The sequence below is a fragment of the Mustelus asterias genome, chromosome 9, assembly GCF_964213995.1.
Source record: "Mustelus asterias chromosome 9, sMusAst1.hap1.1, whole genome shotgun sequence".
Lineage (NCBI taxonomy): Eukaryota > Metazoa > Chordata > Chondrichthyes > Carcharhiniformes > Triakidae > Mustelus > Mustelus asterias.
Window position 1 is genome coordinate 33474198 of NC_135809.1, and position 72089 is coordinate 33546286.

Below are 72089 nucleotides of genomic sequence, written 5' to 3' on the forward strand. Positions count from 1 at the left end.
GAGTGGCAAAGCATCAACATTATGCTTCTTTAAAAGAAAACATACAGCAGTCCATCCAAAGTTAACATTCATTTCTTCTTTGGCTAATGCTTTTAATGATGGTTTTTCACATAATAAAGTCACTCACGAAAGCCGCAAGGTTATTTTTCATGGTGCACTCCATCTCTGTTCATTTATTGACTCCAATCAGAAAAAGGGTTTGGTAAAAAAAAATTAATATTTGTCTGTATCATGTAGGTTTGCATATCGTATAATAGACAGCTGAATAACAGACATAGAAAATAAGAGCAGGAGGCGGCCATTCGGCCCCTCAAGCCTGCTCCACCATTCAATATGGTCATGGCTGATCCTCTATCTCCACCAAATTCCTGGTCTCTCCTTTTACCCTTGACACCTTTAGAGTCTAGAAATCTATTTCCTCCTTAAATGTATTCGCTGACTTGGCTTGTACAGAATTCCATAGGTTCACCACACTCCAAAGAGTTTTCTTCTCATCTCAGGCCTAAAAGGCCTCCCCCCTATACTGAGACTGTGATCCCTTGGTCTAAACCTCCCCACAGCCAGGGGGAACATCATTCCTGCATCGTCTGTCCAGCCTGCCAGAATTTTACATATTTCAATTAGATCCCTTCTTATCCTTCTAAACTCCAGTGAAAACAGGAGTTTGACCCAATCTTTCCTCATATGATGATCCTGCCATCCTGTTTCCAATTTAACCAACCTATCCGTACAGCTAACACAACCCAAAGCAGAACAAATAATTTAAAAAATTGCCAGTCTTGCACAAAGTTACTGATAATTGCAATAGGAATTTGACAGTACCAAGAAAATAATTTGCATGTTGACATAAGAATCAGTAGGTAAACTGGAATTAGACAATTTATTTTTAAAATACAAGTGGAATTTAAGCTTACATATACAGTTTGTAAAAGGTCTGTCAGAACTTATGCAAATGATGGAATATCAAAAAGCTAAGTTGAAGTTTTACTTTGCTTTCTTAAGTTTGTTACGGTAGGTGACATATACTTTATAATTACATTGTTGAGTATTTGTCATTATGGAAAGAAGAGTGTCCAAAATCAAAGCTTAAATAATCTAAGATGACAAAATTATTGTATGGCAGAAATGTAGCATGTATTTTGTAACCTGCACATGGCCCTTCATTATGTAACACAAAATAAAGTTCAAAAGACAAATGCTTCCTTGGCATCATTTGTGCATAAAATGTTTCCTTCAACTTTCATTCAAAGTTAATAGACATATAATGTTAACAGGAGCCAGTGGAGAGACATGGAGATAGATATGGTTCTCTGCAGCCGAGAGCCAAAGTCTAGAAGGCTGTGTTGCCTGCCCGGTTCCACAGTTGGGGCATCTGTTCTTTACTGGAGGAATTTGCAGGATAGAAAAGATCCAGTTGTTGTAGCAAAATAGGTGGAAGTGGAAAGTGATTCTGCTTTGGGAGTATGAGGAGCTAGAGGCTAAATTAAAAAGCAGAACTTCAAAGGTAATAATCCCTGGATGATTACTTGTGTAGAGAAATACTGTATTTTCCTTAATATCCCTATGGTATACTGTGAAGTGGGCTTATGCGTGTGTATGGGTGCGACTAATTAAACTGAGGTCAGTTAGACTGCAAGGTTAAAAACAGAAAAGTGGGGGTGGGGGGTAGGTGTGAAAGCAAGTATGTTGAAATGGAGGTAAGCAAAGCTGAAATGGGATACCAGTGAGTAGCATGAATTGAAATCTGCATTAGAAGATAGGGATGAATTGAAGTTTAGCTATTGTATTTCAAAAGGAAAATCTACAACTGGCAAAGACCATAAATGGATAAAGCAAAGTATTAAGTTTACTTTTACCCAAAAGTAGTAGCCATAAAACACAACATGAAAGATTTTTATATTTTCAGAAGGGGACATCCAAAGAAATTTATGAATAATGACTCACCTGATGAAGGAGCAGCACTCCAAAAGCTCATGATACCAAATAAAGCTGTTGGACTTTAACCTGGTGTTGCGAGACTTCTAACTGGCATGGCCAGGAGGAGTTGTGGAGTGGGTTTTGTTGCTGGAAGACCACTTGGGGATTCTCAGGAGACAGAAAAATGGCTTTTAATGGACTTGGGATGTCTTGACTCAGCAAAATGGGGAGAGTGAACCTGCTGGAAGACAGGAGACACTTTGGACTGGTTCCTGTAAACCCTACAACTCTGTGGAGAGTACAGTGTAATGTATAAACATGTGGCCTTTTCGGTTATTAGGAAGTTAACGGGGATATATTTCTGTAGGTCAGTGTATTAATTACTGACTGTTTGAACCATGTAAGGAGGGTTGTAACGACCCTCTTTATTCTACCACTCCAGGTCTGACCATACAATTTCTTTGTAAGAGGATGAAGGTATTAATTCAGTATCTGTGTAAAGATATTTTCACAACACGCACATGCAAGTAGGAAGCTACTTTCTGGCCAAGTTAAAATTCAATTCTAAAACATAAAAAAAAGAGTGTTCACTGTTGGGGAGTCCTTCGCTGGTACCCACAGCTGAAATAGAATTTTTCCGTGGTGATCTTACAATTCAGTGGAATTGAAGCCTATATAGGGTTCATGGTGGGAGATACAGGAAGGATACAGGAAGGATATCAGAGGTAGGTTCTTTACGCAGAGAGTGGTTGGGGTGTGGAATGGACTGCCTGCAGTGATAGTGGAGTCAGACACTTTAGGAACATTTAAGCGGTTATTGGATAGGCACATGGAGCACACCAGGATGATAGGGAGTGGGATAGCTTGATCTTGGTTTCAGATAAAGCTCGGCACAACATCGTGGGCCGAAGGGCCTGTTCTGTGCTGTACTGTCTATGTTCTATATATAACTGCAATTTCTGGAAAATTTTGACAATAACATAGCAGAATCATTGACTCAAGGAATTATTTTCTCTACTGGTCAAAAGTAATCTCAACTGAATGCATCTAGTTTACAGGGAACATTCTAAATTCCTACTGGTTTTAACAAGAAAAAGGTCAGTAATTTCTTTAACCTTGAGTCAATAATATTTGTGGTCAAAGGGTGGGGGGAATGCAACTTTATAGAAAACCAAGTGATAGTAGAGATTTATTTGGAAATTAGTAAATTTTTTAATCTCACTATGTGGGTAGCTATCATAAGTACATTTTGTGGGATTGAACCAAAAGCAAGTGTTTCAGCTTTGCTTTTATATACTTAAGAGAAAATCCTCAACTGAAAGACCTTGAAGCGGCTAAAGTGCAGAAAGGTAAGTCAAGCAAAACCTTGAATAACCTAAAGGAACAAAGCTGTTATTCCCTTGCAAGACAATCAACAAAGCATCGCATTCTCTCCTGGCCTTTCAGGGATTAAGAGATTAAAATCATGCTTAAAAACATTTGGAGATGAAATGCAAAATTGGCATTTAAAATAAGAGATGCTGCAGAATTAGTACCAAGCACTTCATGGATGTAATACTGTTTCCCTAAATCTGTACAAGTGAGTGCTAAAATTTGTTTAAGATTATATCCAGAGATTTTGTTAACATATATACAGTATTTAACTTTAAAGATTTTACCTATTTGTCATGTTTGTCATAATTAATGTGATATTCGCAGACCAATTTTATTGTATTTCTAAGACTGTTATTTTAATGCACAAAAGTACTTAAAATATCACATCAAGACATTAAAGATTCACCCACTAATATCCTTAACAGCATCTGATGCGTGTTAGCTGAAGCAAGGAAGTGGAAATCGAGCAACTACAACAACTGGAAATAGTTTACTACTGGCAAAAATAGAGGATGTAATGTCAGGAAAAACCAGGATGTGGAGATGCCAGCGTTGGACTGGGATAAGCACAGTAAGAAGTCTCACAACACCAGGTTAAAGTCCAACAGGTTTATTTGGCAGCATGAGCTTTCGGAGTACCTGATGAAGGGCAGTGCTCCGAAAGCTTATGCTGCCAAATAAACCTGTTGGACTTTAACCTGGTGTTGTGAGACTTCTTACTGGAAAAACCAGGCCAGGTCAGAAAAGGACTGGATGGCTTAAAATTTATTTGTCACAAGTAGGCTTATTGCAATGAAAATCCCCTAGTCGCCACACTCCGGTGCCTGTTCAGATACAATGAGAGAGAATTTAGCATGCCCAATGCACCTAACCAGTACATCGTTCGGGCTGTGGGAGGAAACCGGAGCACCTGGAGGAAACCCACGCTGATACAGGGAGAACATGCAGACTCTGCACAGACAGTGACCCCAGCCGAGAATCGAACCCGGGTCCTTGGCGCTGTGAGGCAGCAACTCCCCCCCCCCCCCACCCTGTGCCACCAATTTGGGGGGGGGGGGGGGGAAGTAATGATAGCAGCATGCAAAATTGCAGTGAATAGAGAGAAATGCTCGTGGACAATGGCCAATTATGAATGGATTCCCAACAGTAGCTTCTGGGTTCCTATTTTGAATGTTTGTGCAGTCATTATTGCATGAATTCGGAATCTCCAATTTTTGTCTTTGGGCCACTCAACTCTGTAAAATGGTACCCCTTGGACTAGATAAAGTTCAAACAAACATTCCCATAATTTTGTAAATGTCTCAAAATATCAATTGTATCAAATTAATTCACATGTTGCTGATAACAATGCTCAAACTTTTCAGGCATTACCTGAATTTCAGATATCTATCATCTGCCCTCTATTTCTTACTGGTTTAGCTTTCAGATCTTGGCATAGCGGCTTGTCACATTGGCTTTCCCTTGATTTGGGGACGATGTCTACTCAGGGTAGAGAGTTTCTGCCATGGATCTTCATGTGAGTGAACAGGCCAGTTCTCAACCTGCTCGCTGATCCTTGGGTAGATGAAGTATTGGAACCTGGAGTGCAGAATTTTCTGCCTCTTCTTTCCCTCTCTGCCACTGCTTTTGCTTTGCCTTATCCTTAAGATATTGAGACTCTCAGTGTGATGCAGCTTGATGGACATGTTGTTGCCATTTTCAACAATTGGCAGCAAGCTTCTTCCCCTCACAGACATTAATGTCACTGCTGCCGCACTTCAAGAATAGCATCAGTGTTTCCTTTGTCCTCCCCTGGAACATTGGCCACTTGAGAGTTGAGAAAACAGGAACCGGCAGGGAGAGACGGTTTTCAACATTCCAGACAATCTCAAGTCTGACTTTGCTGGAGTTTTGCCCAAATGTTTGTGGAGTTGGACTCACAAAGGACAGTAGCATTTGATTGACAACCCTCCCACTGAATCCAGGGAGCATTCGGACATTATCCGCAGGTGCTCCACTCAACTGCAATATCAATCCAAAGAGAAACACTTACCCATTTGGTTGAACTATCAAACAAGGCTGCTATTGAAACCCATGTTCCTTCATCAAGGATGTCCAACATTTTCTCACTGAAACTTAGTTATGATGTACCATTTTAGTAACATACCCCTACAACAACAGACATGTGGTGGCAATTCTTTCAAAGAATATGTTGATTTTATGATTATAACTAAAATGTTTGAGTTTTTATCAAATGTGGGGATAGAGAGAGAAGAAAGGAGCAGAACAGAGGTCAATACACTCACTGATCTATAAATACTTGGGTTTGTTAGTACATAAGGTTTGAGAGGAACTGAACTGTGAGTACTGGATTTTTGACAATGTTACAAAGAATGAAACCACAGTCGCAATGAAATATGGTACTCTTTGTTAACTGGATCTAAAACACAAGCAGGAAAAATATTGACTTGGGTGGAATTTGGCTATAAATCTGAGATTAGTAATGTATGTTTGTGGATTAGAAGATATTTTCAAGCACCTTTGAAACATGTGCAAGGGGAACAGCTGCCTTGCAATAAAAAAGGATTTGTCCTCAAGTTCACTATGTCCAGACATGCATGAGCTAAAGACACACAAAAGTAATGTCCCATTACATCCTACATTATCAATGACCGGCTCTATGCAGTATAAATAGGCCGAAGGGTGGAGTAAATGACTACAACCAGTTCTTACACACATGTGGCTAGGGATTCCTTCATCTTTACAAAGACTATACGTGACCTACAATTGACCGATCATACTCAACCACCCCATGCAAAAAAAACTTAAAATGTCTGACAGATTTGATTCAACAATTGTGCAGCACCAGCTGAACAATCCTGAGTACTAATGGCTACATTAACGACCAATTTAAGATAATCAAGCAAGCTCATAATGTGACTCACTTACGCTTGCTGGAAGCAACATACATTTATATGCAGGGACTCGTTCTCTGCAAACAAAAGGAATATTTTCAAGCCTTGTGTCTTTTTTGAATTACCTGGGATTTTGGCGAGTCTAGATTTCTCTGTTGCTTTCGCTCTGGCTCTATCTTGGACAAATTTGACTTGCCAACTAATCAGCATTCCTTTCTCCTGTCATATAAATTGTGAGCATTTGAAATTTGTCCTGATTAGGGCAAGATGAAAAGCTTTAGCAACATGTCTTTTTTCCAGCAATATTCTAATATCATTTTTATTCTGTGGCATTGTTTTAAAAAGTTACCTTTGTCAGAACAGGCATCACATCTAGAATAATTGCTGTTTTAAGTTATGGACTTTTTCTAATTTAAAGCACTGCTACCATCAGCCTCTCTCTCAGGCATCTTCTACAAAATGGTTAGCAACTTCAGAAAAAAAATGTACAAACAGCACTTTGTCATTAACAAAGAAACACATTTAGGAATATGGAAGATACACGTTCCAATTTAGTGTTTGGAGCTGGACTATGTATTTGGAAGTGAATGTTAATCCTAATTTGCAGTTGTTAAACTGCAGAATTTGAAGATCTTGTTTACAGATTAAGGAAGCAAAGATCACAATAATGGAGACAGGTGTTGTTCTTTAAAGGGAACCTTGAACTGAAGGAATTGGCAAATTCGCAAATAGCTCCAGGACCCTCAAATCTACTGGAAATGAACACACTTGTTATTAGTTGTAGTTTATAAAGTGAATTTTATTAATCATATTTATGGCTTGCTTTACATCATATTTGTAATCTTGAGTATTTAGTGAACCTTCATAATATTATTTTTGTTACACCAATCCTCACTTACATTTCCTGTTACATTTACTTGCATTCATTCCTTCATTTTAAGTTTTGAATCTTGATAGAGTGCTTCTTCCACTTTTTAACTACGAAAACAAATCTTATGACCTACAATTATGCTCATACCCTGGCTATCCACAGAGCAGAACATTTTATGTGGTATGCAGTAGTAGGAAGATGTCCAGAATAGATAGGGGAATAGAACGTTGCCTGAGAATGCAAGTGGGCACCCTTGAGTGAACTATAGAAAATAATTCACATACTAACTCGTAATACAACATCAGACACATTACATTAAGGAAAAGGTTAAACTTTATTCACAGTATTGATGTACTTTCAATACAAGTATATTTGTGGAAGTAAAAATAAATTTGCTTAGCAATTCACTGCCCCAGTTGGTCATTGAGGCAGTAACCATCAATTCATTTAAAAGATACCGGGATCTGCACCTTAAGTTCTGTAACCTACAGACCAGGTGCTGGAAGGTGGGATTAGAAAGAGCAGTCAGGTTTTTCAGCCAGCGCAGGTACGATGGCCTGAATGGCATCTTTGTACTGTAGCTTTTCTATGTTTCCAAATGAGCAATTAATACTTCCCATCATACACGATCCTTTATTTGAACATTGTTACTTCCAACAAGATTTTTGACAAAATCTGTACAGTGCCAATCTAATAACTTAGTATAAACTGATCATGTCTTTTTATGTAACTTGCAAATGCAGCAGTTTTTTTACAGATTCTTTGTATTGTAAAATGCTATCTTCTGTTTCCCCAACATTTTTAATATTCACCACAGATGCCTTGTAATTGTGGACTTCTGGGGAGTTGATTACTTCTTCCTTTAAAACTGATAATTTTTCAGCTTCTTTCATTCTGAAGATTGTGTTCAAGGCATTTTTCTCAGATTGACTGTTCTCCCAAATATACTCATCCATGTCAGCTTCTGTTTTGTCCGATTCCCACACTTCAGTTTTCTGGGAAGGAGAAAGACAGAACAGTAGATGGTGTGATTGCTTATTGTACAAGGCAAGTTAGTTGTTAAGAATTGGAGGCGATGGACAGATTCTGAGAAGCAAAGGCCAGAATTCTCCCGTCCCACCTGCCCTGGGGGGTTGCGGAAAATGTGAAACGCCGTTGGCGGTCGGGCAGGAATTTCCAGCTTTTAGACTAGCGCGGCCGGAGAATTCAGCCCAAAGTTTTTCCATATCGCACAAACAGTTTGAACAATTAGTTCCCAGACATAAACAGACATTGCGGAATGGCTGCCCAAAAACAGCAACTGGTTGATTTTCATTTCTATGATTTTATTCATAGGCAGTGTGGAAAGTTTACTCAATTGCTCAGAAAACACTGGTCTAGCAGGCACCTTTTCAGTCCCAACTTGGTCACTGAACCCAAAATTACTGAATAAAACAATATTGTAGAAGGTGGTTCAATTATCGGCTGAACTAGAAGATTGGTTATTTGAAATAAGTTAACACCATTACCATGCTGAAGATAAACTAATACCAGGACTGCAAGATGTTGTCTTGCAATTGATCATCAACATTGTGCAAGTGAAGATGAACCCATGGCTCAATTTAAGACCATAGTGAGTTTAATGAAAGGCTTTTTCTTCTTAGCAATGTTCCAATTTTTGTTTGTCTGCAGCATACGGGTGTTGTTAGCAAGGCAAGCATTTATTGCCCATTCCTAATTGACGAGAAGGAAGTGGTGAGCCACTTTCTTGAACCAGTGCAGTCCATGTGATGCAGGTATACCTCCAGTGCTGTTCGGAGGAGATTTCAGGATTTCATTGAAATAAAGGAGTGGTTTCAAATCAGGATGATGTGCATCTTGGAGGGGGACTTGGAGGTGGTGTTGTTCCCATGCATGTGCTACCCTTGTTCTTGCCATTGGCAGAGTTTGTGGATTGGAAGGTGCTGTCGAAGGAGCCTTGTTGAACTGCTACAGTGCATCAGTGTAGATAGTACAGTACACACTACTACCACGATATGTCATAGTAGAGGGAATGAATGTTTAAAGTGGTGGATGGGGTTTAAAGTGGTGGATCCCAATCAAGCAGGCTGCTTTTTTCTGGATGGCTGAGTATCTTCCGAGTGTTGTTCACTCTGCATTCAACTAGGCAAGTGGAAAGTGTTGCCTCCTGACTTGTGCCTTTTGGATCATGGATAGGCTTTGGGGAGTGACAAGGCAAGTTACTTGCCACAAGAATTCCCTGCCTCTGACCAACTCTTGTAGCCACAGTATTTATGCGATTGGTCCAGTGCATTTTCTGGTCAATGTGGACTCTTCAGTGTCTAAGGAATCATGAATGGTGCTGAGCATTGTGCAATTATCAGTGAACAGCCTCACTTCTGGCTTTATGATGGAGGGGTGGTCATTGATGAAGTCTAACTTTTGGTTTGCTAAAAGATTTGTGATAAGAAAGGCAAAAATTACAAGACTGTCGAAACAGAGTCAATTGCTCCCAAGTACATGTACTGAAAATCTATATTGCTACGAGGCAAGTGGAAGGAAAGTCTTGGCCACAAAAAAAAATCCACAACTTCTTGCATCTCTCATTAGAGGTGAGACTAAAGACAGTGGTTGGTAATTGTAAGTTATGTGAAAATAATCTTACAAAACCACATGGGGGCAGCATAAACTCTGTAAGCAAACCTGAATAGACAAATCGCTTCAGTCACTCAATATTTAGTGCTGTGATTGAATTCAGATTTGCAATTCATTATTTTTTTTCAATCAGCAATTCCCCGGTCCCACCTTCAAACACCTTTCCATTAAATCTTGCCTCTTTTGCAGTGCAATAATGTGGCTTTAATTTTTGCAGTGAGCCAAAAGCAACATTGTGGACGGGACTTCCCACATCTGCGCTTACTCGTAGCCAGTTTTGCTGTTCATTAAAATTAACAAAGTGAAAATATAAGCAGACAGGTGAAAAAAAAATCACAGCCCAAAGCTTTAGTTGTGTTTCTATGGGACTCAAGAATGCAGCAGTGCCAAAGCCCTTTGCATTGGGCATCTCCTATTTGTTTCTATATCACGATCTTAGCACCACATAAAACATTTAGACCAATCAATAGATTTATAGGCATGTCATAAGACTTAAGCAGAATCTTTTAAATTTTTTTTAAAGAAAGGTGTTTCAACTTGGACTCTTTAAACATATAAAAATGTTTGAGAATAGATAAATGCCCACATAAATGTGTGCGGATCTCTCCCCTAGCAAGTATAGTGCATTTCATGTCCAAGCAACGCAACAAGGTACTTGCTGGCTATGAACTACATACTACACCTGTGTTACAAGATCAGTAATAGAGTATAACTGCAGCTGAATTTTCAGTTTGCTGAAGCTTTGGAGAGAAAAGGTGAAAATTACAAGTTTGTCAAAGCATACTTGTCTCAGTTGACCCCAAGTCCAAGAAATTGTCATGCTGAGCAGACATGAGGACATTATAATTAAAAATAAAACAAATGCCTTCTTTAAAAAGGACATTGTTGATCTTTAAGATTGCTACTACAGGTCACTGGACTTTTGGAACTGCAAGTTCAACAAGCTTCTGGAAGCTTCTAAAGGTGGATTAAAATGGACATGCCTGTGCCACCGTGCCCGCCCAAAATTTCTTTTCCAAAATTATGACATGTTAAGTCCTATGTGTATTACCTGATAGCGCACTTTTAATTTTCAGCAGAATCTGACTCATTTCTAAGTATCTGTACAACTACTGAGGCTACCTTACAATTCTCTTTGGGTACATAATTCCAATTCATTCTTGTGACTGGTTTACAATTATATCCAGTCAGGATAAAATCAGAGTGGGAAAGGTGGGCAATTAGGTAATGTGTAACACAAAACTTGGCATTGAAGTAAACAGTGAGGAGGATAAGCAGATTTCGGGCGACACAACAGCACTGTGGTTAGCACTGCTGCCTCACAGCGCCAGGGACCCGGGTTCAATTCCAGCCTCAGGTGACTGTCTGCCCGTGTGGAGTTAACCTTATCAAAATTAAACAAAGGGGAAGAAGAATTGGGGTTTTTTAAAAGTTTGATTCTCTCTTCTGTCCATAACATAATGAAAATCTATATTATAAACAACCTCCATTTAAAAAATTCAAACTGCCAGTTAATAGTTGAAAGGATGACAATAAGATTTTGCAATTGAAAACTTTTAATATAATTTGAAGCAAAGGACTATGGCAGTATTTTGCTAACTATTTTCCAATGTGAACCAATTTTAATTCACCACTGTTTTCTCAAAAGCAAATAGGGACAGGCAACAAAGAGCAGCCCTGCCCGCAACGCCCACATCCCAGAAAACAATACATCTATAAAAAAAACCTCTTGAAAATGAACGTGACACCAGCAAAAACAAAACAGCAATAAAGCCGCATAGTTACATTTGTATATATTATAGGTCATATTGTAGATCGTGTCGCTGCTCCACCTCCTCTCCTGCTCGTCACGGGGGTAGGGATGGGTCTGTGGTACCTCCTCCAGCTTGTGCCACTTGGATACATACTGTCGGGGGGGGGGGTACTTGTAGACCAGGGTATGCAGCATCTTCCGACACTTGGGCCTCAAGTAGGCCAAGTCAGAGGCAGTGCAAAGTGGCGACTGCTGAAGGGGGTGGGACGTGGTTGGAACCCCCGTGGTTGGCTCGAATATACATCCCTCCTCGATTAGAGCCCAAGGCTGAGCAGCAGGCTGTGATTGGGTCGGAACCAAATTGTTTCATTGGTAACGGGGCCTTGGATTGGGTGAGTAGATCTAGTCATCCTATGCCAGTGACTCCCACTGTGATGGACGCATCAGGAAGATGGCCCAGTTCAGGAAGGTGTTCTGCAGGCTGCGCATGGATGCAGCAGCTACTGGAAGTGTGACCCCTGCATCTTCCAATCACAGAAAGTCAGTCAGGCTGGCAGCAGATTAAAAAGATAAGGGCTCAGTAAAGAATGGACCAGGCAGAAGCCCAAAAAAACTGAAAAGAGCAAGAGCTCCATGATCCAAAAGTCAGAATTCCACCAACGGCAGAAATCACTTATCTTTGGATAAAGATTTGAACTATACGGGTTATAGTACCTGTAAGGTAGATTAATCTTCCTATTTACCAATTATATGAGCAATATTTAAAAAAAATAAGTGGATATATCTAAAGCTGAGATACATAGGTTTTTGTTATTCAAAGGGAAGGAAGCAATTCTTATGTAGACAGAATCCCTACAGCGCAGAAAAAAGCCAATTGGCTCATTGAGTCTGCACCAACTCTCTGACAGAGTATCTTACCCCAGACTCTCTCCTCCACCCTATTCCCATAACCCCACATATTTACCATGACTAATCCACCTAACCTGCACATTTTTGGACTGAAGGAGCATCTGGAGGATATCCACACAGACACCAGGATAATGTGCGAACTCCACACTCAGTCACCCGAGGCTGGAGCTGAACCCGGATCCCTGGCGCTGTGAAGCAGCAGTGCTAACCACTGTGCCACCCATTGAATGACAATCAATTTGCAAAAGAGCTGCCATTACATGTGAAAAATTCTTTTTACACTTTTGCTGGGCAAAATTTGTACCTCCTACGAGTCCTTTTGATTTGTCCAAAATGTCTTTTTCTCTAATAGTTAATTATTTCAATATTAAATTGTCCCATCTATATACAATAAGTCTTTAAAATAATCTGACACAATTCAACTGAAATATATATGTTTCTTAAAAATTCTGAAACAAGGTTACCTACATTTGGCCAGGATTGAATGAAGCGTTTTAACTTAGAATCTTAAATTATTACTATTCAAGGCTCCCGACACTTGTATAAATGCAGACATTGTTTTAAGTACACTGATGCAATGACATTCATTAGTTGCATATTTCACAGAAAACATCCGCAAAAACATAAAGAAGCAATCTGTGCTTCAGACTGTTTTATTGGAATTAAACATTTGAATAAGTTCACACTATCTCATTCCACCCTTCCCAGAATGCATACAAGCATTAAGCTGAAAGGAAATATTTTTAAAAGTTGAACTTAGTGGTAGTTACAATTTCTTTCATCTCGCAAAAGTTGTCACTGGTATTCACAACTTCCATTAGAGGATTTACAGCACAAATGAACCAAAACATTTTAGGTGTCCCGTGAATGCTTGGCTCAGGGCTGACAGTCTACCATTTTAATCAAACTTTTATACCAAATATAGTGTGGTTTGACCAATATACACTGTTATTCTCTCCAATAAGCAGAATTACACTATGTCTGCAAACATGCACTTCAGGCAAACTATAAAGTGTAACACATACACACACACAAAATCACAAATAAAATTGCAGTATTTCAACATATACTGTCTCAGAGCAAGGGAAGTTTCAAAGTATTGGCAGATTTCTCAGAGAGATATTGAGCCTGATCCCATGATTTTAAGTGACAAAATGATTCCTTGTGGACTTCCTATTGGGCGTGGCAGATATAGCAGCACAGCAAAATAGGGAACTGAAGACCAGCTGAGTTACATGCTTCTCCTTTCTTGAATGTACAAGCTAACATAATTGAAGTTACAAAGGTCAACTTTACAAATCAATAAAAATGGATTCACTTCAAATTAGTTGATGAAACTAACCTGACTTTGTGAAGTAAATAAATGCTTTGAGTCCATCTATTTTGAAACTTTAGATATTGCTTGTATCAATTCAGAATTTACATCTTTTGACACTAAAATTAAGCCTATATTTTCCAAGAGAAAAACAAATATAGTTTTCTGAAATTTGAATATTTACTGATATATTCCAAACTAGCCTTTTCAATTGAGAATGCAAATATTGATTATTGTAGAGTGGAATATCATTAAGAAATCCATTTCCTATGGAATACAATGTGGGCTGGACTCTCATATTACTGTGTGAAGAAAAAGTGTAAAGTTACACTCACGACAGCATGTTGCTATTTTGTTAACTAGGCAATCAACTCAAGGATTATGACTGTACAGATTCCTAATAGACAGCTTACTACAATAACTAATGTCTAAATAGTGCAATTATTTAACAGTACTCATGCTCACGAAAGTGTAACATCAGACAGGTGCAGCTCCTGTAACAATATGTTGCAGCTCATCTTTAAGCTGGTGGAAAGAGATTGCATTAACATGGAAAATCAAATATGTCAGAGTAATCATTAATGTTTCATAAAAATCAAGCACAATTAGAACTGATTGACACCTCCATTAACTATTGATATTCGATGTAAAAGGTAACAGAAAGGCAGCCATTTCGCCAAAGGCTTTCCTGTGTATTCAGAATACAACACACACAACATGAAAATATCGGATGACCTGGTCTCCCCATCTAAGTAACATTATAGTCAAAAGAATGAAAGGTTTGTCTACCGTTGATAAACAAGTCATCTCCTAATCTTTCACCATGAGTACTCCATTGGCATTGAAAGTTTCCACCTGCCACCAGGGTAATGGCTTTTCTTATCAGTAATAAAAGATTACGGTGTTCGTGCATTGACAGCAATGGACCTTGAAAGTGTAGTGACAATCAACTTAGAAGCACATCATTAACGGGGAACAGAGACCCGTCTGCATTTCAGGTGCTTGGGAAGCCTGGAACTTTTGGTATTTAAAATCAAGGTGTTCTAGCACAAATATATCACAAGTCAGGTGCAGGGTGTCATTTTTATAAGCAGCTAAGCTGGTATTTTAAGATAATAATTAGCAATACAATAGGTGAAAAATAGTCGCTTTTTTTGCACAATACATAAGGATTTACTACAAATTTTCCAAAAGGAAACAAAGAAATTCTTAGTTCAACATATCAAAAGTTGATCAGATTTTCAAAGTAAGTTCACTTACCCATGATTCATGGAACAAAACAGTGAGCAAATACATGGCATAATCATAATTCTGTCGCCGCAGTGGGCATCTGAAAGAAAAATATTCAATATCTGTAACCCACATCCAGCATTAAAGTTGCTTAAAAACAAGTTAAGGTGCGCTTACCAATCACAAGTTTCTAAAGCTATCAAAGCATACTGAAATATGTTGCACATAGGGGTGGTTGTGTAGGGTTAATGTTCTGGGGACATGGGTTTGAATCAGCTAGTTTCGGTAATAGTGACCATGAAATAGCTGTCATAAAAACCCATCCAGTTCATTCATGTCCTTTAGTGAAGGAAATCTGCTGTCCTTACATGGTCTGGCGTGCACATGACTCCAGGACTACAGCAATGCGGTTGACTCTTAGCTGCTTTCTGAAATAGCCTAGCAAGTCACACGTTTGTATCAAGACCGCCAAAAGTCTGCAAAAGTGAATGAAACCGGTCTGATCACTTGGCATCAAACTGGGGACTGGAAATAATAACACCGCACTGAGCCTGGTCAACCCTGCAAAGTCTTCTTTACTAACCTGATCAAGGAGCAGCGCTCCGAAAACTCGTGATTCCAAATAAACCTGTTGGGACTTTAACCTGGTGTTGTGAGACTTCTTACTGTGCCCACCCCAGTCCAATGCCGGCATCTCCACATCATGACCTCCTTACTAACATTTGGGGATTTGTGCCAAAATTGGGAGAGGGCTGTCTCACAGACGTGTCAAGCAACTGCCTGACATAGTCATGCTCATGGAATCACACTGGACAATGTCCCAGACACTGAACATAGAACAGTACAGCACAGAACAGGCCCTTTGGCCCATGATGTTGTGCCGAGCATTATCTGAAACCAAGATCAACCTATCCCACTATCTATCATCCTGGTGTGCTCCATGTGCCTATCCAATAACCGCTTAAATGTTCCTTAAAGTGTCTGACTCCACTTTCACTGCAGGCAGTCCATTCCACACCCCAACCACTCTCTGCGTAAAGAACCTACCTCTGATATCCTTCCTATATCTCCCACCATGAACCCTATAGTTATGCCCCCTTGTAATAGCTCCATCCACCCAAGGAAATAGTCTTTGAACGTTCACTCTATCTATCCCCTTCATCATTTTATAAACCTCTATCAAGTCTCCCCTCAGCTTCCTGCGCTCCAGAGAGAACAGCCCCAGCTCCCTCAACCTTTCCTCATAAGACCTACCCTCCAAACCAGGCAGCATCCTGGTAAATCTCCTCTGCACTCTTTCCAGCGCTCCCACATCCTTCTTATAGTGAGGTGACCAGAACTGCACACAATATTCCAAATGTGGTCTCACCAAGGTCCTGTACAGTTGCAGCATAACCCCACGGCTCTTAAACTCCAACCCCCTGTTAATAAAAGCTAACACACTATAGGCCTTCTTCACAGCTCTATCCACTTGAGTGGCAACCTTCAGAGATCTGTGGATATGGACCCCAAGATCTCTCTGTTCCTCCAGTCTTCAGAACCCTACCTTTGACCCTGTAATCCACATTTAAATTAGTCCTACCAGAATGAATCACCTCACATTTATCAGGGTTAAACTCCATTTGCCATTTTTCAGCCCAGCTTTGCATCCTATCTATGTCTCTTTGCAGCCTACAACAGCCCTCCACCTCATCCACTACTCCACCAATCTTGGTGTCATCAGCAAATTTACTGATCCACCCTTCAGCCCCCTCCTCTAAGTCATTAATAAAAATCACAAAGAGCAGAGGACCAAGCACTGATCCCTGTGGCACTCCGCTAGCAACCTGCCTCCAGTCCGAAAATTTTCCATCCACCACCACCCTCTGTCTTCGATCAGATAGCCAGTTACCTATCCAATCGGCCAACTTTCCCTCTATCCCACACCTCCTTACTTTCATCATAAGCCAACCATGGGGGAACCTTATCAAACGCCTTACTAAAATCCATGTATATGACATCAACTGCCCTACCTTCATCAACACACTTAGTTACCTCCTCAAAAAATTCAATCAAATTTGTGAGGCACGACTTGCCCTTCACGAATCCGTGCCATCATCATTTGATTAGAGGTGGCAGCACAGGGCTATACAGTCGGGATGGAGTTGCCCAAGGATTTCTCAACATTGACTCGAGTTCATGAAGTCCCATGGCATTAATCATGAGCAACTGCCCCATCATGCTGAAAACTAATTAAAAGAAGCACTGAGGAAGGAAGGGCACTGAATATACGCTAGCTGGGGCATTTCAATGTCCATCACCAAGAGTGGCTTGGTAGCACCATATTGACTGAGCTGACTTGAGTCCTAAAGCACATAGAAACTCAGCTGCTACACTGGGTCGGTGCCAGGTGGTGAAGCAATCAACAAGTGTGAAAAACATATTGAATTTGTCCTCATCAATCAGCCTGTCACAGATGCATCCGTCCATGACAGTATTGGGAGGAGTGGCTGCCACACAAGTTACTGTAGAGACAAAATCCCATCCTCACATTGAGGGTACCCTCCAATGTGTTGTGCGGCATTACCATCATGCTAAATGGGATAGATTTCAAACATATCTAGCAACTCAAAACTGGACATGCACGAGACACTGTGGGTCATCAGCAGAATTGTATACAACCACAATCCTCACGGCCTGGCATATACCCCAGTCTACCACTATCACCAAGTCAGGGGATCAACCCAGGCCCAAAGCGTGCAGTGGGCATTCCAGGAGCAATACTAGGCATGCTTAAAGATGAGCTAAAAATGTAGGTGGCGAAGCCGCTAAACAGGGCCACTTCCATGGCAAACAGTGAAAGCAGCATGTGCTAGACAGGGCTATGCGATCCCATGACTAATGGATCAGGTCCAAGCTCTGCAGCCCTGCCACAACCAGTCATGAATGGTGGTGGACAATTAAACAACTCACTGGAGGAGGAGGTTCCACAAATATCCCCATCTTCATCGATGGGGGAGCCCAGTATCTCAGTGCAAAAGACAAGGTTGAAGCATACGCAACCATCTTCAGCCTGAAGTGCCAAGGTGATGATCCATCTTGGCCTATTGCTGAATGTTCACAGATTATTCCACAGTGTTCTGCACCATTCATAACTCATCAGACACTGAAGCAGTTCATATTCAAATGCAACAAGATTTGGACAATATCCAAGTGGCAAGTGACATCTGCACCACACATTGCAGGAAATGACTATTTCCAACAAGAGAGAATCTAACCATCGCCCCTTGACATTCAATGACATACCATGGCTGAATCCCCCCCACTAGCAACATCCTGGGGGCTACCACTGAACAGAAACTGAATAAGCCATATAAATACTATGGCCACAAGAGCAGATCAGAGACTGGGAATTCTGCGAAAAGTAACTCACTGCCTGACTCTCAAAGTCAGTCCACCATTTACAAGACACAAGGGGTGTGATGGAATACTCTCCACTTATCTGGATGAGTGCAGCTCCAACAATATGCAATAAGCTTGACACCATCCAAGACAAAGCCGCCCGCTTGATTGGCATCCCATCTGCCACCTTCAACATCCACTCCCTCCACCAGCGACATGCAGTGGCAGCAGTGTGTACTATCTACAAGTTGCGCTGCAGCAACCCACCAAGGCTACTTCGACAGCACTTTCCAAACCTGCAACCACTGCCACCAAGAACAACAAGGCCAGCTGATGCTTGGGAATAACACCATCCTGACTTGGAAGTACATCACCGTCCCTTCACTGTTGCTGAATCAAAATCCTGGAATTCCTCCCAAACAGCACTATGCATGTATCTATGTCACATGGACTGCAGTCATTCGAGGCGCTGGCTCATCACCACCTTCTCAAGAGCATTAAGGGATGGGCAATAAATGCAGGCCTAGCAAGCAACAGCCACATCCCGTGAAAGAATTTTTTAAAAAGACTCTGACTAAGCAGCAAAGCTTGTCAAGCAAAGGCTGGCTTACTTTTTGAAAAATTCAGTGTTCTGAAACTGAACATAATTTCTCCACAGCTCAAATTTTCCTCTCTATTTCTGTGACATTACTTTTGATTTCCATTATTCCTTGGTTTCTGTATTCTTCACATTCAAATTATTCAAAATAAAATCCAGAGGCAAACACAGGATACAGGGAAGATGCAAAACAAAAACAAATGCTTCCACAAAGAAATTGATAACTGCAATGTACTGCATTGCACCATACAATTTTATTACTGCAGCACTTTGTGAATTTGCCATTAGATACTTAGGTTTCTTGCTTCGTAATGAAGACGATGCCTAATTGGCATGATGACCTTAATTGCATTTATAAGTGACATCTGTTTCATGTTACTGTACCTGTCTGTCGTAATGGTAAGCATATCTGTATCTTTGTTGTATCGATTTCCTACGAGTTTAATGAATTTCTTCCTGGCATGGTCATCCAAATTCAGGTGCGAAAGTCTAACCTTCAAAATACAAAAAGAAAATGTATACAAATTTCATCAAAATATTATATCAGAATTATACGGGTGTGCAATTTGTAACCTAGATAATAAGCTAATCTTTCTTACAAGTCACTGAATTACATAATTCCCTGGTTTAATCAGCTAAGAACCCTTCCATTATTTAATAATGCATCAAAACAATGTTCATAAACCTCATTACAAGAACCATCATAAAAGTTACTGAGCTACAACCCAAATTTATTGACACATTTCAGGATAGTCATCAGAGCATACATATTCATTGCAACAAAATGGTGATTTGATGTCCAATGTCTGGTTTGGGAAAGAAGAGTACTTAAAATGCGAATTTGGAAATAAAACAGGGAACAGGACACAAAACTTTGCTGCTAACAAGGATAGTAAGATTCTGGATTTCAGCTACTCCGTCTTCACAATCCATTAATTCATCATATTCAGAGGTTGAATCTAAAAAACAAAATACAGCAGTATATTTCCAATAACAGAAGTTACAATTCACAAAAAGCACTGTATAGTCACGACTCCGCTTCTTTCTTTATATAAATAATGTTATGCATGTCTCTAAAGAATGGACACCCTAACATTACTTAAAAAAAATAATGGGGGAGGAAAGAAAGATAATAAAATTGGGCCAGGGAGAGGGGGCAGCTAGGTAGCAGGGAGGGAAATAAACCAGGCAGCGTGATAGTGGGGGAGTATACAATAGTTCAACAGGACAGACAATGGATGGTTGCTTTCTGTGAATTCACTATGAGCAATGAAATTGCATACACACTGAACAAATTAACAAGAGGATCCTTAGTAGGATTTTCCAGGAATGCAGCTTTGGGAGGTTGCTGTGGAGCAATTTCCTGTGGAGTGCAGTGAGAACTTCTGTGACGCTTGGTCACACAAAAATAAAGTGCCTGACTACTTTTTTGGGTTCCTTCATTGTTGCCAATAGCTGTGGACCTGATTGTATTTTAACATAGTACCCTCACACAAAACCTATGTGATCATTTAATAAACATACAATCATGAGGACTCTCCTAGCCCCAGCTTCAGGTGGATACCTTAATTACCTTAGATTTTTCAGTACCATTTGTTACAATTAATGTCTAGAGCTACGTATAATAGGTCTTGCCAAGTTTTTTTAAATTAATTTTACGGGACATGGGTGTCACTGGCTAGCCCAGCATTTATTGCCCATCCCTATGCCCTTCTGAAAGTGCAGGTGAGCTGCCTTGAACCTCTGCATTCCCTGAGGTACAAGTACACCCATGGTGCTATTAAGGAGGGAATTTCAGATTTTGACCCAGTAACAGTGTGAAGGAGTGGCAATAAATTTCCAAGGCAGGATGGTGAGTGATTTGGAGGGGAACCTCAGGTGGTGGTGTTCCTAGGTATCTGCTGCTCTTGTCCTTCTAGATATGGGTTTGGAAGATGCTTCGTAAGGATTCTTGGTGAGTTCCTGCAGTGAATCTTGTAGTTAATACACACAGCTGTCACTGTACAGACTCATCAGCTACTGGATATCCTCTGTCCCTCTGGATTACATTTTGATTTAGTTATCCTTGCTTTTGTTGCACAACACGCTGTTGTTTCAGTAGACCAACCACCAGTGCCCACACCCTTCTCATGTGTTGCAGCTTGTAATATAGAACCAATCAATTTATGCACCCAATGTTCACATTTCTCTTCCTTAGTCTCATTATTATGCAATTAACATTAATTGTCATTTCCTACTCATCAACTAGCCCTCTTAACCTCTTCCTGACCCCTTTGGTTTGTCCATTTCCACTGGCTTGAACAACCTCCTGGAAAAAAATTAGTTTCCTGCAAAATTAAGATTGGTGTATTTCAGTCCGAATATTTTCTATACAATGCCAAGAGGCTTATCAGAAAACAGTTACATGTATTAAATAAAACATACAGCACAGAAACAGGCATACATAATCTGACTTGTCAGTGCTAGTTTTTATGCTGCATAAGTCTCCTCCCATTTCATCCACCTCATCTCAATATTTAAGCTCTTTCCCTTTCCCTCATTTACTTGCCTGGTATCTCTTTGAAAACATCTAAACTATTAGTCACAACCACATCTAGTAATAGGATAAAATCTGATTAAAGAATTTTCTCTTCAATTCCCTATATTTCTTAAAGAAAGAAAATCTTATTTATTCAAAGGATGCGGCATCTTTAGCAAGTCAAGCGTGTATTGCCTTCATAATTGACCTTGAGAAGGTGATGGTGAGCCATCTTCTTGAGCTGCTACAGTCCATGTGGTGAAGGCATTCTCACACATTAAATAGCGAGTTCCAGGATTCTAACCAAGCAACAATAAACAAATGGCAATTTACTTTCAAGTCAGGATGGTGACTTGGTGGTGGTGTTCCCATGCGCCTATAGAACCAATCAATTTATGCACCCAATGTTCACATTTCTCTTTCTTAGTCTCATTGTTATGCAATTAACATTAATTGTCATTTCCTACTCATCAACTAGCCCTCTTCACCTCAAAACAGTACATGTCAATTAGGGTGATCGATTTTTTATCACTTTGCCCAAGAATTCTCCAGTCATGAATATGACTTGTGAGCAATGCTGCCTCCCATTGCTCCACCATTGGTGGCCATGTCCTCAACCACCTAAGCTGCATATTCTGGAATGTTTTTCCTTGAAACCGTTGACCTCCGTGCTACTTTAAAGATGCTCCTTAAAATGAGTGTCTCCTTCATTGGATGAGCCTCCATTTTCAAGCAAAGGTTTGTGATGGGCTTCAGGAAAGTTTCTACATTAAAAGTGCCATATAAAATGACATTTTTCCCCACAGCTTCCAATTCTCTTATTTCATTTTCCATTTATTTAGCTGGCTTATTATGTCTACATCTAAATTGTTCCTTTATCAGACCCTGGTCGGTACTTTAATGTCAAGTTTTTGTAACTTTCCTACCTCTAAAACAGTGTTTTATTTCTTTCTTGGATAATTGTTTCAACATTCCCCTCATCTTATAACTTTAAATTCTTCCAAAATACTGCATTTAGTTGGTCTGCAAAAACATCTGTATTGCTTGACTCAGTTCCCTCCCCTCTTCTGATATCACGGTTGTCATTGTCCTGGGTACCTGAAAATCTCCTCTTACACCATCTTTTTTTTAGCCATATATTGATTTTTCTGATTTGCTTCTGCCTAACTGGTCTAGTACATGGCAGAACCTTGCAGCACTCTTGTGTGGCCAAATGGCCCACGGCCTGAACAGCAAGACCAGAAACAGAATTGGACAATCTAAATTAAACAGCAGCCAACGGCCTCCGAATCAGGCCTGATGGGAATTTAGACAGGCCAAGCTGAAACACAAACAAAGGTCAGAGGAGAGAGAGGGCAAGTCTGGACTTGACCGGGAGGCTGGAACCAGAGAAGCTCAGACCTGACTAAATAAACACAGTGTTTATGTATTCCCCAATTTCAGCCACACTCTCTAGCGCCTTGAATTCCTGCCATTATCTTGTATGGAGGGGGCTACAGGCACCCTGATGAGCTCTGACGAAGGATCATCCAGACTTGAAACATTGGCTCTATTCTGTCTCCACAGATACTATCAGACCTGCTGAGACTTTCCAGCATTTTCTGTTTTTGTTTCAGATTCCAGCATCAGCAGTGTTTTGCCTTTATCTTAGCAATTTAGTAAGGATTTGCTACAGTCAGTAAACTCTCACCATGAAAAAGGTTTGAAAATCCATCTGGACAAATAAATTGAAATAGTCCCCCCGCCATTTAGCAATTCATCACTTACTGTTAAGCTGATCACTCTAGCCTTGGGATTGCGGACAGACGGACCTGCTGCAACGTAATCAGTGGTCTTAATTTCAATTGGGAAGTGATGCTCACACTTTCCATCACTATCAAGTGCTGTTGGCCACTCAGTGCAGAACTCTGAAATCAGAGAAATAAGTAAAAAGTGGAGCATTTAGTCAACTTAGTATTAATAAGGATTCAATAGTGCAATTCTAGCTCATGAGGTATAGTTATTCTCGAGGTTTGGACTATATGACCAAACTGAGAATCTTGGGCATCATAAAATTATACATCTGCCTTATTCCAGATGAAGATCTCCACCTGGTCTATATTAATTTTCTGCAATAGTACTGATGGTACAGAACTGATACGCAAGTTTCCAAAAATATATTTTTTTAGTAAGACCATAAGAAATAGGAACAGGAGTAGGCTGTTCAGCTCCTCAAGCTTGCTGCTCCATTCAATAAGATCACGGTTGATCCAACATTCCTCATGTCCACTTTCCTGTCCTTTCACTGTAACTCTTGATTCCCTTACTGATCAAAAATCTATCTCAGCCTTAAATATACACAATTGTTGCGAGGTTCTCTGGAGGCTAGGTATTGTAAAGACTTCAGCCAATACAAAGACTCAAGAAAGCCAGTGTCCCAATTAAAGACATATCTTTATTAACCAACAATCAATGGGAGAATGTGCATTGGGCAGTCCAATGCCTTACTACGGGAGAAGGCTTTGAGCATTCTAACACCACTGAGGTTACAATGCATCGCACAGATCAATTAAACATTTCTCAATTTTACTTTTCCTGCCTTCCGTTAGCTATGAACCAGCCATTTTCAATACAAGTCAATCATTGTTAATACCTGTCATATATGTTAGCCAATTGCATTTTACCCTCTGACATCATGGGATTTCATTGGTCTGTAGAATCTAGATGCTTCCTTCCCTATTGCCTAGCAACCCCTGGTGCTTAGCTACAAAGGTCAAAGTTCATGTTTCCACCAACTCTTGCTTATGTCAATAGCCGAACCAGACAGATGTATATTCTTATGTCTGAGAAGACCTGCCTTATCTGGACAGTGTTAACAACCCTATTCATAAAGGCGCTCCAAGAACCTTACTGCTAGTAACTTTCACTGATAAGAATTTGCACATTCTGTAGTTTCATTGTTCTAAGAATGTGGTTCGTCTCAATATGCCTCTTATCCCATTAGGCTTCGTGGTAACCTGCTTTTGGCTAAAGTGTACAGATTTCTTTAACATACAGTTAAAATACATTTTGGAAATCCAAAATACATGTTTAAATGAGAAATACTTGTTCAAATCTCATACATAGTTAAATCATAGAATCCCTGCAGTGCAGGAGGCAGCCATTCGGCCCATGGAGCTTGCACTGACAACAATCCCACCCAGGCCCTATCCCTGTAACTCCACATATTTACCCTGCTGATCCCCCTAACACTAAGGGGCAATTTACCAAGGCAAATCAACCTAACCCGCTTATCTTTGGAATGTGGGAGGAAACCAGAGCACCTGGAGGAAACTCAGGCAGACACGGGGAGAACGTGCAAACTCCACACAGATAGCCACCCAAGGCTGGAATCAAACCTGGGTCCCTGGCGCTGTGAGGCAGCAGTGCTAACCCTTGTGCTGCCCTTCTCTTACTGTGTTCATATGTGTCTTTATGTAGACTGTTCCCCTGTTACTTTGCAAGTCTGATTTGAGATCATTTCACTTATTGCTAGCATTTTGTGACTTAAATCCCTGATTATTTGAAATTTCTCTAACCTACTTTGAACTTCCCCAACAACATTGACTCTGCCCCCACAGCTCTCTGTTCCAAAGACTCCCAACCCTCAGAAGAAATTCCTCCTCATTTAAGTCTTAAATTGGCACTCCTTTGTTCTGATCCTAGACTCTGGTCCTAGACTCTCCCATGAGAGGAAACGTTCTCTCCGCATTTATCATGTCAAGCCCCTTAAGAATACTATACGCTGCAAAGAAATCAACTCTCATTCTTCTAAATTCCAATGAGTAGAGTCCCAAATTGTTTAACCTTTCCTCATAAAACAATCCCTTCATTCTGAGGATCAGCCTAGTGAACCTTTTTTGAACTGCCTCCAATGAAATAATCTTTCCTTAAATAAGGGGACCAAAACTGCTCTCAGTACTCCAGATGTGGTCTCACCAGTACCATGTACAGTTGCAGCAAGATTTCCCTATTCTTATGCTCCAACCCCCCTTGAAATGAGGGCCAACATTCCATCAGCCTTCCTGATTACCTGCTGCACCTGTGTGCTAGCTTTCTGTTTGGTGCATAAGTATGCCCAAGTCCCTTTGTGTTGCAGCCTTCTGCAGTTTTTTCTCCATTTAAATAATACTGTTCTTTTGTTCTCCTTTCCAAAATGAACAACTTCACATTTTCCCACATTACACTCCATTCGCCAACTTTCTTAACCTATTTTTTTGTATCCCTCTTTGCCTTTCCACCTATTTTGTGTTGTCTGCAAATTTGGCTACAGTACTTACGCTTCTTCCCTCCAAGTCATTAATATATATTGTAAACAGTTGCGGTCCCAGCGGAATCCCTGTGGAACCCCACTGGTTAATGGTTGCCATCCTGAAAAAGAACTCTTAACTCCACTCGCTGTTTCCTGCCTATTAGCCAATTCTCTACCCACGCCAACATACTACCTCCAACACATGGGCTGTTATCTTATGACTTAACCTTTTGTGAGGTACCTTGTCAAACGCTTTCTGGAAGTCCAAATGCAACACATCTATTGGTCCCCCTTTATCCACTCTGGTTGAGGCTTCTTTGAAAAACTCTAATAAATTAGTTTGATATGATTTTCCTTTTATGAAGCCATGCTGACTCTGCTTGATCAGATTATGATTTTCCAGATGTGCTGCTATCACTTCCTTAATAATTGATTCCAACATTTTTCCAACAACAGACGTTAGGCTAATCGGCCTGCTTTTTGCCTAGTATGATTGTCATTGGAATTATAAGATAGAATTCAGGTTTCATACCAGCCCAAACTGATAGGATGGCTACGCAAAACAATTTAGAAAACCCACCTTAAGCAAGATTGGAAATCTCATACATGGACGATAGAAAATTAACAAGACACTGGTACAGAGAGGATATCGTGCTAAAGTTTATGTGACGGTGCATTGTTGGAAGCTTTACATTTGAAGATGATGCAGGCATGCTCAACGACAATGGATGTTAAAGTAGATTCTCTAGATCAAACATTTCCCATTACGATGAGCACAAGCAAACTTCTCAAAATTCTTTCAACTTATCACATTTAAAGAAGATTTCACTGTCTCCAAGCAATAAGGCATGGTTGTTTAATTACCATAATGGACAAATACTTCCTGACTAAGAAAGTTTTCACTGTGGATTGACACTTGAAAAATATATACATAATGCCAACTGGAATATATGATCTGCACCATACAAAAACATTGAGAAATGTCAACTATCATGCATTGTAAAATAAGTTTTTTAATTCAGTTCTAGTTGATTTTCCATGACATCATAAAGGAGTCAAGACCTGAACTGCATTGAAAAGTTATCTTTTCATCCTCAAAGAATGTGGTATCAGCCCCCAGTAATTCACCATATAACAGAATGTGCTGATGACATGGAAATTAAAAATGAATTACAAAGTGCTATTTTAAAAATAAAACACTGTACATTGTAACAGGAAAAATACAGAAAGCATAACATTTTTCCAAAAATGTGCAGGTTAGGTCATGCTAAATTGCCCCTTAGTGTCAGGAGGACTAGCTAGGGTAAATGCATGGAATTATGGGGATAGGGCCTGGGTGGGATTGTGGTCAGTGCAGACTCAATGGGCTGAATGGCCTCCTGCACTGTAGGGATTCTACTCTATTCTATTCACAAACCAAAAGCATCGCAAGCCAGCAACAAGGTTATTGAGCACCATAGCATAATGAGGCAAGCATCAGTTCATTAATGAATTATAAAGTGTACCAGCCACCATCAAATCAATAAATTCATTCTGTAGTGGCACTGACAAATTTACACAGTACGGCAGCATTTAGTCTTATAAAACAGCACAAGGCATCAGAAGGCAAATGGTTAACCAGACATTAATGAATCAAAAGAAAGACCAGCACTTTATTACTATCCCCATGGGGACCGGTACTTTTAAAAAGAGCTTTGAATTCCCAATGACCTATGCAAATAATCGCACATGATTGCATGTTTTAATACTTTTACTGTAACAAGCCAACTAAACTCAACTTCGACTAAACATTACTTAGTAGACAATACACTAACCTACGAAAAGGTTATCCCCCACCCCCTTTCGCTTCTGAACACACGTCGTATTTGTACAGCATACCACACTCTGCATAGGCATGTAGTCTTAATTTTAAAGTCCAACTCCTCCCAGTGTCAACAGGATTCCTTCTCCCTGCTGCACCCAGCAAATCTTCCAGTACCCTTTTAAATAAAGTTCATTCAGTCCCTAGGTATACATGGAGAGGTAGTAAATTGGATTAGACACTGGCTCAATGGAAGAAGCTAGAGAGTGGTTGTGGAGGATTGCTTCTCTGAGTGGAGGCCTGTGACTAGTGGTGTGCCGCAGGGATCGGTGTTGGGTCCATTGTTGTTTGTCATCTATATCAATGATCTGGATGATAATGTGGTAAATTGGATCAGCAAGTTTGCTGATGATACAAAGATTGGAGGTGTAGTGGACAGTGAGGAAGGTTTTCAAAGATTGCAGAGGGATTTGGACCAACTAGAAAAATGGGCTGAAAAATGGCAAATGGAATTTAACGCAGCCAATTGTGAGATATTGCACATTGGAAGGACAAACCAAAGTAGAACGTACAGGGTAAATGGTAGGACTCTGAAGAGTGCAGTTGAACAGAGGGATCTGGGAATACAGGTACAGAATTCCATAAAAGTGACGTCACAGTTGGATAGGGTCGGAAAGAGTGCCTTTGGTACATTGGCCTTTATAAATCGGAGTATCGAGTATAAAAGTTGGAGTGTTATGGTAAGGTTATATAAGGCATTGGTGAGGCCGAATTTGGAGTATTGTGTACAGTTTTGGTCACCTAGTTACAGGAAGGATGTAAATAAGATTGAAAGAGTGCAGAGAAGGTTCACATGGATGTTGCCGGGACTTGAGAAGCTGAGTTACAGAGAGAGATTGAATAGGTTGGGACTTTATTCCCTGGAGCGTAGAAGATTGAGGGGAGATTTGATAGAGGTGTATAAGATTTTGATGGGTATAGATAGAGTGAATGCAAGCAGGCTTTTTCCGCTGAGGCTAGGGGAGAAAAAAACCAGAGGGCATGGGTTAAGGGTGAAAGGAGAAAAGTTTAAAGGGAATATTAGGGGGAATAAAGGGAATATTCTTCACGCAGAGACTGGTGGGAGTGTGGAATGAGCTGCCGGATAAAGTGGTAAATGCTTTATTGGGGTCACTTTTAACATTTAAGAAAAACTTGGACGGGTTCATGGATGAGAGGGGTGTGGAGGGATATGGTCCAAGTGCAGGTCAGTGGGACTAGGCAAAAAAATGGTTCGGCACAGACAAGGAGGGCCAAAAGGCCTGTTTCTGAGCTGTAATTTTCTATGGTTCTAACCCTTTGAGAATGCTGTCCTTTCCTTCTGCTTGGCATAGCAGCACCTGTTATTTTTTTTTTTACCCGAACTCCTTTGGTCTCACTCTTTGAATCTGCAACAGTAAGGCCAGATGTCTTTTCCTTTGTGTCCAGATGTCAAGCTCATACCTGACTTTGAATAAGGTCTGCCATGGGGCAGGGGCATAGGTTATAAAGGTCACAGAGATAGTTTAAAACATTATAAAAATGTTGTAAAATCTAGCAGTGATAATTTCTGTAGAACCTTTCACAATCACTAGATAAACCAAAGCACTTTACGCCCAATTTTTGAAGCGTAGTCACCATTGGAATACAGGAAAAAGGCAGTTAATTTACACTCAGCAACTCAAAAGCAGTAACTTGACAATTAGCAGATATTCTGTTTTATGGTACTGTTGAAGAATAAATATTGGCCAGAATGCCGGTGAGAACGTCCCGTCTTCAAAACTGGGCTATTGAATCTTATACATCCACCTCAAGAATTGCAGAATGGACCTCAGTTTAACGTCACACCAAGGCGGCGGCACCTCGGATAGTGTAATGCTCCCTCCATATTGTACTTGATTGTAAGCCTAGATTTTTGTGCTGTCCAAGTGTGGGATTTAAATCCTCAACATTCTGCCTCAACCATGCCTACTAAAATTTAACAATGTCTTCTTGAGGCAGCCAACTGTAAAAGTGACATGCAACTATAAGAGTCATTTCATGATCTCTCCACAGTAAGATTAAAAGGCCCAATATAGAACAAATCCATTGTAAAACATACTTTAGAACCATCCTCCATCAATTGTCTCAGCCTGACACATGACCTACCTTTTAAAGCTGTGCAATGTCTTTTTATCGCAGGTGGTGTGAGATGCAAGAAATTTGAAATCTGAAACAAATTTATTGAAAAATTAGTCCTTATATTTATGATCTATTTCCTTAGCTGTAAATAAGTTAGTGTGTAGGAATTGTGAAACAAGGTCAGTGACATATTTTGCAGCCTGTATACTGATGCATATTGTCTACAACATTACAAACAGCAACTGACAATTTGGAGCATAGCTAAAATGAATCAAGAGTTTAATAGGAGCTCAAACTGTATTATCAGGATTCCTCAGATCTGATAATGTAGCTACCAGACATTGCCACAATCATGTGATGTGTGCACATGTGATAATACTCATTAATTTCATGGCTTGCTCAAAACATACATTGAACTGTTTAAAAAGAACATTTAAAAGCAAGCAAAGACACCGAGGCCGATTTTCCGACCTCGCCTGGCACAGATCACTCTGATCCCAGAAAATAGCACGCGGGCCGAAAAACCAGTTTTGCGCCCCGCAAACAGCTTCTAATTGTCCCAGCCCCTTTCTAATGGCGCAAACCAGATTGCCGAATAGCATATTTAAAGTAGCATTTAAATATGCTTAGTCAGCTCCGACCCTGGATTCTCAGCACGAGAACAGCGAGAATCACTAGTGGTCTCCACTAGCGGAGACCAGGCGTGATGACCACCCCAGGGGACTCGGAACCCATTGAAGCCCCTGGGTGGTGTGGGGGAGGGGGTCATGTCTAGGGTCAAGCAGTGGGACCCGATTCTTTCAACCAGTGTCAGAGAGGGTGGGGTCCTCCCAATGCACTTGCGAAATGGCACCCGAGCACTTTGCAGCCGGATTCACTGGCATTTTTAGGCCCCACCCACCCCATTACCGGCATCCAACTGAACACTCTCCCAAATAGTAACTGAGTGTGAGACGATGGTGGTGTGGAGCATGCCTGATGGACTAGCGCAAATCCCTCCAGTTTCTTCACTGTTATGACACAAGTTTTCTTTGAGAAAATTTCACCCACTGACTTTAGGATGGCTGGCTATCCACAAGTTAACCAGTTTTCTGGAAGGTTCCAATGTGGAATATATTTAAGACATGACCAGACATCCTCACGTTGTCATGACATATTATTTGCAGAACTGATTTCTCTTTAAATGTGGCCTCAAGAAAATTCAAACATTACAGTGATTACATACAAATTAGGAGCAGGAGGCCTCAGCCTCTCGAGCTTGCTTCACCATTCAATAAGATCATGGCTGATCTGATTGTAACCTTAACCCCACATTCCTGACTATCTCCGATAACCTTTCAACCTCTTGATAATCAAAATTCTGTCTAGCTCTGCCCAAAGATTCTGCTTTGACTGCCTGTTGAGGAAGAGAGTTCCAGAGACTCTCAACCCTCTAGGAGAAAAAAATCTCTTTATCTTTGTCTTAAATGAGTGACCCCTTCCTTTTTAAACAATGACCCCTCGTTCTAGACTCTTCAAGAGAAAACATCTGATCCACATCCACCCTGTCAATACCCCTCAGGATCTTAAAGGTTTCAATTAAGTTGGTTACAGCCAACAATTTTAGCTGGTGCTTCTCACAATGGTCTTCACTGTTCTAACTTTGTGCCTATGAGCAACATCATACAAAAATTATTTGGATCTAAATTATGACCATTTTGAGGAAACTTCAAACATTGCTGCAGTTATAGCCAACAATTTAGCTGGTGTTTTGCATAACAGTCTTTACTGTTCTAACCTTGTGCCTATGAATATTGTGATGCAAGACTTATTTGGATCTAACTTATGACCATATTTAGGAAATCTGTTTCACACTGCACTATAACTGTTTTTCATCAAACAATTAACTTAATTTAGTTACAGTGGCATGGTGATTTCAAAGAATATAAAATCCCTACCATTTAATAATCACCAATGCAAATACTATAAATTACCTACACAGATGGAATATCTAATAAAAATATACATTGCGGTTAAAGGGAAGCTGTCTGCTTTTTAATAATGAATATAGGCAATACATTAATAACTGCAAGGCCGTTTCTTTGACAGCTCTGATGCTGGTTACAAAGAAAGGTGCAAAACATATCCTTTGAATAAGCTTAAAAATCATTGTTGGAAATCATTATTTGGAGTGGGATGGAAAAAGAAGTTAAGAACTTTTAATACACAAGCTATCAGCTTGTGTCTTTATAAATAATTGACCCAAGTTGAGAAATCAAACTCCAATAATTTTATCTATCAAAGTACCCTTTCACAAACCAGAATGCACCAAAAACGAAAAGACCAAATGGCTCAGATAATTTATTTACATTATTTTTACTATTATTTTCCTTCTTTGCTGAGATTTGCTACTATGACATCTATAACAATCATATCTTGTGATTCCAATATCTCTATTTGACAACTACTGTTAATCCAATTATTGTAAATTGGTTAACACCAATGGAAAGAGATCTTGAGATAAATGCAATATGTAGACTAGTTCTTCATGTGTAATTTCATGACCATAATTACAACACCAATACATTTATCAGGTAACATGCGTCTCCCTGTAAGTCTGTTCTCCTGTCTAGAGACTGGGCTTAAATTGGAGGTTTCACCTTGACTTTGTGATTTCAACCCTGTACCTAATTTTCTGAAGATTCATCAAGAGTATTTTCATCCAATTCCTGTAGAGCTACAACATGCAGGCAGCTATCATGATAACTCAGTAGAAAAGATAAAGGGAGTTGCAGTTCTTGTAGAGAAGTTGTGTTTAGAGAAAATGGATCGAAGGAATTGCATTTCCACCCAATTCCTGTGGAACAATGATGGCAAATATGGAAAGATAATCTGTGCAACATGCCAACCAGGTAGAATATTTATGCAAGGTTTGAATAGCTGAACATAAAGGGCAATATTTTCTGCAGAACTTCATGCAATTCCAGCTATTGCAAATATCTCAGCAATTGCTGTTGCTTGGGATTTGTTTGTGTTTGTTCCAGGAAGGCACTGACGTCTGGCCACGGACAGTCAGGGATATTCATGAGGTGCTTTGATGCTGATATTGGACATCAGAGTCAGTTGATTAAACCATACTATTCTTACTTACCTTTATTAGCTCTAGATTTCCTATTTTGTCTGGTGGGACTCCTCGTTTTACTGGATAGCCCATGCGAACAGGAAGAGGTACAACAGAAGGTTTAAATGCTGCAGCAGTTGGGTACACATTGCACCAATTCTGGTCCACTTCCATCTTTCCAGTCCTTGGAGGTACAGGCTAAAATGAAAAATTACATATATTTTTAAAATAGGTTAGGTTTCCTAAATTCACATTTTTACTGATCGAGTTTCGAAAGAATAAAAGTTAAAACATGTTATTTCATCAGTATTACCAACTGCAGTTATCAAAAGAATTTATTTTTCCCCCCATTCTCAGAAAGTGAATGTTGCTGGCAAGGTCAGCATTTGTGTCTAAATTATCAAGAAGAGAATGTTGGGCTGTCTTCTTGAACACTGCAGTCTCTAATGAAAATGCTCCCACAATACTGTTCAGTCAGGAGTTTCAGGACTTTGACCGAAAGACAAGGAAGGAACAGTGATACATTTCCAAAGCAGGTCGGTACGTGGCTTGGCAGAAAAATTTGAAGGTGTGCTTTTCCCACGCACCTGCTATCTTTGTCTTTCTAAAGTACTGAAGGTTCACATGTTTTGGAGGAGCTTCCAAAGACGCTGAATTGCTGCAATAAATTGTGCAATTAGCACACACTGTGGCCACACTACACTGACAGTAGAGGAGATGGCCATGTAGGCTACTAGGCGGTCAAGAAGGTGCCCTGGAAGCTGTTGAGCCTTGAGTTGCTGCAGCTACACCTGTCCAAAAATGTGAAAATTATTCCTTCACAATCCTGACTGATGCATTATAGATTATGAATGGCTTTGGGAAGTCAGGCATTGAGGCATTTGACACAGAATACCCAGTCTTTGACCTGCTTTACTAGCGAAGTATGGACTGAACCAGTCCATACTATCAGTAGATGGGGTAAGAAAGGATACTTTAAAGACTAATAATAATTAAACCAAAAATCTGTTATTCTGTGATGTCTTCAGGGAATATCAAGATTCTGAAAATGCTGTGCAATTGTCATGCCTATCATTCTGTGACATTCTACAATTCTTATACACGGTGTAATAATTACCTCTCGCCTTTGTTTTTCTTTTGGAAATGGTCTATTGCCTCTCGTCACAGCTGAAGAAATAAAACATCCAATTAAAAAGTGAAATTAGAATGATGTAGTAAGTGACCAGAACCGTTTTTTGTGAGTATTTAAAACATCATAATTTCTTTTCATTTTAAACTTCAAGTAAAATGATGAGGGAGAGGGGGAGGACATGCAAATTTGAAAAGCAACAAATTCTTCCATAAATATTTTGGTGGATGATTTGCACATTTAAGGTTTTACCAAAAAATTACATTTTTCACTGCCTTCATTTTATATTCTCCAGTAAGAGACATGGGCGGCACAGTCGCAAGCACTGCTGCCTCACAGTGCCAGGTTTGATTCCTGCCTTAGGTTACTGTCTCCCCAGGTCTGCATGGGCTTCCTCCAGGTGCTCTGGTTTCCTCCCACACGTGCTGGTTAGGTGCATTGACCATGCTAAATTCTCCATCAGTGTACCCGAACTGGTGCCAGAGTGTAGCGACTTTGGGATTTTCACAGTAACTTCATTGCAGTGTTAATGTGAGTCTACTTGTGACATTAATAAGCAAATTAATAATACCTAGAGGGTTAGTGGCACAAGGGCACCCTGCTGTAAAATCATCTCCTGCCTCCAAAAAAAATTATGGCTGATACGTAGGGTGATCAACCAGCATTGTGGCAACCGCAATATGGGAAAAGTTGAAACATAAAAGACAGACAATGAAAAAAAATTCCCCAAATATTTTTGTTGATGACTTGTGAATTAGGATATAATTTTTCTGCTAAAAAAAATTATATTTTTCAATGTCGTCCTTTTTGCACATTCCTCCAGTAAAGAGGCAAAAATAATTACCGGATTGTTAAATTTAGATTTTTCCAATAGATAATAAGATATATGACATATGTACCTCTCAGTTTAATGAAAACATTGATCATTAGTTAAATAACTAACTGAAATACATCAGAGACGCAGAACTCATGTGACTTAGAATCATAGATTCCAAGGCCCTATCTCCTTAACCCCACGTATTTACCCTGCTAGGGGCCCTGACACTAAGGGGCAAGTTAGCATGGCTAATCCACCTAACCTGCACATCTTTGGACTGTGGGGAGAACTGGAGCACCCGGAGGAAACCCATGCAGACACAGGGAGAACGGGCAAACTCCACACAGTCACCCAAGGCCGGAATTGTAGTCACATACTGGACAAAATAAATAAATTCTGTCCCTTCCCAAGGTGAACATGGACTTGTCATCCAGCGATTTATAACCAATGCATTCAAAATGGATCATTAGAATTAAGAATCGGTTCTAAATCTTCAAAATAACTTCAATGTTTCTGCAACTCTCAGAATCTGCTGCTCATAAGCTGTGTTACAGCCACAGCAGATGTTAACTGCTCAGCAAACCAAATCCAAGAGGGAAACGTGGTTTCCAGGCCATGCCTTTTTTTTGTATAGGGAGTGAGATGACTTTTTAAATAAAGTCATATCATACCACGATCCCTCAAATTCTCTTCCACTCTGCTATGGAAATCCAATGCAGCTTCAGAAACAAGGCTGCTTTTGGTAGTCCATGGCTTTTCTGGCTTGAATGGATGGCAGATTCAAACTTCACTTTCTCCCAGCCTAGAGCTGTTTAGGAGTCTTCCTTACACAACACCACAAATCAGCTCAACATCTCTCCTTACATATCCTTTTCCCCTTTCATCTTCAATTCCATTCATTGTTCTCAGCACTCCCTAGGACTTAAACTTTTCCAAAAGATAAAAATGTTTCATGTCTTTCCTACTGCCCCCTCCCCGCAAATAAAATTTAATAACCTCCTTTTGTTAACTTAGGAAACATTTGTAAGCTGTTAATGCCTTCTACCTGCTTCTCCCTCCCCCCTTCCTCCACCCACCCCCCCCCTCCTCCATCCACCCCCCCTCCTCCTCCTCCACCCACCCCCCCCCTCCTCCACCCACCCCCCCCTCCTCCTCCACCCACCCCCCCCTCCTCCTCCACCCACCCCCCCCCCTCCTCCTCCACCCACCCCCCCCCCTCCTCCTCCACCCACCCCCCCCCCTCCTCCTCCACCCACCCCCCCCCCTCCTCCTCCACCCACCCCCCCCCCTCCTCCTCCACCCCCCCACCCCCCCTCCTCCTCCACCCCCCCACCCCCCCTCCTCCTCCTCCACCCACCCCCCCCCCCCCCACCATTCCACTGAAATTTAACAGCTGGAAAATACAGGTCCCTACCAATCCCCTCATGCAAATTTCTAATATTTACTTTTTCACTTACAAATCCACTTGACCAAAATGTCATTACAAATGCACGCATTTAGCATCTTCATTCCTCAACTCTTCCAGCTTAATTAAATATACACAGCCTCCTTTACAAAATAACACAATATTCCCCAAAAATATTTTAAAAGGTTCATCTTATGGGCTGTCAATGTAGGTTTAAGTCCAAGTTGGTGCATTCAGCATGGTGAGCAACTATTCAATAGCTTTAGTTTCAATAACAATCAACTTCTACTTATTGGGTTGCTCCTTTTGTGTTTTGCTAAAGATCAACCATTTCACTCTTACACTTCTTATACACACTTAATCACAACAAGTTTCACTGGATTCCAAATACATTGCAAGACACCACCTGACAGAGAGAATACCCTTTCTCTAACTACGCTATCAGAACATTTCACCAGTTTGAAAACCTCAAGTCAGATCTCCATCTTAGTCACTTCAAGAAAACAGTTCTATTTTTTTCAACCTCTTCTCACAATGGGAGTCTCTCATCATTCTGGGAAACCTCCTGTGCCTTTTCGAAGGTCTATACTACTTGCCTGAAGTGTGTGCTGTGAACTGCACTCATAGCCCTGCTGAGGCCTATCCAATGACTTGTAATGTTCTAGCATAACTGCTTTACCGTTATATATCATGTTATTATTTATAAACCCAAGTGTTTTCTTAAAACAACATAAATTAATCCTGCCAACTTTAAGGATTGGTGTACATGGATACACTTTTCAAAACTGCACTATTTACAACATCCTTTCTTTCTACTTCAGTCTGAGCATGGACTGGTTGGGCTGAATGGTCTGTTTCTGTGCCATATTTCCTATGCAGTCCTCTCAACGTACATTAATTCACCCATTTCCCCATCCATCATACTTTTTGATCACCCCACCAACCAATTTATGCCATTCTGAAGTTCACAATTATCAAGTTTCAGACAGTTAAGAGGGACAAAGGTCAGAAATGTTTTTTTCAATAATCTTAAAAGGGATTATATGGCCTACACTGAAAATTAATTCACCTCAGAAACTCAACTAGCTATATGAATTCATCTACCAGCCATAATCTTGGTTATATCACACACCATTCTTGTGCCCGTCAGCACGGAGTGTACTCCTGAACCTTCAGTTTCTTAAGTTTTTTTTTGTATTAAATATCTAATAATCTGAATGAAGTCGCTTAGAATTCATAGGAATGGGTTGTATAAGTTGCTCTGATCCATAGGCTCCACCGTTTGAGGTCAATGACCGGGTATCCAAACATAAAGTAGATTCTAACTAAAGTTTCAGAACTTCTTGTGGCTGGGCAAGTCACTACTGAAGCCCAGCCCACCTGAAACACAGCTCGAGCTAAGTTGCTTCTTTGTGCAAAACAAGATTAACACACAATTGAGATCTGAATTATTCACATCCCCATGGACCCTTGTCCTAGTTAGTGAAGGACCCAGTTTGCAGACCTAACCCCGGTCTCTCCTCAGTGAGTCAGTGAATAAGGCCTGGCTACCTCCAGAGACAGCCGCCTTCTAGAAGCCTGCCTCACATTACCTTCGGTCCGTGGAGCAGAGGTCGGTGAAAGTGGCGTAGAGTACAAAGCAACGCCTGTCAAGCGCGCATCCACGCGGTTCCGTACCGCTAATGATCTCAAACAACATCGGGTCACCACCACAGCCGCCATCGCCGCCTCCTCCAGTAGCCCACAATGCAACGGGCGCTGCAACCGTCACCGACTCCTTCAGTAGACCACAATGCACTAGGTGCTGCAGCCATCACCGTCTCTTCCAGTAGCCCACAATGCAATGAAAGCTACAACACCGGAGCTGCCTCCAACAACTCACAGTGCAATGGGTGCTGCAGCCAGCATAGTCTCTTCCAGTAGCCCACAGTGCAGTGGGTGCTATTGTGGTCACTGTCTCTTGCAGTGGGTCACATTGGACTGCTTGTTGATCAAGTTAAGATTCTCATCAGGAAAGAAACTCAACCAAAACTGTGCTTCCCAAGTTAACTTCTGCGCATCATATTTTATTTTTTCCTTCAAACATTTGTCTAATTCCCTTCCCTTCCCCCCCAATTTTAGGCACCAATTTTTTAAAATACTTTTCCAATTCAATCAAGTCAAGTCCAATTCAGAGTCTCAACAAGTTGAGACATTTCCGATCCAAGCTGACAAGACAGGGCAAGCGACCATTTACCCTGTCCTGGGCCTGATCTACATGAGCCAAGCTGATTGGAGTAGGCGGAGACCTCCTCCTCCAAGGCTCGACCTCACCTGCATCCTAGCCAAACGGCCGAGATACCGCTTTTAAAAATTGCTTCATATGAAACATATGAAGCTTAAATGCAACCCAATGATCTCAACCAAGTGCAGCATCCGCATAACTACACTTGATCTTAGCCAAAAGGCCGAGAAGGCACCAATTTTTTGCTGTGATAACAATTCAGTTGACACCTCATCCAAGTTGCCCTTCCGTCAACTACTTAACCAAGTATCAGTGATGTGCACAATCGATTTTTCACCCAATATCCCTACAAACACAAATCCATGGTTTTGTGCATATGATAACCCCCATGATCTGCATGGGGAATCACTAATTGACCTCCCAGTTGGGTTTGTTTAATATGAACCCCCTGGGAACTGGTAAAAGGGAGTGCCCAGACTGAGTACCGCGGAGAGCACCCCCCCCTTCCTCCTCTCTCCCCCCTCCTCCTCCTCTCTCCGCCCCCCCCCAACCACCACCCTGGCCGAAAAATCCAGAAGGGAGGTCCAGACAGAGTAGTTCCCCCTACCCCTCCAGCCAAACATCCCTAAGGTGTAACCCCCGGACATAAGGAGGGTTGTCCCTGCTGGCAGGGGAAAAATGTGAGAGGCAATGCGCTGGAGGTAACAGATAAACTCAAATGTTTATTTTTTAGTGTAATAGAGTTAGTTTGTTACACGGTGTTATTATTACTTGTTGGTTTATAATTTATGGGGTGTATTTGGAGGGCAATGCTCTGGAAAAGATAACTCATAACGAACCCTTTCTTAATGAAAGGTAGTATTTAGTTGTTATTGGTAAATGGATGGTGTTAGCCGTCAGTAATGTTGAATAGTGTAACTTTTGCATTTGTATTTTGTCATTGTTTTGTAATCATTGATTTGTAATAAAATATATCCCTGGGAACTGGTAGCTAACCAGGTAGAGCTTGTATACAGATCCCTGTATAAAGCAAGACCCCAAGAGGGTCCATTAACCTTTCAATCCTGGTTGGTACCTGTTGTGCTGTGGTTATTGTTTATTTTTGTTTTGTGCAATAAATGCACGGTTTCTTCATAGCCGACTCCTGGAGTTATAATGCTTTTTTAATAGAGATCACAAGATAGCAATTCAAGAGCAGAAATTCTGTCAGACATTTTCTCTCCATATCCCACTGAACATGAAGGCCAAATGAGATCCTTTACATTGCCGAGCCAGACCAGCAAACAAAGCACAGATTTGAACAGAGTGCAGGGCCTTTCTGACCTGCACACTGCATAGTAAATATAAGAGAGTGCCACCTCAGACCAAGACACGGATCTAGGGCTCCCCACCACGACTGCCAGGGTTCCTCACACTGTTGGCAGCAGCTGCTAATTTGCACTTTCACTTTTATCCCTTGGTCTCCATCTTACCCACAGTTGCAAGCTTTCTTACATGGTTGGCGCTAGCTTCCCGCCCCAGCTGCCAACATCATTTCAGACTTTTCAGCAATGGAGCACAGCAAAATGCTGAGATTGTGGAGCTCCCTCACAAGATTACCTGAAAGGCATCATTGTACTGAGATGTTTCTCTTGCTCAATTTGCAAGAATAAGCATGCTTGTTTGAGACTGACAACAATATGAGTCAATGGGTAATGCAGCATGGTAGTTCTGGCTATTGTCAACAAAGATTGAGACACCTGGGACTGGATTTTGAGCCCCCACCTAGGCCTGGCGAGGAGGTGGGCAGGGGCTAAAAATAGCTCCGCTGGTGTGTATCAGTTCCATTCCGCTTCCAGCATTTTTGAGGAGGTGAGTTGGAGGGACAACAGGGCTACCTGCTTGCAAATGGTGGGTAGCCAAGATGGCTTGTTAAGAGCCTACTGAGTCCAATTAAGCTGGCATTGATGCATTACCTTCACTGAGGCAAATAAGAGCAAAATCAGGAGAGAATATCCCAATACTAAAGTGTCAGTATTTTGGAGGATAGTAAAATAGTTGATTGTGTGAATGAGGAGAGATAGAGGCTGGAAACGTATCACATTTCACGGCGGCAGAATTTTCTCATCGCACTGCACTGAACAGAGATTTGGCTAGCTGCCAAATTCTCCAACCTCGCTGCAGCGGGAGCATGGCATGAATGGCGGGTAAGATCGTGCCCAGAGAATCATAGTCACAATAATAGAGATCATTGGTGACATTGACTAATACAGTCTGCTATTATGAGTAGGCATGTAGCTGGGCTGGAGGAATTTGAATAAAGATTAATGAGAGTGGTTAGAAATTATTTGCAATGCAACAGCACAGTCTATAATCTTGGAGAGGAAGGAAAGGTTTGGATATTGTGGAGTGGTCATGTGCATTTCTGTGGCCGTCAGAGGGCAGTTAAAAGTCAACCACATTGCTGTGGTCTGGAGTCAAATGATGGTCTGCCAGATTAGGTAAGGAAGGCAAATTTCCTTCCCTAAAGGACGTTTACGAACCAGATGGGTGTTTATGACGATTAGTGATGTCTTGGCCATTATTACTGAGATCAGCTTTATAACTCCAAGTTTATTAACTGAATTTGAATTCCACCGGCTGCCATGGTGGGATTTGTGCCCTTGTGAGCCTATCAGCAGCAAACATGGGAAATAATCAGCCTGTGATTGGAGGAGCAGTTCCATGCAGATTTTTCCATTCAAACCTATCTGTTTGACCAGCATTTTGAAAACTGGCTTCGGGGGTGCATAGGGGGGCCTTGAAGGTTGGATTCAGCTCTCGGGCCACACTTTGGACAAGTCTGTGCCAGAGTATCAGCTCCAGTCCTCCAATCATTGATTCTCACCCTCCAACCTCTGCTGCATCTCCATTCATATATTCTGTCTCTGGAGGAGCAGCAAAGGTGGGAGGAAAGGAACTTTTGATTGGAGGAGTAGAAGAAGTTCATGCACAAGAAAGACAAAACCTGTGATTGGAGAAGCACCTTTCTCTTTCTCACCCTGTAAGGTTGAGGGTTTTGAGGCACAAAACTTTCTAATTAAAAAAAACGATAAGCTCCAAACTTTTCTATAAATGGTCTATAAAATAATGAGGGGCATAGATCAGCTAGATAATCAACATCTTTTCCCAAAGGTAGGGGAGTCTAAAACTAGAGCATATGGGTTTAATGTGAGAGGGGAGATATACAAAAGGGTCCAGAGGGGCAATTTTTTCACACAGAAGGTGGTGAGTGTCTGGAACAAGCTGTCAGGGATAGTAGCGGAGGTGGGTACAATTTTGTCTTTTAAAAAGCATTTAGACAGCTACATAGGTAAGATGGGTATTAAGTGGTATGGGCCAAACGTGGGCAATTGGGACTAGCTTAGTGGTAAAACAAAAGGCGGCATGGTTTTACATATACTTAACAAGAAGCAGTGAAGACAACATATAAGTTTCTCATCTCTCAAGATCCCAGGAACCCTTGGTGTGTCAGCACAGGCAGTGTCCTTCTTTCTTTATCTTTGAAGTGATTGTTAAACAGTGTCCAGAAGAATCATACCCCAGAAACCATGGTAACGCTGTGTCAAAGAGGATTACAATTTCTCAACTTTTATTTGCCAGTCTCCCATTCCTCCTTCCTTTTTTTTGGAGAAGATCCAAATTCACTCCCCCAATTGGCTATAGGACACAAATCATTTTGTGTCACCTCACCTTTGCAACAACCCCTGCTTTATGGGTCGTAGACTCTAGCAGTTTACATTCCATCGTAAACAAATGCATAATACCTTCCAGCTACAGAAAAGCCATAATTAAAGTTACATTCTCTTGTCAACATATCTTAACCCAATCCCACACGAAAGCTATTAAAATCAACAGTTAAGACAACTTCCTATCATAATATCAGAGCACAAAGGTTTCCTTCTCTGGTGCAGATCAATTAAAGTAATGCATGGTTTGCTTAAATGTAGTGCCACCTTAACTCCCAAATGCTTTTAGCCATTCTTTCAAACTGATTTAAAAAACAAACACATTATCAAATTGTGGCCATTCAGATAGCTTCAACTCAAAATTCAAAGGAGCTTTGTCATAAAACAATTGATTTCCTGTCCCCAACTAACTTGACTTAATTGTCCAACAAAAAGTCAAATTTGAACCACTTCACCTTAAGCTATGATTAAAGAATAAAATCCATAGATATTACAGATTCTAAAAATTAGTGGAATTATCAAAATCTTATGACGCCTGCGTGCTCCTCCAGTCACTGCTCTGCTATCAGTTCACTACTGACAATTGCTGAGAGCAGGAAAGACCTTTGATAGCATTGTGGTTGAATGATTTTTTAAAAATCTGATTTCTTTTACGTCAGTCATTAAGGGGCCCAAATCACTCATAGCCATCACATTTCTCTAAATAGTTTCTTCAAAACCTCTAATGCTCCCCTTACTATCCCTCACAAGCTTTTCCTGGAATTTCATTTTTGCAGGTCTTACGCTTTCTTTTCCCCCTTTGCTGTTCTTTAAACCAGTCCCAGTCTGTTGGATTTCTATTGCTCTTTGTTTGTAAAAGTTCTTTCTTTTAGTTTGCTAATATCTCACACTTCTCCTGTTGACCGAAGTTGTTTAATTATACAAGTGAACCTCTTTTCCTTCAAAGGGTATTTCACAGAATACAAGTTTGGACAAATTCCTGAAGCGAAAGCGCTTCACTTGTGTAATTAAACAACCTTAGTCAACAGGGAAGTAAGATATTATAAATCACCTCCTACTATTCATATGTAGTTTTATCCATTATTAATTCTGTTCAGTCTGTCGTGGCCAATTCCTGCTCATCTCTCAAAAATCAGCCCTACCCAAATTCAAACATTAGTTCATGAATCACTCAATCATTCTTTAACCACAACCATCTGGTCCAGAGTTAAGAGAACTCTGGCATGCATTTGTACAATATATTTGTTCAAGAAGGTATATACTCAACATTAATCACAAAAATAAAAATCTTCTATATACAATTGATCACGCCCCTAAAACCAGTTGGGTAAATCAGACAAATAATCCTAAATATAGTTTTAACGTTTCACTAAGCTTAATCATACTAAAGCTCAGAGTAAGTCGAATCATAGGTAAACATTAATGAAAAAGTGAGGACTGAGCAAGAATCCTTTGACGGTAGGAATTGAGAAGATTATCCTGCTGAATTGAGGACATCTGCTCCTTATATAGAACACACTGCATGACATACAGACAAATATATGCATTAATTTTCCTTATATTCATATGCCAGGCCTGTACTTTCACAGATACATTTTGCACATGCTATATGCATGTGTGCACCTATTTAAAGAATAAAATGTTTTGAATAGAGGGAATGATAGAAAAAAAACAGTCCTTACAGAATTGAAGTATTGGTTGCATATTCCTCCATTCAATATAATCTTTGTAATGCTGTGAGACTACAAAATAATTCTGCATTCAATAACGATTTTGCAAAACTGACATTGGCATTTCAACTATTTTTTTTACAAATATTTTAATTTTAAAGGTATTTATTAGCATATGATCTCAGTGTGGCATTAAATAAATTAGTTTTTATATTTGTTTCTACTTCAATTTGAATATTACAAATTTCAATTGCTTAGCAAAAGCATGGTGATGAACAATTTTGCAAAAGCACTTTAAGTGATTTGATTAGTTCAGCTCCTTTTTAAATTGTTTTCTATATTGATAGGTCTTTCTGACTGACATTGAGGATTGTTTGCGAACTAGTTTTTAACTGACACTTCTATAGTCACAATCTGCATCATTGGTTTTTATATTATCCATCCGTTCAGTTCTAAAGTTACTCTGAGTGACAATAATAAGATGTGATTGTGAAAGTGTCATAGGAAAGGTGTGGGAACAGGAAATAAAAACATAAATTGCGCAGAAGGCAAGAAACTTTGAACTTTTTACCAATTGGCAGTTCTCCCACAAATCTTGGGAAATGATGGCAAAGTGAGAAGATCATTGGGTGCAATGTGGGAGAAAAATACTTGATGGTTGGAGGAGCAGGAACACCAGCAGCGGTGAGTTCAGGACGTGAGGAGCCAAAAGCTGGGGAGCTGAGGAGCAGGGTCTTTGTAGCCAAAGGCAAGGGAACTGAGGAATGGGACCCAGGGAACCCAGGAGCGGAGCCAGTGAGCTGAAGGCTGGGAGCCAAGGAATGGTGTCGGGGGAGCCAAGGGCTGGGAAGTCAGGGATCAGGAACAAGGCCCAGGGAGCGGAGGTGTCAGAGTGTGGGGGACAGAAAGCAGAGGGGTGTGGGACCTGGGGAACAAAGGTGCCGGAGTGCACAGGTGCTGGGGAGTGGGGCCCGTTGGCATCTGAGTGGGTGAGTGACTGGAGAATGTGTGAGTGTGTGTGAGAGAGTGTGAGTGGGAGGGAGTGTGAAGTAGATGTGAGAGAGTGTGTTAGGGGTAAAAACGTGTTTGGGGGTTAAAAGAGTGTGGGAGGGTGTGGGATGATGAGTGTGTGTGGAGGCTGATATAATGTTGGGGTCAAACGAGTGTGTGGGAAGGGGCGAGAGTCAGATGTTAAGGGAGTGTGGACAGCTTTTTGTCTTTCTCCAATATCTGTTCCTATAATACAGATGATTTGCATTATTGGCTCTGCTTAGTTTGCTTTTGAATTTTTAGTATGAATGTGGCTTTGGAGTCATATCAGCACGAACAGATCTTTATGTCTCTCTTACTATGCAAACTGATGTTCTTACCAAAAACTGCAATTCATAATTTCACAGACTTACAGTAGAGAATGGGTCATCTTCTGCTCAACCTCATGAAAGAGGCTGCCCTTCCCAGCCTGCTGGGATCTGAGCCCCTGGGGCCCAAAGTCCTATCTCCCAGAGAGGTGGTTCCCTCTTCCCCAGCAAAGTGGATCTCCGGCAGTGGTGCCAATGAGGAAGAGCTGCAGCAGCGATGAGGAACCGAGCCTGGGCAAGATGGAGAAATGATGTGGAGATGCCGGCGTTGGACTGGGGTCAACACAGTAAGAAGTCTAACAACACCAGGTTAAAGTCCAACAGGTTTATTTGGTAGCAAAAGCCACTAGCTTTTGTCAGGTGGGTGGGAGTTCTGATCACAAACAGGGCACAAAGGCACAAACTCAATTTACATGAATAATGATTGGAATGTGAGTCTTTAGAGCTAATCAAGTCTTAAAGGTACAGACGCTGCAGGATAGGATGTTCCGAGGCATGGTACATTGGGGAAACCATGCAGACGCTACGACAACGGATGAATGAACACCGCTCGACAATCACCAGGCAAGACTGTTCTCTTCCTGTTGGGGAGCACTTCAGCAGTCACAGGCACTCAGCCTCTGATCTCCAGGTAAACGTTCTCCAAGGCAGCCTTCACGACACACGACAGCGCAGAGTCACTGAGCAGAGACTGATAGCCAGGTTCCGCACACATGAGGACGGCCTCAACCAGGATATTGGATTCATGTCACACTACCTGTAACCCCCCACAACTTGCCTGGATGTGCAAAATCTCACTAGCTGTCCTGTCTGGAGACAGTACACATCTCTTTAACCTGTGCTTCATGCTCACTCCACTCACATTGTCTGTACCTTTAAGACTTGATTACCTGTAAAGACTCACATTCCAATCATTATTCATGTAAATTGAGTTTGTGTCTTTGTGCCCTGTTTGTGATCAGAACTCCCACCCACCTGACGAAGGAACAGCCTGTTCCGAAAGCTAGTGGCGTTTGCTACCAAATAAACCTGCTGGACTTTAACCTGGTGTTGTTAGACTTCTTACAAGATGGAGAAATTTAGGTAAGAGGAGGGTGGAGAAGGAAGAGGGCTTGAATGAGTGGGTTTGGGTGGGAAGGAAGGATGGGATGAGTGAGTGAAGGAAGATGGTATTGGAAGATGGATTGCAGAGTGTGTGGGGGAGGCAGTAGGCTGGGAAGAGGACTGTATGAGTGTATGTTAGCTGAAACGAGTAGATTACAATGTGGTTGGAGGGAAAGGATCTTCACTGAGTCATCTGCCACCATCGAATATAGCATTTCTTGCCCTGGGGAAAGAGGTAGTGAATTAAATGGGGTCACATTGGAAAATAGCTTGCAACGCTTTACAGGTAGATAATCCAGCAAATCCATGTTGCGTCGTTAGTATGGACCTTATCCTGTATTACATTCACTAACTGCATTGAGCACTGAGGTCACTTTTGGTGAATACATAAATGTATTCATCCAGTCTTGATGATCCAGTTCTCTTCGCATAATAAGGCAGACTTTTGTCTGTTTCCATTGCTAGTAATTCCTGGAACAGGTCGCTAGTCTGTCACCAGGGGCTTATAGTTCCAGAGTCACTACTCCACATCAAACATGTCTAAACAGGAGTCTCTCCTACTCTTACCAACAGCCATTGGTGTGTTGGAAGGATTTGCAGGTTGACACACTCATGCTGTTTGACCACATTATGAATGCACCTTCCTTGGCCAACAAGCCCTGGAGTGGGACTCAAACCTGGAGCTTCTGGGTCAGAGGTGGAGACACTACCCACTGCACCACAAAATCCCTCAAATTGGTTCACAGTCAGGATGGTAATAGAAAGTAAACAAAGGGAAAACTAATGTTTTACCCACTTAAAGTTTAATTATACCACCTATTTGAAGTGATCTGATTGTAAAAAGTACTACAATTACATGATTCCTTGCCAGAAATGTGTCAGACGTTTTTGTTTTCAGCCACTAATTTTTAGACTTTTTAGTCTTTAGCCACTCTCACCCCTGCATGTAAGAGACTGTTAAAAATGAGAGCACATAAATTGTAAGTAACATATTGGTTTAGATTGGGAATTGGTTCATGTAAAACAACTTGAATCTGGCAAACCAAATATTGTTGCAATGTAATCTGATTAATGTGTTAAACCAAATCCAGACACAATGGCCAGAGATTTTCACTCCCCAAATGGTGAGATTTTAGGCAGAGTGGAGCATAAAATTGAAGGGACAGGATTCCCTCTGGGTTCCTGCCCACCCCAACCACACTATGATTTTATGCTGGGGTGGGCGAGGACTGGGACAGAAGAATCACTCTTGCCTCAGTTGAGGCCTTTAGGTGGCCAGTTATTGGTCATTTAAGAGCTATTTCCTCAATTTTTGGCTGGAGGAAAGATTGAATTTGCTGGGGGAAGGCCAAAAATCAACAGGGTTGGATCTCAAGTCAGAAAGGAGGTCACCTGCATTAGAAGGCCGCTCGTGAGGTCAGGTGCCCTCTCCCCTACTTCAGGTCCGGTGGCCTCCCCCTATAGCCCCTCTGCCGAGACCCTGATCGCCCTCTTTGTCCCATCCCCCTGCCCCCTAAGGCCTCTTCTACCCTCCCTGCCCTGGGACCCCTTAACATAACTGGACCGGTGCCCAGACTTCTTCAGTCCACTGTTGCTGCAGGGACTGGCCAGCTGCTGGACAATCAGGTTGGCCGGCAGCTCTCTAAGGCGGGACTTCCTCCTGAGTGAAGGGCAGAATTTCCACCTGCAGCTTTTTAATGCTCATTCAAGCATGAAATGGCGGCGGGTTACTTGGAGTTGGCAGAGATGTGTTCCCTGCTGACTCTTCAGATGGTGGGAAACGAAACCCTGCCATCCAAAAGATTCAGGCCAATGTCTTTAAGCAATCGGTATGGAGAGACACAATCTGATGCCCAATCTTTCTCTGGTAGAAACATAACCTTCATCAATCCTTTTTATCCCGACTTTCCACAAATTGTTAAAGAAAACTTATAGGTCAGTTTTCACTAAGGCAGTCTTTGCAGTTATGGCACAAAATGAGATAGCTGCTACAAAACACCAGATGTCCACTTGTCTACCACCCTTGTCTATTGTCCCACATCCTATCTCAAGACAGTATTGACTATGTTGGTTTGCAGTATGGTGACAAAGTAAATCAACAGGCACAAATCAAGCATCCTACAACCTACATTTGGCAATTCAGCAAAAGTGAAACAACACAATCAGTTAAATTGTGTCCTGGTATATTTCACTCTAAAGCATCTTGAGAAAGAGCAATTTTATCAATTTCACTACTTCTGGCTACAGTAAAATCATTATAAGCAAGAAGAAAGTAGAGGTCCCAGTCATATATGATCAAACCAAATTCCACTGCTATGTATATATGTATACACAACTAAGATATCTTACATTAAGAGGTAGGAGACAGAGGATAGCAATAACAGGTAGGTACTCAAACAGGCAGACGTGACTGTTGGTATCCCCCAAGGATCTGCTCTGCAGTTGCAGCTTTTCACTGTATTTATCAATGTCTTGGATGAAGGAATTGAGAGCTGTATCCCTAATTTTGTTGACAAACCAAGTTAGGTGGTATAGTAAACAGTCTAGATAGGAGCAGAAAGTTGCATGGAAACATTGATAGATTATGCGAGTGGGGAAAACTGGGGTGGGATTTTCTGGCCACACTCGCCCCAAAACCGGAACATCCCACCCGAGGTCAACAGACCTTTGCATGGTTGGCCCCCCAACCGCTATGATTTCCATGGCGGGTGGGACAGGAAAATTCACCCCCTATTTATTGGAAAGCATGAGGTCATCCACTTTAGACTTGAGAAATTAAGATAGATCAGAGTATTTTTTTTAAATAGCAAAAAGTCAGAAACGGATAAGCAGAGAGATGGATCCAAAAACAGAAATCAAGCTTGTGGACAAGTGCAAAAATAATTTAAAAGGTTAATGGAATGTTGTTCTGTATTTCAGGAGGGCTGCAATAGGGAGGTTATATCAGAGCTGTACAGAACTCTGCTGTGGCCTCATCTGGAGTATTACACCCAGTTCTGGGCAACAAACCTCAGGAAACATATTTTGGCCCCAGAGTGGGTAGAGGAGGTGGATTCACAAGAAAAATATTGGGATTACAGTGATTAAAATATGAGAACAGTGTGCAATGATTGGCCTTGTACTCCCTTGAATATAGAAGATTAAAGAGTCATCTAACTGAGGTCTTGAAGATGATGAAGCATTTTGCCAGAGTAGATAGAGAAAAACTATTTCCTCTAGTAGGAAACTCCAGAACAAGGAGGATAACATTAAAATTAGATTTAGGCCACACAGGGTGATTCCAAAGTACTTCATTTCAAAAAGACAAGTGGAAATCAAAAACACTTTCTCGATCCTAAAAAGCTGTAAATATGAGGTCAGGTGAACATTTCAAAACTGAAACTCATAGACTTTTGCTATAGGCAAGTGTATGAAGAGTTACAGAAACAAGGTTGGATTAAAGGTATAGGTTAGCCATGATCTAATTGAATTGTGGAACAGGCTCAAGTGGCTGAAAGGTTCTTGTTCATATGCTCTTTCTTTCTCTGGTTTCTCCAGTATCTTTTTTCTGATTTATGCATGTCATGCTCCAGTATATTGTGAACTTTCAGACAATACTTTTAAAATTTTGGACACAAACAGTCTATCAAAATGGCCACTGCAAATCATGTGACCCTTGATACTAAGCATTCCAGACAGTCCTGAGTCTCAAGCAAACACCTAATTATGTTTGGACATTAACAAGCAGCCAATAAATTCACACACCTCTAAGGATGGACCTAACAACAGAACTAACAACAGAGCATTCCAGCTTACTCATATTTCTGTTTCATCATGGACAAAAGAAATATTGAAACTCAAGGTGGATTAGATGCAAGGAATCCCATTAAGCCTCCATTGTATTATGATAGTTTCTCATTCAAACTGGACAGGATGAATTTTGAAGTGTCAAATGGCAACACAGAGATTCTCCAGTCCCGCTGCTGTGAAAAGAGATTTGGCTGAGCGCCGAATTCACCATTCTCGCTGGCAGCGGTAGCGAAGTGTGTGAGACCAGAGAATTCTGGCCAGGAAGTGTAATCAAAAGTCCACCTCACATTTTTTGAATTTGTACAAGTCACATGATGAACACTGCCATGTTTTCTGTCTTTCTAAAACAGCAAAAGCTGCTTCCTTGGAGAGAGATCCATCAAAGTTCATCAGAGAAACATCAAACCAGCTGCAAGACAACTTTGCAGCCAAGGTAGAATCATAGAATCCCTACAGTGCAGAAGGAGACCATTCGGCCCATCGAGTCTGCACTGACAACAATCCCTCCCAGGCCATATCCCTGTAATAAACAGCAAATTCTTGAAAGTGGGAGAAGTACCTGTTCCAGCTTTAATTTCCTGCTCGCCACCTCCCTCCCTGACCCTCCCACTCACCATCTCCCTCCCTGATCCTCCCACTCACCACATTCCCAATCCTCCCATTCAGCACCTCCCTCGTTGACCTCTCCCCCCACTCACTACCTCACTCCCTGACCCTCCCACTCACCATCTCTCTCACTAACCCTCCCACTCACTGTCTCCCTCCCCAGCCCGCCCACTCACCGCTTCCTTCCTTAACCCTCCCACTCACCATCTCTCTCACTAACCCTCCCACTCACTGTCTCCCTCCCTGACCCTCCCACTCATTGTCTTCCTCCCTGACCCTCCCACTCACCACCTCCCCGATCCTCCCATTCAGCACCTCCCTCGCTGACCCCCCTCATTACCTCCCTCCCCAACCCGCCCACTCACCGCCTCCTTCCTTAACCCTCCCACTCACCATCTCTCTCACTAACCCTCCCACTCACTGCCTCCCTTCCTGACTCTCCCACCCCATCACCTTCCCCAACTCACCACTTTCCTCCCAAACCTGCCTTCTTACGGCCTGCCTTCCACTCGTCACGTTCCTCCCCAACCTTCCTGCTCACCATTTTCCTGTTCCACCTCTCTCAATTTCTGCTCCTCTCCTGAGCCCTCGTTCGCAGCGAGGGTTTGACTGAGGGAAACAACAAGCGGGAGGGAGTGGCAGAGGGAACCGGTGAATGGGAGGGTCAGCTATTGGAAGGGTCAGTGACGGACAGGGTGAGTGGGAGAGGTGGTGAACTGAAGAGTCGGCAGAGGTGGCAAGCTGGAGGCAGGAAGCAATGAGCTGAAAGTAAATTGATAAAGTTAAAACTAAGTTATCAAGAGATAGTAAATGTACTTCGGGGCCATTTAGGTCCAAGGCAGCCAACAGGGGCATTGGATGGAATTGTGATGAGGAGACTGTGCTGTAGTATTAATGTCATTGGACTATAATCCAGAAGTTTAGGGACTTGGGTTAAAGTCCCACCATGGCAGCTGGTAGGATTTAAATTCAGCTAATCGGTCTGGAAGAAAAGTAATGAGGGACCATGAAGTTGTTTAAAAACCCATACAATGTGCTAATGTCCTGCAGGGAAGGAAATCATGTGATGATTCAGGCCGTGTAAGAGTTTTAACAGCAGGTTAACTCTTACTGTGTTTACCCCAGTCCAACGCCGGCATCTCCACATCATGATTCAGGCTGACAGCAATGTGGTTGACTCTGAACTGCCCTCTGAAATGGCCTAACATGTCACTCAGTTCAAGGGGAATGAGGGATGGGTAACAAATGCTGGCGTTGCCAGCTTCGCCTACATCCCACGAATGAATAAAGGAAAAAATCAGTAACTTGGTAGTACAGACCTTGAACATTGTTTAATTCAAAAGACACAATGTCTGAACATAAGAACATAAGAACATAAGAAATAGGAGCAGGAGTAGGCCATCTAGCCCCTCGAGCCTGCCCCGCCATTCAATAAGATCATGGCTGATCTGACGTGGATCAGTACCACTTACCCGCCTGATCCCCATAACCCTTAATTCCCTTACCGATCAGGAATCCATCCATCCGCGCTTTAAACATATTCAGCGAGGTAGCCTCCACCACCTCAGTGGGCAGAGAATTCCAGAGATTCACCACCCTCTGGGAGAAGAAGTTCCTCCTCAACTCTGTCTTAAACCAACCCCCCTTTATTTTGAGGCTGTGTCCTCTAGTTTTAACTTCCTTACTAAGTGGAAAGAATCTCTCCGCCTCCACCCTATCCAGCCCCCGCATTATCTTATAAGTCTCCATAAGATCCCCCCTCATCCTTCTAAACTCCCTTTTGCCCAGAGGGGAGAGGTCCTAGCTTCTAGCAAGCATAAATTTGACATATTGTTAACCAGACTAAGAATCTTTAATTGTTCGTGTAATTCTAAGCACACTCGCAATTGTCCAACAAGTGCTGCGCAATCACAGAATCACATCTATTGTTAGGCATCATGTTCTGAGCAAAGGGCGGCATGGTAGCACAGTGGTTAGCACTGCTGCTTCACAGCTCCAGGGACCTGGGTTTGATTCCCGGCTTGGGTCACTGTCTGTGTGGAGTTTGCACATTCTCCTCGTGTCTGCGTGGGTTTCCCCCGGGTGCTCTGGTTTCCTCCCACAGTCCAAAGATGTGCGGGTTAGGTTGATTGGCCAGGTTAAAAATTGCCCCTTAGAGTCCTGAGATGCGTAGGTTAGAGGGATTAGCAGGTAAAAATATGTAGGGGTAGGGCCTGGGTGGGATTGTGGTCGGTGCAGACTCGATGGGCCGAATGGCCTCCTTCTGCACTGTAGGGTTTCTATGATTTCTATGATTTCGCAATTGGTTGGTTGAGTATGATCAGTACTCTGCCTATTGCGAATAGTCTTCTTCCCGACTCTCCCATTCAGCCCCTCCCTTCTGATACTCCTTTCACCTTCCTCCCTGACCTTTCTGCCCCCCACCTCAGTGCTGTTTGATACGATCTGCCAATACTTTGGGACATACAGCTCCGTACCTGTCATCAATGCATTAGGTTGTACTCAACCAGCTATGCCTGCAAAACTCAGCGTGGGGGACAATAGTTCCCGAGTGCATTCCCCATGGAAAATCCTTGAACAATCAAAGTTGACTTGCCAAGAACCCGGCACCATAAATTGTTTTTCCAGTTGAAATTTGGCATTCTTGCCAAAGAATGGGTGCAAGACCAAAAGGCATTTCCTTCTTTTGGAAACAAGTTACGTTTTTATTGTAAAATTACGGGTCAGGATCGTAACCCACCCTTATTACATGTTTTCTTATGGGAAAGTGATTTGCGTTTTAGCACATTTTCATTTGGAGCAAAGGGTTTTGGAGCACATACAGAGTGCTATAAATGCCGAATGGGGGTATAGATAATTGAATATGAGGAACTAAGCGATTTACTCAAGTAACTAAACTCAGAGGGGCCAACGTTGAAGAAATGGGCGAAGCCAGATTTACGATAATAAGGAAGAGTTCAAGCATCGCAATATTGAAGTACAGTAACTTCCGAGGCCAAGAGGTGGATGCAAGTTGCAGTGACAGGTAGGTGTGCGAGCTGGGTGCTGTGAGGTGTGGCTCAGCTCGCTGTCTCAGGAGCGATTGGAAGGAATCAGTTATGGTGCGCCCTGTGCGCTGAGCAGCCCGCCCGCTCTGCCAGGGGCAAGTCGCTTTCAGCAGTTACCCACCGCCGGCTCCGGGCCACCCCTTCAGCCGCAGCAGGTAAGGGAAGGGAAGGTCAGGTCGGAGCGTGTGCTGATAAACCCATTCGGGCATTGCATGAATGAGAGAGCCGGAGATAGTGACAGATACATCCATTACAACCCCGATGGTAACCTTTCAGTTCGTGACAGCGAGAGAACAAGCCAGATCCCAGATTTTGCATTTTATTTCAATGAAATCGGATAATCTAAAATATTCACCAGTCCATTTAGCACAGGAGGCGGAACTATTTGGAAAGAAAGAATGGTACTCTGCATCACTTCATGTGCACACTTCAGCATTTCTTTTCCATTCAATTTTTACTCTGATATTTGCAAACAAAATCGCGTCGAGTTAACTTTATTTAAAATGCATCTTGTTCGGGACACCGGGAGAGATGAATGAGTTGCGTGGGATTGAATGATTTAATATTAATACTCCCCACTAACTTTTCCTGCCTGACTTACGCGTAGATTGATTATCTAATTCTACCTCCTTACTAAGCAACCGGCTGTCTTTCACTTTTATTGACGTTTCTCTCGATTGCTGGAAGCTGCTTTTGTTCTTTCATCCTTTTTTAATCTGACTTCCAGGACATTGCGCTGTGATTGCTCCGAGCCACTCCTGTAACGCTGTGTTAACAGCCGCTGTGTTAACAGCAGAGACACACACACACATGCAGTGACCGCGGTGGCTATCCCGTGGGATGGATGGTACAATTCCTGGCCTGAACTGAGAGTTCCACCGGGAGTCGAGGTTGGGAAGACCGGGATGTCGTACCTCAACGGCGCATCGGTTGGATTCCCCATGCACAACCTCCAGGACCAAGTGCAAAGCTCGAGTTCCCAACTGTTGACTGTCAACGGGCACCGAAAAGCCCCAGCGTTTTTGGGAGTGGCTGAGGATGTGGCTGACACTTGCTACTCTCCAGTTTCACTTGAGCAAGAAGATGTCGTGGTTAATAATGGATCAAGCGTTGCTTGCAATCCGGAGGCGGATACTCCGGATTCAACCCTCCCGATGCACAGTGCATCCATGGCCGCCTCGGAGACGCGCAAGAACAGCACGTCCACTCGGTTTTACCGTCCTTACATGACCAAGACTAGCATGCAGGGAGATGTGTACAACTTCTTAGAAAGACCCAGCGGCTGGAAGTGCTTTATGTATCATTTCGCGGTGTAAGTATTGACACAAAAGCACATCTGTGCACGGTTTGATATTGAACAGGGAGTGTTCGAGGCAGTTGCTTCCCAACAGCGGGTCCCCTGCCAGGGTAAAACATGTGCTCTGGGAATTGGTAACAGTAGTAACAAAAACAAACATTGAAGCTCTTAACTGCGAGTCGTCAAATAAGCTTGGCCACAGATTTAATTCAATGTGTAAACTTTTTGGAGTTATAGGAGTAGGGGATTTTCACTGTAACTTCATTGCAGTGTGAGTCTACTTGTGACTAATAAATATAAACTTTAAGTGTTCTGAATAATAAGCCAGTTGGGTACCTATCTCACCCGAAGCTCCGGCTACAATGCTACAACTTGTTGCAATGTAAGCTTTTGTGCAAATAACTATCGTTTGAATGTCCAGTTCTTGACAGAAAATTGTCTTCTTTGAAGACTGTAATATAACTGATTTCCCTGCGTCAAAATGAGGCGTTGCCCGAGGCACTCTTGTCCTGTTGTGTGATGTTTAATGTAGGCGTTTTCCTTCCCGCCTCCCTCTTCCGAAAGTTTTTTTAAAGCTGTATTATGTGCCGGCTAAGAGGAATCAATCCCTCTGACCACCGTGTTTTCCACCTATGGAAACGACTTTTCCTGACTGTAGGTTGAACCTAAGTATTTGTTAAATTGGAAAACTATCTTTCTTTTAGACCGAACTTCTAAACGATGGTCTGAAATGTTTAATGGAAATTCCGGATTAATAATTTTAGTTCAGTTCATGCGGTCATGACAGGGTCTGTCCGTACCTCTTTAAATAGTAGCGTGAGGATGAGTTGTTCTAAAGAGTATCAACGCTTTATTTATGCCTATAAAATAACAATTTAATTTCCAGCAGCCTGCTGCTCACCGGATCTCAGCGAGAACAAAGGAATCACCTTACCAGTCACCTGATAAATCCCATTATGAGGATGACTCAGACCTACAGCAATGTGCATCTCCAGTCCCAGGTCATTTGAGTACATTTACTGAGTCTTTTGATGCTCTCTGGAACGTTACTGTTTTAATCCAAAAGTCCTTGGCTGGAATTTGACGAGGTACTTGGCGGCGGATTGGGAAGTGGGCAGGCTGGCACAGGAAGGTGTGGAAGAGTGCCCGCCATCTTCCCACCCACCATTTTTACCAGTGGGAGGAAAGGGGGCAGATGTACTGCCCACCGAGAGCCCCCTTACACGGTTATGGGCCACTTCCCACCTCCATGGACATTTTGCCTACGCCAGGAGGTTTGCCACTGGTTGGGGTAACTGAAATGGAATCTGGCAGCTCCAAGGGACACTTCCTGGGCACTCCATGGCCCCAGGGCAATGGCACCACCTGCCCTCAGGGAGTGACCTCCCTCTCCACCCTGTTACCTGTCTGCCCGGCAACCCCACATAGCCCTCAAGTTGGTGCCTCGCTATTGAAGGCTACATAGCTCCCGACCCTCTTGTAGCACTTGGGACTGGTGGCCGCTGTTCATTAGGGACAGGGGATCCGGAGGCACTGCCGGGAATAACCCACTCTCGGCTCCGCCGTTGGCTGAAGCAGGATCGTTCCTGCTTTTGACCCTGACAGTGGAATTATTGTGGCACAATTCTGGCCCTTGTTGCGGCGCTACCTGTAGTAGAAATATGTTTTAGAAACGGAAATTTTAGCCCGCCCTGACTGATATCTGGGTCTGAGGATACTGAAAGCACTGCTTAACTATGAGACATGGTCATATTCTGGGGAGCCTTGGAAATGCTGCTACATTATGGATTCAGTTTAATCTACTTTTTGAAGTAGCTGGGTTGTGTGTAGGAGAGGTCCTTGGAAGCTGCAAAGGCACTCTGGACGATTTGTTGCCTTGAATTCTGGTGTGGCCTTAACGTTATTCACTTTGACGGTTTAATGACCCACAGATTATTTTGACCAGATGTCTATTTTGGGAATGGCTCTGCTTTGCACAATGGGGAAGGCATCTTTCCTGTAAAAGTAAGTAAAGCCGCCATAGTCCCAGATAACCATAGGCATCGATTGGTGGTGATTTAACCTGAGGATCACCACACCTCAGGCAAGGGGTGAGATTGAGAAGGCGGGGCCTTCATGAATAACCTCAACCAGTACAGGAATTGAGCGCACACCGTTGGCATCACTCTGCTAACCAGCTGTGCAGCCAACTGAACTGAACCAAGTTTGTGCTTTATCCTCCTGTCTGCGTGGATTTCCTCCCAGAGCTCTGGTTTCCTCCCACAGTCCAAGGATGTGCAGGTTAGGAGGATTGGCCATGCTAAATTGCCACTTAGTGTCCCAAGATGTGTAGGTCAGGGGGATTGGCAGGTTAAATACATGGGGTTACAGCGATAGGACCTGGGTAAGATGCTCTGTCGGGGAGTTGGTACAGACTTAATGGGCTGAATGTCCTCCTTCTGCACTGTCAGGATTCTACGATTCCATGATATTATTGTTAATACACTCCTATACCATTTTTTTTGAATTTTTATTCTTGGGTTGGTAATACCAGTCTATTTATGCTATGACTGGGGCCACTGATAAAAATCCCTTCTCCAGCCTTGTGTCCCTTCCTCAGCTTTATTGGCAATAAAATTGATTTAGGCACCTTAACACGATAAGCAAATATCTCTCACCATGGGAATTGGCGTGGGGTCAAGGTTGCATTCATGTGGCTGGGAGAAGTTCCACCCAACACATCTCTATTCCTGAAATGGCCTCCCTCCAAATTTCAGCACTTTAATCGGTACTTTTGCCCTTCATTGCTCTGTGCGGGTGTACTAACAGGCTCACAAAGAATATGCTTCCCAATGAGTTGCTCTTGGTTAGAAGAGACTGACAGATCTGGCTTCCCAGGTTTGTGACGCTTTACCAGCAGTTACAAGACTACAAAGTAATTAGCATATTTGTCTAATGTCAGGAGTGCACTTCTGATCAAATAAGTGCACTCTCAGATTCTTTGCGTATGAATATGACTTGACATTGTACCTCAAACTCTGAATTTTATCTTCAGTTATGTTTCTAAATTGGTACAATAGGAGCAAATCCTGCTGTACACTGGTATTATATTTTAAGACTCGCTTTGGGTCTGTAGGGAGGAGAAGGAAAGATGAAGAGTAGCTGTGCTGGTATCCATAGGCACAACATGTAGGGATACTTAAGGATTATTTGGCTACGGCAATTGCTTGAACATGAGCTCATTAAACTTTATGGCAACTGTCATTTCCCCGAACAGCATATCTGTATATAAATGAGATGAACATTATTATGAAAGTGTTCACCTTACTTTTTTAAAATGTCTGTCAGATGCAGTTAATCACCTAAATAGAATAGACATGAGTGAATGTGAACGATTGGCAGAGCCAATGCATCAAGTGAAAGGGAATGAAGATTCATTGGGTACCAATTCAACTGGATTTCATAATTATCCCGGATATCTGTTGCACTAGATTAACTGATAAATTAATATTTCCCTTTTGATCAATACTTTTCCTTTCCATTGTTTACAGTTTTACTTGCTCCTCGCCACTTTTATTGTCACAGTAATGAAAAAAATATTCTGGGACCATACTTGCCATCTTTAGTTTCCTTGTTTTACCAAAGCAATTTTCAACTTGTTCAGCATGTGTTCTGCCCTATTATTTGTCTGTAGGTTTTTGACAACTGTTTCTTCTGGTACATTGAGGTGACCAGATAAGAGGCATTTATTATAATGAGCAGAAGTAAAATCTGTGTTTTATTTACGAAATATGACAAATATAATGAAATGCAGGCTGCACTGGGAAGATTTGCCAAAATGAGTTGCTGTAACGGTTGACTGAAAATGAAAACACAATCATGAAGGGAAACTGTTGGAAAAACAAATTAAAATAGTGTTCCAAAGAGATTAGTAAATGGAATACAGCTTTAAATGTTTGCTCTGTTTGGCATTTTGACTAGGTGTCACTGACATATGAGATGCAGGAGACAGTGCAAAAGAATGGGAGATGACAAATGATCCCTTGTTTCAAATCACAATGCCAGGATGTTGAGCTTTGACAAGGAAGCATAATTTGCACATTTTAGGAAAAATGAGGGAAAATAAAATATAAAATTTTTGAAGGGAAATTGTTGAGATGACTGTAGAGGATATTTTATATAAATACAAGGATCAGAAGACAGAAGCAGAAGGAACTGCAAATAATTTAGGTGAAATAACTTGGGCAGCACGGTGGCACAGTGGTTAGCACTGCTGCTTCACAGCTCCAGGGTCCCGTGTTCGATTCCCGGCTCGGGTCACTGTCTGTGTGGAGTTTGCACATTCTCCTCGTGTCTGCGTGGGTTTCCTCCCACAGTCCAAAGATGTGCGGGTTAGGTTGATTGGCCAGGTTAAAAATTGCTCCTTAGAGTCCTAAAATGCGTAGGTTAGAGGGATTAGCGGGTAAATATGTGGGGCTAGGGCCTGGGTGGGATTGTGGTTGGTGCAGACTCGATGGGCCGAATGGCCTCCTTCTGCACTGTAGGATTTCTATGAACAAATAATTTTATCATGCACTGATCATAAAATCATGATATTGCCTCATCACATAAACTGTTCCTTAATATTGTAAACAATGATACTTTCCTAACAGTGAAAAGGGAATTCTGAAAGGTTAGAAATATCTTTATGCCGAGAGCTGTTCAAACATGCAATTCTACACCACAGGCAGCAATTGAGATGAAGATCATGGCACCTTTGAGGAGAAGAATTGATAAATATTTGAAACAGAATATATTAAGAGTCTATGGAAAGATAACATACTAATTTTGATTTGCTCCAGCAGAGGTCCTACACAATGAAAATAGGACAAATGGCCATCTCTGTGCTGTTGACTCCTATGGATTCCTGGAATAGAGACTTCTCACTCCGCTGGTCATCCAGGCTCACTTACCTTAGTAGCCTTGCTGGTGAAAGGCCTCACCTGATGGTCATGTATGATCCCCGTCAATGGGGACCTGTCGTAATGGCATTGCTGGTTAGACCGGAGGCCATTGAGGCCTCCCTGGAGGGTTGGGGGCGGGGGGGGTGCCCCTTGGGCAGTGCCAGCCTGGCACTGCCAGCCTGGAACCCTGGCAGTGTCTGGCACCCTGGCACTGCCCACCGGACAGCCTGGCACACAGGCAGTGCCCACCGAGCAACGGACAGTGCCAAGATGGTGGGACCTGAGGGGTGTGGGGCCTACTGGGAGGGGGAAGAGTTTGAAGGGGGCAGAGGACTCTGATTGGGATGGGGGAATGCTGCATACTGTGCAACCAGTGATTAGATTGTCTGTGGAAGGGGGGCGAAAGGTGATCGCCATAGCTGTGGGGAGGCAGTGACAGATGTCACTTGTGCTGTTGCAAAGAATGGAGAGATCTGCATATGTGTACTGGTGCCCTCTTCTGCAATCTGCTGGCTTTCAGGCAATTCTAGGCACTGCCCCTCCCCCTACTGGCAGGAAACAGATCTTGCTTCATTGGAGGCTGACATAGGGAACTATCAGTAGAAGCAGAAAACTGGATTTGTAAGAAAAGTCCCCAATGCTAACCCTAAGCAAGAAGATCATTAATTGATGAAACAGCTGGGGATGGGTCAACGTATTTTCCTCAGGAACACCCTGTTTGAATGATGCTCTGGGGCTGCGATGACTGCCTGCAACAAGCATTACAAGTTTTCTTTGTCTGGTTTGTGACTCCACTACAGAAGCATTTTCCTTTGGTACACTGTAACCTCAGTTCTGCTCAAGTTATTTGATGCCATTGTCACAAGCTCTGTTGATATTGAGGACAGCTACTCATGCCTCTTGCATTTTGGAGGATCAAATTTAGATATGAATTATACTGTAAATGGCAGAACCCTTAGGAACATTAACATACAGAGGGATCTGGGCGTGCAGGGCCACAGTTCCCCAAAAGTGGCAACACATGTGGTCAAGGCGATTAAGAAGGCAAATGGCATGCTTGCCTTCATCAGCTCGGGCATTAAGTACAGGAGTTGGGAAATCATGTTGCAGCTATGTAAAACCTTGTTTAGGCCGCATTTGGAGCATTGTGTGCCGTTCTGGTCACCACACTATCAGAAGGATGTAGAAGCTTTGGAGAGAGTGCAAAGAAGGTTCACCAGGATGTTGCCTGATCTTGAGGGTGTTGGTATGAGGGGAGATTGAATAAACTAGGATTGTTTTCACTGGAAAGTCGAAGGCTGAGGAGAGACCTGATAGAGGTCGACAAAATTATGAGTGGCATAGACAGGGTGGGTAGTCAGAGGCTTTTTCCCAGCATGGAAATGTCTATTACAAGGGGGCAGAGGTTCAAGATGAGGTGGGGAAGGGTGAAGAGAGTTGTGCGGAGGAAGTTTTTCATGCCGAGAATGGTGGGTGCCTGGAACGCGCTGCCAGAGGATGTGGTGCAAGCAAGCACATTAGCCATTTAAGAGGCTAATGAATACAGAGGAAATAGAAGCATACGGAGTAAGGGAAGAAGGTTTTTTTTACTTAGGGCATCATGATCGGCACAGGCTTGGAGGGCTGAAGGGCCTGTTCCTGTGCTGTACTTTTCTTTGTTCTTTGATCTACGGTTAAATATACATGGATGGAGGGCATTCATTGAATGATTACTTGAGTACATATAAAGAAACACTTATTAGCATTCATGGTGGAGAGTAGAGTTAGGAGCTTGTAGTGTTTCACTTTGTGAATGAATCCTAAAGTGAGTAAAAATTGTTTTCTGGTTTCTTTCTTCAACTGGCTATCAGGAGTTTATCATGAAGACCTTGGACCCTAATCTTCTGATTTTCTCATGACATAAGAATGCTGGGAATGGCACAGTAAATGATCAGTTTACCTAATATATTAACTTTACACCATCTCTACAGTGTAGCAAATGAAAAACATCGTCTACCAGCTGTAAATCTTTCTTAACACCAATGGGGACTAAATCAAACTTAACATTAATGAAGAACATCTGATTATGCCCATTTGATTTGCATTAATTATTCCTAATGGGACATTGTTAAGATTTTGACCAGAATTTGAGTTATAAAATGACCCTGTCTGAGTTATAAGGAGAGGCTGGATAGACTGGGACTTTTTTCCCTGGAGCATGGGAGACTTAGGGGTGATCTTGTAGAGGCCTATAAAATAATGAGGGGCATAGATCAGCTAGACAATCAACATCTTTTCTCAAAGGTAGGGGAGTCTAAAATTAGAGGGCATAGGTTTAAGATGAGAGGAAAGAGATACAAAAGGTCCAGAGGGGCAATTTTTTCACACAGCGGGTGGTGAGTGTCTGGAACAAGCTGCCAGAGGAGGTAGTAGAGGCGGGTACAATTTTGTCTTTTAAAAAGCATTCTGACAGTTGCATGGGTGTAGAGGGATATGGGCCAAATACGGCAATTGGAAATAGCTTAGTGGTTAAAAAAAAGGGCGCATGAACAAGTTGGGCCGAAGGGCCTGTTTCCATGCTGTAAACCTCTATGACTCTATGACTCTAATTTAATATGAAACTGCATGCACTGAGTTTGGTCCAACATGTCTTTCATTGTCAGACTTTCATTTTTGTGAATAAAGAAAAAACTGGAGATCAGAACTAAAGATCAGCAAACATCTGAAAAGAAAATGACAAATTATGACTTTTCAGGCTATATTTTTTGATTATAGAAAATAGAGAGCATTGATGCAAAAACATTTTGATTTGCAGTATTCCTATTCTTGAACTAGGAAAGTGATTGTCAATTGAGTATAAATGGTAAAATTAAATTAGTTAATTAAAATAATGAATAACAAAGAAAGGATAACTTATAATTATATAGTGCTTTTCATGTTTACCACACATCTTAAGTGCTTTTACAGCCAATGAAATACTTTTGATGTGTAGTCACTGTTGTGATGTAGGAAACACAGCAGCAGCAAACTCCCACAAACAGCAATGACCAGATCATCTGTTTTTGTGATGTTTATTGAGTGATAAATATTGGTTAGGACACAGGAGAGAACTCCACTGCTCTAATAGATCTGGTTACGGCACAGATCTCCATAATGAACAACATTATTATCCATATATATAGTCTTCCACCAATTTATGGTATTTTGGCTGTATTTATGGCTGTCCATTTACCTCTTATTCTCCAATCCCTGTTGTAGTTGGCTTATTCAGTAATGCAAAGCACTGCTCTTTCTCACATTCTGATTCTTTAAATATGTATCCCCCGGTACGATATACTTCCTTCAGATTGCATAGTCGTAGAATATTCATTGGAGAAAATCTAACGAGGGAACCAATAAGAGATTATCTTTATGAATAAATGAAAAGTAGCTTATGTGGAAGGAATATGCCCCAGGTGATGTTCATATTCCATGAATAGAGTTTCAAAACGCTGACAGGCTAGTTAGATGCTGATCGTATCCATTCAATATAAAGGAGCAATCAACAAAGCAAGTTGTCTCAGGATACATATTACCAAAATTGGCATATGGAATAAGGGGCAATTTGGAGCATGGATTGGAATTTGATTGATGGACAGAAAATAAAAGGTTGGATTTAAACAATGTTGCTCAAATTAATGAGTGGTTTTAAATATTGTGCCCTAGCTTGGTCCAATTTTGTTATCACTACATAAAGAACATTTGGACTGGAGTATAGGAAACAAGATTTTAATATCTGCTGATCACACAGAAGTAGAGGAGTATGACAAACAGTGAAGCAGAACAGAAGAAATAGGAAATTAAGTTGTAATTCCACTGTTAAGTTATAACAATTGTGGAAATTAAGTTACGACAAACATCTCTATCAAGTTATGGAAAATGCTTATTAGCAAGCGACGCCTTCACTGAGGCCAACGCTTGCGTACTCAGGTAAGTGACTAATCTAAACCTTGTTTAGTTCCATAAACACCGTGTTCCAGCCTTGGCCACAGGATGAAAATACGACCCTTTCAATAACAAAATTTCAATCAGCAAGTTATGTTGAACTATAACTGTTACATTTTCTGTATGAATTGACAGAACACTTTGCAATGCTTTGCGCTGTATTGTGTTCTCACTTGTGCACAAGCAATTAAAGCTTGGAAGTCTGAGTACTGTTAGTGCCTAGTGTTGTGTTTACCCAAGTTGACTGTAGCCGAGTGTTATTTGTACCCAGGTATTCGACAGAGGAGGGGAACTTGCAGTGTTATTGTATAAGATGAACCTATATATGATCTTCAGTTTCCCACCCTATCCACAGATCCCTTGGTTACCACACGCTCAAACATTGCTTGATCTCCATCTTGAATGTACACAACAGTTGAGCATCCAGAGAATTCCAAAGATTATCTGAGTGAAGAATTTCTCCTGCTCGCAGCCCCCTTATCCTGAGACTATTATGATCTCTAGTTCTAGAAAATGCAGCCAAGGGAACAATCTCTCAGGATCTACCCAATTAAGTCCTCTCAGAATTTTAGATGCTTCAATGAGATCAACTCTCATTCTTCTAAACCTCAGAGAGTGTAAGCACTTTCTATTCAATCTTTGCTCATGGGACAACCCTCTCATCCCAGGAATCAATCTATTGAACCTTTTATTGCATCTCCACAAAGACAAATGTTTCCTTTCTTGGATAAAGAGGCCAAAACTGTTTGCAGTATTCCAGTTGTGATCTCAACAAAGCGCTATAGATTTGTAACAAGACTTCCTTATTCTTATACTCCTACCCAAAAGAGGCTAACATACCATTTGCCTTCCTAATAGATTCCTTTATCCGCATGTTAACTTTCTGTGATTTATGTCTAAGGACAGCCAAATCCTTTCCTATCAACATTTACTAGCATCCCATTTTTTAAAGAATTCTATTCTTCCTACCAAAGTGTTCAATTTCCTAGCTCCACATAGGTATGTCAGATTATTTAACTAGTCTATATCCCTTCGCAGTCTCTCTGCATCTCCTCAGTTTAATTTTCCACAAAGCTTTGTGTCGACCGCAGATATTAAATATTATGCATCGTCCCTTCAGTTAAGTCATTTATATAAATGGTAAGTTGCTGACACCCAAGCACTGATCCTTGCAGCCCACTGCTAGTTACAGTCTGCCAACCTCAAAATGAACCATTTATTCCTACTCTCAGTTTTGTGTCTGTTGACCAATTCTCGATCTATGCTAATATATTACCCCCAATCCCATGAGCTCTAATCTTATCTGACTGTTTCTTGTATGGCACCTTATGGAATGCCTTCTGAAAATACAAAGATATGATGTATCCACAGGTTTCCCCTTAACTATCCTGCTAGTCACATACTAAAAAATCTCTGATAGATTTGTCACACATGATTTCCCTTTCATAAAACCATTTTAACTCTGCCCCAGCATGTGGTGATTTTCCAATTGCCCTGTTATCATGTCCTCCAGTCTCCAGACTGTAAAATATGTCATGCAATGTGGTGGTCGCGAGAGAGTAAAAGTGTTAAGTTCAGTTCCAGGAATAAAAAATTATATTTATAAGAATTGTCTAGAGAATTAAAGTTTTGAAGGCAAATAAGGAAAGATAATTTCCTTGGTGGAGCTTTCATGAATGAGGACCATAAATTCAAAATTATCACGAAGAAAATGAAGAGAGATTAGGGGAAAATTACTTATGCTGATAGCTATCAGAGCAGGGGGTGCTTTGCAAAAGGGAATTGTTAAAGAAAATACCTTGGCACCCACTGCTTACGCTGTGCAAGTGTATTGAAACCAAGTTCCCAAAAATGGTGTTTGGTGGTACACGTTTTTCATTTGTTAACCAAAAATGCAGTTAGCCATAACCGGGTCCCAATTATCTACATGTGGATAACATATTGGTCAATATTGGGTAAATAAGCTGCTTATATATATACATTATCACTATAAGATTTAATCTGAAAGCAGCATAATAATTACAATTGACTGGATGGAGAACCCAGTGGACTACTTATTATAGCGAAGGGTGGTTTTTATGTGATGCACTATTTGATTCACCTTGAGGTTGCTAGTTTCAGTTCAGTTAATAGGAAATGTAGGTTTGCTTTTGCAATTTACCTTTTTGTTATTTTGGCAGTAAACTTGAATTCTAACAGCCTTGAAATAAGGTGATTAGGAAGAGGCTTAGCATAAATATGTTAGGTAAATCTGAAACACAACTTCAATTTAAACTGTGGCATAGATTCAGACTGGCAGCAGGTCTGACATCTAAAGCTCCTCACATAGTGCTCCATGTTTGGAATACCTTCTGGATAGGAATTCCAAGTGTCAGGGGCGGCACGGTAGCACAGTGGTTAGCACTGCTGCTTCACAGCTCCAGGGACCTGGGTTCGATTCCCGGCTTGGGTCACTGTCTGTGTGGAGTTTGCACATTCTCCTCGTGTCTGCGTGGGTTTCCTCTGGGTGCTCCGGTTTCCTCCCACAGTCCAAAGATGTGCGGGGTAGGTTGATTGGCCATGCTAAAAATTGCCCCTTAGTGTCTTGGGATGCGTAGATTAGAGGGATTAGCGGGTAAAATATGTAGGGATATGGGGGTAGGGCCTGGGTGGGATTGTGGTCGGTGCAGACTCGATGGGCTGAATGGCCTCTTTCTGTACTGTAGGGATTCTATGATTCTAAGTCAGCGATAGAGCAAATTCTTGGAAAGGTGTGTAATTTAAAGTACATTTGTACATTGCAAAATGGTTTATATTTTGCTCTAAACCTTTACCTTAGATCCAGAGTTAGGGCTTGCCCTGATTCTAGAACACCCCAAATCCCTTAATTTCCCGAGAGACCCAAAATCTGTCCCGGTTTTAAATATAGTCAACGATGGATTATCCAGAATCCTCTGGAGCAGAGAATTCCAAAGATTGACAACACTTTGAGTGAAGAAATTTCTCTTGAATGATCAATCTCTTATCTGAGCCTGTGCCCCCATGGTTTTGATTCCCCAACTGATGGAAACAATCTCTATGTCTACCAGTCAAACTCCTTCAGAATCTTGTATGTTTCAATGACATCACCTCTCATTAATCTAAACTGCAGAGTATATAGGCCCAATTTACCCAACCTCTTATCATCGGACAATGTTGTCATCCCAGGGACCAGTCTATTGAGCCTTCACTGTACTGCTTCCAATGTACATACTTCCTTCCTTAAATATGGAGAGCAAATGTAGAGACCTGACTCAAAGAAGGGCAGGAATGGGTGTTAAATATTCTTTAATACAAGGTATTCAGGAAAGGTAGGAAAGGAAGAAAATGGGGAGAAGTGGTGCTATTGATTAAGGAGAGCATTGCAATGTTGGAGAGAAAGGATATTTCAGCAGGGTCAAAGACAGGATTTATTTGGGTAGAACTAAGGAATGAAAAAGGTGCAATTACATTGCTCAGTGTAGTCCATAGGGCACCAACTGTTGGAAAGGATATAGAGGAACAGAGAGGTGCAAGAATTATTGAGTAGTTGTAACAGGGGACTTTAATTATCCAAATATAAATGGACATAGTAAGGACAGAGAGGGCAAGAGTTCCTGGGAGTGTTTTCAGGAAAATTTTCGACAGCAGTATGTTTCCAATCCAATTTAGAATGAAGGCATTACTGGATCTAGTTCTTGGCAATGAGGTGGGCCAAGTGGATCAAGTACCAGTTGGAGAACATTTAGGGGACAGTGATTATTATATCATAAGGTTTAGGCTGACTGTGAAAAAGGACAGAGAACGATCCAGAGGAAGAATAATTCAACTACATTGGTAAAAGTTGGTGAGAGTCGTAAGATAAAGAAGACAATTTTGCTCATGACAGATATCAGATTGAAAGTTGAGAACTAGGCTGAATATAAAACGTTCAGAGGGGAGGTGAAAATGCAACGAAGAGAAGCAAAGAGGGAGTTTGAAAGAGACTGGCAGCCAACATAAAAGGGAATCTCAAAGTCTTCTATAGGCATACAAATAGTAAAAGGATGGTGAAAAGAGGATTGGTGCCAGCTAGGGAACAAAAGGGGAATTTATGCATAGGGGCAGAGGACATAGCTGATGGATTAAGTGGATACTTTGCATCTGTCTTTACCAAGGAAGATGCTATTTAGTGAAAGGAGAGGTAATTCAAACACTGTAAGGGTTTAAAATTGATCAGGAGGAGATATTTGACAGGCAGTCTAAACTTAAAGTTATTAAGGCACTAAGACTGGATGAGATGCATTCAAGGATACTGAAGAAATTGAGTGCAAAATGCGGAGGCACTGGCCAAAGTTCCTCAGCCTAGCTTAGACTCAGGCATGTTGCCAGAAGACTGCACAATTGCAAATATTACGCCCTTGTTCAAAAAAAGGGCATAAAGATAAGCCCAACAAATACAGGCCAGTCAATTTAAGTTTGGTGGTGCTGGAGCTTCTAGAAACAATAATTTGGGACAAGCTAAAGATCACATGGATAAATGTAGGTTACTTAAGAAAAACAACAAAGCTTTCTTAAGGGAAAACTGTATTTAACTAACAATGGAATTTTTTGAAGAGGTAATGGGAGATTGATGAGGGTATTATCATGGATGAGGTATGCAGCTTCTAAAAGGCTGATCAGGAACAAAAAAACATTTGATAGAATGGCATGCAGCAGACTTGAGAGCAAAGTTATAGTAGCAAAATTGATACAATGTTGGCTGATTGACAGAAAACAGAGAGTAGTGATTAATGGATGTTGTTTGGGCTGGAGGAAGGTTTGTACTGGAGTTCCTGATATATGTTAACAACCTTGCTTTTCCTGATATATGTTAACAACCTCAACCTTGGTGTACATGACACAATTTCAAAATTTGGGGATGATACAAAACTTGGAAGCATTTTGAACTGTGAGGAGGATAGTGTAAAATGTCAAAAGAACATGGACAAATGGTGGGCAGATGGCAGATGAATTTCAATGTGGTTACATTTTAAGTAAGTCATTTGGTAGGAAGAAGATGGAGAGACAATATAAAATAAAAGGTACAATTCGAAAGAGTATGTGGGAGCTGAGGGACCTGTGTGTATATGGGCATAAAACATTGAAGGTGGCTGGTTGAAAACATGGTTAATGAAGCATACAGCATCCTAGGCTTTATTAATAGAGGCATAGATTATAAAAGCAAGGAGGTTATGTTAAATTTGTACTGAACACTGATTCTGCCTGAACTGGAGTACTGCATCCAGTTCTGGATGCCAAACTTTAGGAAGGATGTGAGGGCATTGGAGAGAGTGCAAAAGATTCACGAGAATGGTTCAAGGGATGACGAACTTCAGTTATAAAGATAGATTGCACAATGTTCAGCACCATTTGTGACTCCTATTGAAGCAGTCCATGTCCAAATGCAACGAGACCTGGACAAAATGCAGGCTTGCACTGACAAGTAGCAAGTAACATTTGTGCCATACACTGGTCAGGCAATGACCATCTCCAACAAGAGAGAATCTGACCATCGCCCCTTGACATTCAATAATATTACCATCACTGAATCCCCCACTATCAACATCCTGCAGGTTACCATTAATCAGAAACTGAAATGGCTGACCATATAAATACTGTCTACAAGAACAGGTCAGAGGCTAAGAATCCTGTGGCAAGTAACTCACCTCCTGACTCCCCAAAGTCTGTCTAAAATCTGCAAGGCACAAGTCACGAGTGCGATGGAATACTCCGTCTTTGCCTGGATGAGTGCAGCTCCAACAACACTCAGGAAGTTTCACATAATCCAGGACAAAGCTGCCTGCTTGATTGACATTCCTTCTACAAGCATTCACTCCCTCCATCACTGACACAGAGTAGCAGCAGTGTGCGCCATCTACAAGATTCACTACTGGAACACAGCAAGGCTCCTTAGAAAGCACATTTGAAACCCACAATCATTACCATATCAAAGGACAAGGGCAGCAGATACATGGGAACAGCGCTACCTGGAAATTCCACTCCAAGCCACTCGCCATCCTCACTTGGAAAAATATCACCGCTCCCTCACTGTTACTGGGTCAAATCCTGGAACTCCCTTCGAAGAGCACTGTGGGCACACCGACATCATATGGACTGCGATTCAACAAGGCAGCTCACCACTACATTTTTAAGGGCAATTAGGGATGGGCAATAAATGCTGGCCTAGCCATCAAAGTGCACATCCCTTGAATGAATAAAGAAATTGTTCTCTTCACAACTTACTCTCTTACCTATCTTTGTATTATCAGCAAATTTATCAACCATATATTCCACCCTTCATCTAAATAATTGATGTAGGTTGCAAATAGTTAAGGTCTCACTGACCCTGTGGCACTCCATTTATTACAGCTTGCCAACCAGAAAATGACCCATTCATCCCTACTCTTTGTTTCCTGTTAGCAAGCCAATCCTCTATCCATGTTACCTCCTATACCACGAACTCTTGTTTTTTGTAGTAATCTTTGATGCAAATGGAAGAAATCCAAGAATACCGTATCCACAGGTTCCCCTTTATCCGCCATGCCTATTATTTCCTCAAATGAGTCCCATAAATTAGTCAAACATAATTTCTCTTTCAGAGGCTTGGAATACAAAAGCAGGGATGTACTTCTGAGGCTTTATAAAGCACTGGTTAGGCCCCATTTGGAGTACTGTGAGCAATTTTGGGCCCCACACCTCAGGAAGGACATACTGGCACTGGAGCGGGTCCAGCGGAGATTCACACGGATGATCCCAGGAATGGTAGGCCTGACATACGATGAACGTCTGAGGATCGTGGGATTATATTCATTGGAGTTTAGGAGGTTGAGGGGAGATCTAATAGAAACTTACAAGATAATGAACGGCTTAGATAGGATGGACGTAGGGAAGTTGTTTCCATTAGCAAGGGAGACTAGGACGCGGGGGCACAGCCTTAGAATAAAAGGGAGTCACTTTAGAACAGAGATGAGGAGAAATTTCTTCAGCCAGAGAGTGGTAGGTCGTTGGAATTCATTGCCACAGAGGGCTGTGGAGGCCGAGACGTTGAGCGTCTTCAAGACAGAAATTGATAAATTCTTGATTTCTCGAGGAATTAAGGGCTATGGGGAGAGAGCGGGTAAATGGAGTTGAAATCAACCATGATTGAATGGTGGAGTGGACTCGATGGGCTGAATGGCCTTACTTCCGCTCCTATGTCTTATGGTCTATGGTCTAAACCATGTTGACTCTGCCTAATTGCATTAAGATTTTCAAAGTGTTGTGCGAAAATGATAAATTTAGATTAAAGTAAATTCCAGCATATTCCTTGGAACAAATGTTAGACCAACTGGCCTGCAGTTACCTGCTTTTGTCTCCCTCCTTTCTTGAATATTTCATAGAATCCCTGCAGTGCAGTAGCAAGCCATTTGACCCATCGAGACTGCACTGACTCTCTCCAATAGAGAGATTGTGATGTTATCCGGACCTTATCCCCATATATTTACTCCACTAATCCCTCTAAACTACACATCTTGGGACACTAAGGGACAAGTTAGCATGGCTACCCTGCACATCTTCGGGTTGTGGGAGGAAACCGGAGCACCCGGACAAAACCTATGCAGACACGGGGAAAACGTGCAAGCTCCACACAGTCACCCAAGACTGGAATTGAACCTTGGTACCTGGTACTGTGAGGCAGCAGAGTTAACCACTGTGCCACCATGCCACACTTAGCAGAATAGAGGAATTACATTCACAATTTTCCAAACTCATGTGATCTTTCCAGAATCTAGAGAAATTTGGAAAATTACCAAAACATCTACCATCTCTTGATTTAAAGACCTGAGGATGCAGGCCATCAAGTCCTGGTAACCTGTCAGACTTTAGTTTGGAAGAACCCACTGGAAAATTGCCCAGAAAAGTCAGAGGAAGATAAGTTGGTACACTTTTGTCTAAACAGGGCCAGAACCAGGAACCAGGGGTTCCAACCTTACTAGGAAAATTTGGGCCAATAGCTTGAATTTTACGCTGTCACCTGCAGTGGACATAATGGCCGACAAGATGGAAATATATTGCTGGAGCCAAAAAGCCATCGGCGAGAAACCAGGTTGCGATTGTCTGCTCCAGTCGTCAATGGCTGGTTGTGTTTCCAACTGAAACATTTAGGGAAGGTTATTTGAATACATTAGAATATTATGAATGCTCATGATCAAGGCAGGTCACTGGACAACAGTATGCCACAATGCTGGATTAAAAAGGCCCATTGACTGCTAATTAGACTGATGTGCATCACAACTGGGTATAAGCGATGTACATTTGGTGAACTGCACTTGGCTCCTGTCTTTGAAGT

The 72089-nt window shown here is 41.7% G+C and overlaps 2 protein-coding genes across 2 annotated transcripts in view; one reads left to right on the top strand and one right to left on the bottom strand.

The window, feature by feature from the left end:
* Nucleotides 1–7371: 7371 nt before the first annotated feature.
* On the bottom strand, nt 7372–37841 carry mrps35 (mitochondrial ribosomal protein S35). Its single transcript, XM_078219923.1, has 8 exons — nt 37648–37841; nt 33822–33871; nt 32735–32902; nt 29632–29692; nt 23162–23301; nt 19261–19370; nt 14928–14997; nt 7372–8051 (listed from the first exon to the last, which is right to left on the bottom strand). Exons 1-8 carry the CDS (start codon nt 37775–37777, stop codon nt 7779–7781), a joined length of 1002 nt encoding a protein of 333 aa, XP_078076049.1. The 5' UTR covers nt 37778–37841; the 3' UTR covers nt 7372–7778.
* Nucleotides 37842–54465: 16624 nt separating this feature from the next.
* Nucleotides 54466–72089, top strand: part of kcnq1.2 (potassium voltage-gated channel, KQT-like subfamily, member 1.2) — a 357928-nt gene continuing 340304 nt past the window's right edge. The window contains exon 1 of the mRNA XM_078221112.1: nt 54466–54872. Within this exon, the coding sequence (XP_078077238.1) occupies nt 54466–54872 (407 nt within the window). The remainder of the gene's footprint in view (nt 54873–72089) is intronic.

What these genes read in the sequence shown, in the direction of transcription:
- mrps35 (XM_078219923.1), bottom strand. Translation starts at nt 37,777, where the DNA reads ATGGCGGCTGTGGTGGTGACCCGATGTTGTTTGAGATCATTAGCGGTA. An exon ending in CTAGAGTGATCAGCTTAACA is followed by an intron (nt 19,371 to 23,161) that starts GTAAGTGATGAA and finishes TGTATTTTGAAG; the next exon opens with GTTAGACTTTCGCACCTGAA. An exon ending in CTTACCATTACGACAGACAG is followed by an intron (nt 14,998 to 19,260) that starts GTACAGTAACAT and finishes TTTTTCTTTCAG; the next exon opens with ATGCCCACTGCGGCGACAGA.